Here is a 72,089-nt window from a genome sequence, read left to right on the forward strand (position 1 = left end):
TGTGTCTAGCACGAGGTACCAGGTGTTTGCTCTCGATCAACTACGAAATTTATCAGCAAGTGTACTGAGTCATAAGTAATATAAAACAGTAAGAACCGAGTATCGAATCATTGGGAGTTTGTTTCATTTAGTAAAGCATTCATTCAGTAAATAGACATTTGTATAAAATCATGAAATGGAAGTAAACAAAGGATAAATTAGCAATTCTAAAGATAACTACAAAATTAACTATCTAAATGCGAGAGATAAACAGATGATTAAAATGTTGGGTCCTTATGCTGAGTAACTTGATGCAAATAAATGTTTTTCTCTATTCAAGGTTGTTTCTATGTTCTATGCTGAGGTCAATTATCCTAAACCACGATGTCTCGCATGAATGGGCTAATTCTAATTAAACTTCGTTCTCGGATCCCTCGTCGAACTTAGCCTAACCGAATAGCATTAAGATCACAACATATCAAAAACTTAAATCCCTGCACGTTGTGTCCAGACGTACAGTTCTCTAGCTTGCCCTATCAAGTTCTAAGGATTTAAAATACTTTCCAATGCTAAAAATCCCAACTTTACACACACATGAGTGATTAGTCCATAAGCATGCAATAATTAAATGCAAATAGAAGCAATGAACACATAAAAACAACATTAAATAGATAGTAAGGAATATTTACACCAAGGCTCAACAGAAATTCCCAACAAAAGCTTTAGCCTTCTATGGCAAGTTATCACCTTTCAACTACAATAGGGGTTTTTGGAAGCAAAATTCAGATTACACAGTGGTGGGGATGTCTCCTCCACCTCTAGGAACCTATAAATTACTCTAAAACCTAGAATTCTCTTGAAAGCTGAGGTTTTTGGTGCTCCCTTGCCCTGTTTTCCTTTCTGCTTCTCTCACGTATTTTCTCTGTGTGTTTTTGAGACTCAAGATTGAAAAAAAAAAGCTCTCTCCTTTTTACGCCAACTTAAGCTTTTAAGGGCTTTCTGTCTTCGAAGGCTCTCTTAGCGCCATTTTCGCGCTAAGTGCGAGTTAGTGATTTTTGGCTTAACGAGCCTGGCGTGTTGAGCGCGTGCATGCATGGCAGATTCTAATCCAGATTCTCTTAACTCGCTAAGTGAGTTGATGCCTCACTTAGTAGATGTTGCTCGCTAAGCGCATAGGCCTCGCTTAGCGAGACACCAACTACATCAACCTTCTATTTCTTCATCATTTCACCTGAAACTGAAGTTGAAAACACATTAATGCACAGTGAAGGGAATATCTACTGCATAAAAATTTAACTAAGCATAAAAATATGTACAAACCTACGAAAAGAACCATAAATTAGGGAAAAAACATAATTTTCATAAAGCTTTTCAATACAAAAGCTATTCGTAAATGACGACTAACCACTCCCCCAAATTTATAGTTTTTCTTGTCCTCAAGCAAAGAAAGAATAGTTCACTTGTCCTCAAGTGATAAACTCACAATGGTTATTCAAAATTGTGTTTGTTCCAAAGAATTCAATCACATGAACACAAGTGGCAAGCAATGCTTTCAACCAACAACTTCTCATAGAGATATGTAGAATTTCAAATATAGGAACATGGTTATTAAGCAACACAAGTGAAATAAGCTAGCAAGCAAGACAGATATCAAGGAAGGTTCATCAAACCAAATCCTCACGGTCGCTGTTTCACTCAAGCACAAGTGTTTAGGCAATTTCTCAATCAATAACCAACACAAGTCCCAACTTTTGAATTTCATCTCATGGCATACAACTACAAACACACAATTTGAATCCGAAGGACTTTCTAGGCTTGTAATGAGGTTGGGCTGCAAACAATTCATGGTTTTTCTAGGATGCAAAAACTTAAGTTCTAGGAGAGCATTCATCCTTAAATCAACCCTTTTACTTTTTATTCCAATTTCAATTACTTGCCTTTTACATTTAAGGCACTCAACTTCCAACAACAGCCCACACAACATTTATTCTTGAAATTTCTTCTCTTTTTTTATTTTATTTTAGCAGCTTTTATTTATTGCTTCTTGACAAATTTATGTGTGGTTGTTATTTGTCTTACCACTCTTATCATCACCCAATAATCTCCCCCAAATTTGGGACAAATTTTCTTTGAACCACAATGCTCTCCTACAACCTAAGAAAAGGTAGATGGAGATTATAATTTACAGGCTCAAGGTTCAAGTCAATCAATCAAATTTAAGCTCAACATAGGTGCAAGGAATTCATCATTCATAAACTGGTTAAGCTTTTTGGCTATGTGACTATTTCAATCGATCATGGCCTTCATCATTTCCAAAATTCATGCATTCAGAGATTCATGCAAAAATCAATACTCAATGCTAGTCGTTCTCTCACAATTAAAGTTCACACAACTCATTGGGTTGTGGCTAATGACTACCTTCACAATTTATCTGTCAAACCAACTAACTTTTTCACTCATGCTCCTAATTCATGATCTTTCTCTTCTAGTTACTACATACTTATTCAAACCAAGTGATCTACGCATCATAATTCACTCAATCCATGCAATCGATCAATTCAAATCATTCACAAACACAAGATTTTCAAATCAAATCAAACCACTACATAAATCAAATTTCAAATTATTCAACAAGCTAGAAAATTTGCTAACTAAATAAACTGAAATTAAAAGCATAAAATAATCATAAAAATGCATCAAGAATAGGAAAAATGCATAAAAATCTTGCCAAGGCTCCTCTTGTGTTGTTGTAGGCTCGTCTTGAGGTGAAGAGGGAGCATCCTGGGTTGACTGAGGAGTGTCCTGAGCTGTAACAGGCCATGGATCCCAGGTGCTCTGCACTGCTGCCATGTTTGTTGTATAATCTGTGTTTGCAGCACCATCCTCCTCCTCTAAGACCTCCAAAACTAGTGTAGTGACTGGTGAAGTCCGAGGAGTGGCCTCTGGAGCGACTTCCGGCTGTGGTTGAGGCTCTTGAGCTGTAAAAGCCTCACCTCCCCCCAAAGGAGAAGGCTGGACTCCTGGCCAGACCACTCTTCCATAAAATCCTCCATGCTGATGATGGGATGATGCTGAGCCAAATTATGAATGCTCTACATCACCCGTCATAAGTCATGGTGGAGGCTCTGCAGCATCGACACTGTGATATCTGAGTTTTGAGCGGAGGTGCTAGCAGGAATTGGAGCTGGAGCTGCTAATGGTGGTGGTGCTGAAGCAGAGGAAGTTGATGTAGGGACTGAGGCAGAAGGAGCTGGAGCAAAGGAAGAAGGTGTTGAAGAATTAGGTCCCTTAGCCCTAGCTTTGCGGGCCCCTGGAAAAGTGATCGAAGGATCATCCAGGTTCCAGCAATTCTTCTTTATGTAAGCCAAATTAATGGTAGGGCTAAGAGACTTAAAGGTGAGTGAATTTGAAACCACTCATCTGGATATGCAAAATGCAGTAATAAGGGCTGGAAAACCAAGCCGAGAGGAGCTAAACTGGGCCATCTGGGAGATCTGGCCTGAGATGAGTGAGCCCACGTCCATGTTCATCTTCATTACCAAGCTTGCCCTATCCATATTAAGGTCAGATGTGTGAGATGTAGGAGCGAGGTTGGAGTAGGAAAGGACACTCCATGTCTGTGCAAGAATGGTGAGGTCCTTCCTGAGCAGCTTCCATGGGGCACCCTCTGCATTTAAAACAAACCCCCCTCCCTGAGATGCAGAGTCTGGAGGCCAGCTTCTGCGGGTCTATGCGAGTTTGGCAGAAGAGGGAATATGCGGTGTACTGCTCCTCTGGCTCCAGAATAGCGGGTGTCTCCAGGAATGTGTTCAATGAGTCCCCATCAAACTTTATAAGCTTCCCTCTGACTCTAACCTATTTGGGAGATTTGTCTTCAGGGTCATACAGGTTCAAGTAAAACTCCTTGACCAGGGCCACATCAATGTGCCCGTCCATGTGCTGGGTCAAGGCCTTGTGCCAATTCCGCCTAATAAGCTCTCGGCGAAAGTCATCGTACTCTGTAACAAAAAGATTAACATTCCTCTCCGGAAGGATATTTTGAGAGTGAATGTTCTAAGAGTATCTCTCCCATACAACCTCAAAAATGAAGCGGGTCGTGTCATATGGTTCCCAAGGTCGGGAGGCGACAACTTTCCTTTTCCTGGAGGCCATCTGCATCAAAAAGAATCACAGGAATCAAGTTAGACAGGTTTTATTTCAAACTAAAAGCAGGAAAATAAAACAAAAAAATAGATTGAGCGCTTAGTGAGACTGCTCGCTTAGCACACCTTATGAAAATAACAACATACGTTTAGCGCGCAGGGCGCACTTAGCGTGACAACACAAAAACAAAGACTATGGCTAAACGAGACACACTCGCTTAGCTTGAGACAACATAATGGCTAAGCGAGCATGGCTTGCTAAGCCTTATTCTCAAATAGAGAGCTAATTACGCTTAGCGAGACCACTCGGTTAGTGTGACACACTACACAGGCTTAGTGCCAGCAGGCGCTTAGCCCAAAATGACCACTAAAACTTAATTGGCTTAGCGAGCAAGCTCGCTTAGCCCAGGAATATTCAACCTACAAAGGCTAGGTGGCTTAGCGAGACTGACTCGCTTAGCCATCAGCAGAAGACAAAAAGCCTCTTAGACTGTGACCCAAGCAACGCAACTCGCTAAGTGCGGCATGCTGACTTAGCGAGTTCATACGAACAAGCAAACAAATTCTAGAAATTTAAACTCTCGCTAAGCCGAAGTGCGTTGGCTTAGCGAGTTCATAAAAATATTCATATTATTCAAACAAAAATGATGAACACGCTTAGCGGGACAGGGCCGGCTTAGCGAGTTCATCAGAAAACCCAAAAATCAAAAGAAATTGATGAACTCGCTTAGCGCACAGGCGCGCTAAGCGAGCACATCAAAATTTCCAGAAACAATTGGGGCTTTTTAGCCCCTACTACAAGCCCCTTTTAGGCCTCAAAACCTAATCAAACCAAAGAAACAAGGCATACATTGTGTGCGGAAATAAACCCCTACCAACATACTATCTAGAAACTAAACAAACAACAATCAAATCAACACAAAATTAAGACTTTAAAAACACTAAAACAAGTCTTCTACCCTAAGGTTCAGAACAAAAATTAAAGTGCAAAGTTAAGATGACTTACTTGGATTGAAGTGAAAATGGGCAAGAGGAAAGCAAGGAGTAAAGGTAAGCCAAGGAAGGTGCAGTGCAGATGCTAAGTGCCAAAATGCTGAGTGTGAAATGTATAATTTTTGCACAACAACAACTACCTAAGGTAGTTCAACCTTATTTTTGGAAGTTTGGATTGCCTCGCTTAGCGTGGGTGACTCGCTAAGCGAGCACTCAATGACGTTTGAGTTTTCAGAATTCAAATTCATGTGCTTAGTGGGCAAACTCGCTCAACCCAATTCAAAATTTAGAAAACCCGAGAAGGATTTGGGCTTAGCGCGAAGGTACGCGCTTAGCAAGTTCTATAACTCTGATTGGTCTGTAACTCTCGCTTAGCGGGTCATTGGCCGGCTTAGCAAATTAAATGCTTCTTGATGCAGTAGTGGGGTGCGCTTAGCGAGAAGGTCTCGCTTAGCGCAATTCCAAAATCGAGAGGGATTTGGGCTTAGCGGGCTGACCCGCTGGGCCCAATTTTCCTAAATGTTCAAATAGAGAGGAATTGCGCTTAGCGCACAGGGGTGCTTAGTGAGATGAAGCTATGCACTTAGCAAGATGACTCGTTTAGCCCAATTCCAAAAGATGAAATTTCAGAGAAGTTTTTGGATTTAGCGCACATGGCTCGCTTAGCGAGGCCCCATCAGCCAATGAATAGGGGTTGATGCGCTTAGCGCGAGAGGTGACTTGCTTAGCGCATGTACAAAGATTTGCTTAGCGCGTAGAGCACACTTAGCAAGTGGATGAGTGAAAAAATTTCTAAAAAGTTATTTTTCCATCCACAGCTTCAAAAAAACTTAATCAACCCCAAATGAAAATGCAAAACATGTTGATGATTCACACAATCACAAAAAAATAATCCTAACTATATGTAGTGATGAATGAAAATTTAAAAAGAGTTGGGTTACCTCCCAGTAAGTGCTTCTTTAACGTCACTAGCTTGTGTAGATGCAATTGCCTTTGGTGTTTTGATGATGATCATGATGATATGATGCAATTGATGCAAATGGGCTTTTCAAGATTAAATTCAAGACAAAACTTCAAGATTACAAGTCACAACATCAAGATGATCACTAGTATATTAGGAAGGGAATTCCTAATTGAATTAGCAAAAGGTTTGGCCAAGTAATTTAAATTAAAAAAGTGTTTTTCAAAGGATTTACTCTCTGGTAATCGATTACCAGAGGATGTAATCGATTACCAGTGGCCAAATATGTTTTACAACAGTTACTAAAATTTGAATTTAAATTTTAGACTGTGTAATCGATTACACAATTTCGGTAATCGATTACCAGCAGTTAATAAACGTTTTAATTCAAATTTTAAAAGCTGTAATCGATTACACAATTCCTGTAATCGATTACCAGACAAGATTTTTAGAAAAATCTTTCTAAGAGTCACAACTTCTCAAAGGGTTTTTTTCATGACCACCAATGGTCTATATATATGTGACTTATAACACGAATTTGCTCAGAGTTTTTCAGAACAAAAGTGTTTATCCTCTCAAAGAGCAAAATCATTTTATCCTCTTAAGAATTCCTTGGCCAATTCAATTGCAATTCATTAAGGAATTTTTTGAGTGCTCAATCTGTAAAATCTATCTCTTTCTAGAGAGATTCATTCTTCTTCTCCTTTTAATTCTCTAAGGGATTAAGAGACCGAGGGTCTCTTGTTGTAAAGAAATTCTAGACACAAAGGAAGGATTGTCCTTGTGTGTTTAGAACTTGTAAAAGGAATTTACAAGATAGTGGAACTCTCAAGCGGGTTGCTTGGGGACTGGACGTAGGCACAAGGGTGTGGCCGAACCAGTATAAATCTGAGTTTGCACTTTCTCTTCCCTTAAACTCCTTTGCTTATTATTGCTTTATATTCATATTCAAATTGTTTTTATTTGAATTAATATTTAAGAAGTTCATTGTTAAGGGAATTTATAACTTGAATAGAAAGTGAAATAGATTTTTAATTGGGGAAGTAGTTTGGAATATCTTAATTCAACCCCCCCTTCTTAAGATATCTGAGGCCACTTGTCTAACAGCTTGATGCATATTACCTTATGGGTTTGGAGGAATTTTGGCTCTGGCCATTAGAACCATCTCATTCTTAAGTTCATTTACCTTTAAGCAGACATCCTGGTCTAGTAATTGCTTTTCTTCATCAAACAGGTCAAAGCTGATCTTCTGATCATCTATGCCTATTTCCAACTTTTTCTTTCACATGTCTACCAAACAATTGGTGGTTAACATGAAGGGACGACCCAAGATCAAGGGAATTTCAGTGTCATCTTCAATATCCATTACCACAAAATCTGCAAGGAAAGTAAAATGTTTAACTCTAACCAGAACATCTTCAATCACTCTATAAGGTCTGGTAATAGAACGATCTGCTAACTGCAGTGTCATTCTAGTTGGCATAATCTCCAACTCTCCCAGTCTCCTGCACATGGAGAGAGGCATCAAGTTTATACTGGCCCCCAAATCAATGAGAGCTTTACCAACAGACACTGAACCAATAGAACATGGAATAATGACACTCCCAGGATCCTTATGCTTTGGTGGAAGGATTCTTTGAATCACAGCACTGCCCCTCCATAACAATATTGTCACTGTGAATGTACTTGCTCTCCTCGGTTAGCATATCCTTCAGAAATTTGCAATAGAGTGGCATCTGTGGTAAGACTTCTCCAAAAGGAATGGTTATCTCCAATTTCTTGAAGATGTCAAGGAACCGAGCTAAGTGTCACTCCTTGTCTTTCTTTGATGGTACAAAGGATATGACACTTCTTTCCCTAAGTATGGAATAGCCTCCTTCTTTTCTCTTGCAAGCTCACTCTTTGTCTTCTTTACTCCTTCTTTTCTCTCATTTTTTTTCATTTTCTTCTTTTTCTTTTTCTTTTCCTTCTCCGTTTATTTCTTTCTCATTCTCAATTATTTTGTTCTCCCTCAGTGGTCTTCTTCTTTTTCCTTCTTTTCTTCTCCTTCTTCAACTACTAGCTCTTACTTGTCCTCAACTATCTTCTCCTCATCCTCAATCATGGCGGCCTTTTTGCCTCTGGTAATGACAGCTTTGCATTCTTCTTTTGGATTCTTCTTAGTGTTTGCTCCAAAAGTGCTAGAAGAATTTTCTGCAATCTGTTTTTCCAGTTGCCCCCCTTGAATTTCCAGGTTTTTAATTGCAGACTCTGTGCTCTTGTGATTGGACATTGTGACCTGCATAAATTACGCTAAAGTCTCCTCCAACTTGGTGGCTCTATCATAGAGGCTAGGCCCTTGGTTTTGAGGCCTATTGGATAGTCCACCTTGGTCCTCGTTGAACTGATTTCCTGGATGTGACCTCAATTGCCCTTGATTCTAGTTATAATTTGAACCTTGCTGGTAACTTGCAAATCCACCTGCATGAAAATTGGGTCTGGGCTGATTCCCCATGTAATTTACCTCTTGTGTTGTGTCATCTAAGGGAATACAACGTCCAGACTCATGAGCTCCCCCACATATGTTGCAACCTCCAACCTACAAAATAGTTGAATGTGAAGGTTGATTAACATGCAATTGATTAGGCAACTTACTCAATGTTTCTGTCAATGTCTCAAGTTGCTTAGACAACAACTTGTTTTGTGCAAACAATGCATCTTGAGAAGAGTGCTCCAACAGGCTTCTTTTTGTGGGAATATGAGTCTAATCATGCAAGATGGCATGATCACTTGCAGCCATATTTTCAATGAGTTCCATAGCTTCTTCAGTGGTCTTCAATTTGATCTTTCTCCCTGCAGAAGCATCAAGCAGTTGCTTGGGCTGTGACCTTAACCCGTCAATAAAAATGTTTAGCTAAATAGGTTCTAAAAATCTGTGAGTCGGTGTTTTCCGCAGCAAGCTACGAAATCTGTCCAATGCTTCACTTAAGGACTCGTCTAGGAATTGGTAAAATGAGGAGATGACTGCTTTCCCTTCCGTTGTCTTGGACTCAGGGAAATATTTCTTCAAAAAAATTTCTACCACTTCGTCCCAAGTCTTCAAGCTATTTCCTTTAAATGAATGTAGCCATCTTTTTGCTTCTCCAGAAAATGAAAAAGAAAACAAACTCAGCCTCACAGCATCCTCCGGCACACCTGCAATCTTGACTGTATTGCAAATCTCAATGTATGTAGCCAAGTGTGCATACAGGTCTTCATTCGGTAGGCCATGAAATAGATTTCCCTGAATTAGCTGTATCAAAGAGTGAGGATAAGTAATATTACGTGCTTGGACCTCTAGTCGCACTATACTAGTGAAGAATTACGACACAATTGAACTAGAGTAATCTTCAAGGGTAACCCTCCTAGGTTGATCTTCAGCCATTATGTTAGCCTTAGATGCCCCTGTTTCTGATTCCCTTGTCTGCGGAAAGACGAAAGACGACTCAGATGATTGAGGTTCCTCTGAAATTGGCGGTGTTGTCCTATCCTACAGTATTTTCCTTCTTCTTTCTGCGTTGTTCCTCCTACAAGTGGCTTCAATTTCCAAATCCAATGGAACTAAATCACATGCAGAAGAGTTACCTCGCATACAAGACACTAACATGAGTAGCGGTTAACCAATTCAAGAGAAAATAAATTCCGAACTAACTATTCACACAAGAATTTATTAAAGAATAAAGAATCAATGCCTACACACTGAACTAAACTTTCCTAAATGGAAAGAAACTCCCCGACAACGACGCCAAAATACTTGTTCGCTCTCGTTCAACTGCAAAATTTATCAGCAAGTGTACTGAGTCACAAGTAATATAAAACAATAAGAACCGAGTATCGAATCATTGGGAGTTTGCTTCATTCGGTAAAGCATTCATTCAGTAAATAGACATTTGTATAAAATCATGAAATGGAAGTAAACAAAGGATAAATTTGCAATTCTAAAGATAACTACAAAATTAACTATCTAAATGCGAGAGATAAACAGATGATTAAAACGTTGGGTCCTTCTGCTGAGTAACTTGATGCAATTAAATTATTTTCTCTATTTAAGGTTGTTTCTGTGTTCTATGCTGAGGTCAATTATCTTAAACCATGATGTCTTGCATGAATGGGCTAATTCTAATTAAACTTCATTCTCGGATCCCTCGTCGAACTTAGCCTAACCGAATAGCATTAAGATCACAACATATCAAAAACTAAAATTCATGCACTCCGTGTCCAGACGTACAGTTCTCTAGCCTGCCCTATCAAGTTCTAAGGATTTAAAACACTTTCCAATGCTAAAAATCCTAACTTTACACACACATGGGTGATCAGTCCACAAGCATGCAATAATTAAATGCAGATAGAAGCAATGGACACATCAAAACAACATTAAATAGATAGTAAGGAATATATACACCAAGGCTCAACAGAAATTCCCAACAAAAGCTTTAGTGGCAAGTTATCACCTTTCAGCTACAGTAGGGGTTTTTGGAAGCAAAATTCAGATTACACATTGGTGGGGATGTCTCCTCCACCTCTAGGAACCTAGAAATTACTCTAAAACCTAGAATTCTCTTGAAAGCTGAGGATTTTGGTGCTCCCTTGCCCTGTTTTCCTTTCTGCTTCTCTCATGTATTTTCTCTATGTGTTCTGAGACTCAAGATTGAAAAAAAAAACTCTCTCCTTTTTACGCCAACTTAAGCTTTTAAGGGCTTTCTGTCTTCGAAGGCTCGCTTAGTGCCATTTTCGCGCTAAGCGCGAGTTAGTGATTTTTGGCTTAGCGAGCCAAACGCGCTGAGTGCCAGAAGAGACAAATGACTCGCTGGGCAAGCTGATGGCGCGCTGAGCACGTGCATATGTGTGGCAGATTCTCCTAATTCGCTAAGCGAGCTGATGCCTCGCTTAGTGGATGTTGCTCACTAAGCACATAAGCCTCGCTTAGGAGACACCAGCTACAACAACCTTCTATTTCTTCATCTTTTCACCTGAAACTGAAGTTGAAAACACATTAATGCATAGTGAAGGGAATATCTACTGCATAAAAATTAAACTAAGCATAAAAATATGTACAAACCTACAAAAAGAACCGTAAATTATGGAAAAGACATAATTTTCATAAAGATTTTCAATACAAAAGTTAGTCGTAAATGACGACTAACACCAGGTCTATGGAAACCTCTATCTCTCTCTCAGGTGGTAAACTAGATATATCCTCAAGGAACACTTCAAGAAATTCTCTGACAACATAGAGGTAACCCATGGAATCCTTTGTCTATACTTTCAGGTTAGAGATGATCATGTACACTTGAGCATCTTCTTTTAAAGATGTCACAACTTGCTTGGCAGAGATAAACATCATATCCTTACTCACTCTAGAGTCATCAAACACCACAGTTTTATCAAAATAGTTTAACAAGACATGGTTGGAAGATAACCAATCCATACTCAAAATAACATCAATTTGGCTCAAAGGCAAACAAATAAGATCAATCAAGAATATTCTACCAGAATTTTTCAGAGGACAATTCAAACACACATTAGAAGTTAACATAGAACCACTAGTTGGGGTCTATACCATAGATCATTATTTAAAAAAGACGCAGAAAGCTTAAATTTCTCTACACATGAACAAGATATAAATGAATGGGTTACAACGGACAATACAATATGTATTTTATGAACCTTGGGCATACAATATGTATCCCCTTCAAAGTTTTTTCTTACCAAAGTTTTGTAAGTTTTTCAATTAATTACCAAAATGAAATTAAAAAGAAACAAAAATGGATAAGTTATGTTTTTTGAAAGACGATTTCATATATACTAATTCATGTTTCGAAACATGATTTCTCTTTCCATATTTTTTTAAAAACAATTATGGAGGATAAAAGTTACCACAAATTACTTCTTTAACCATTAGGCATGGCAAAGAAACTCATACCCATGGGTACCCGTTTGAACCCGTCCCAACTTTGACGGGAAATACCCAAGTTGATCGGGTACGGGTTCAAAGATTACCCAACTTTTTTAATTGGTGTCGGGGATGAGGATGTCACTATCTGCCATGTACCCGTCCCAATGATGAAATTATTAAAATTTTATTTATTACTTCTTAATTTTATTTTATAATTTTTACATAATTTAAAATTCTTTTCTTGACGATTTTTGTAGATAAATATGTTGTAATGAATTTATTGATATATAAGTAGTTAAAAATAAATGTGTAACAATCAATTTGTTTTTTCTAAAATTAGATTTTTAATATAACTTTTTTACAAAAAATTTATTTTACAAATTTCAACCGGGGACGAAATGCTTGATACCTAACATGTACGAAAGTGAGGTAACAAATTTCAACCCATCAAGTATCGAGAACAAATATGGAGATATGTTGAGGAGTTGAGATCGGGGATTGGAGAGACAATTCCCTTCCTTGTCCCACCTTGTTGTCATGTCTATTAATTGTCACAAATTTCATCGTCAAACAAAAACAAATAAACCTCCCATTTGTGGCAGCTAAAAAAGCAATTTGAGATGAATTTTAAAAAAAACTAGAAAAATGAAACTGTGTTTTGAAACATGATTTCAGTATAAAGAAATCGTCTTTCAAAAGACGACTTACCCATTTTTGTAATTATTTCAAAATCTACCCATTTTGATAATTAATTTAAAAATTGCACAAAATTTGTTTTAAAAAAAAAACATTTTTTCCTTTGCATTATGTATTTGACTAATTGTTCCATTTTATCTTAAGTTCTAAGATAGTTAACTGAATCATGTGATTCATGTTTGCCACTAATTAAACTAGATAAACATAACATATATAAGTATGACACAATTTCTCCTTAAATCTAATTGTTCTTATTGAGTTATTATCCTTTTTTTCCAATTCGATGGTCTTATGCAGTTATGGTATTGCCAAGTGTAAAAGACACTAGTTGTCTTGGGTTTTTTCTCAGTGGGAGCAGCTGCTACTAGTGCCATTTATTGCAAGGAAATATTCAAAGAGAAAAAAAAAAGATAGACATATTCATGAGATTTGCCGAGTGTTAGTACAAGAAGATATGAGATAATGATGTTGTTGTTGTGATAACTATGTTGGGGGGCCCTATTTGGAATCCAGGGTATTGAATTCACAAAAAATTAGTTACTCTTATCAATTAGAAATCAGTGTAACTAATATCTGATTATATTTGCAAGATTATATTGTTAAGTAAAAAAAAAACCGTGAATATATTTTTTTATCCTTGATTAATTAAACTAAACAAATAATTAAGTTAACAAACAATTGTAATAATAACTAATCAACTTATGACTAATATATTATTTCTCCTAAAATAGATATCGTGTAACTAATATAAACAGTGTACTTAAAGTATTTACTAAATTAATAATATTTTAATATATGGTTCTTCAAAAAAATAGTTTTTAATATAACGATTAAGATAAGTTTAAATATGATGTTAAATTAACGTGCAAAATTAATTCAAGGTAAAGTTTTTTTTACTATAAATTTATTAAACTATTCAAATAAAACTACAAATATTGCATTTGTTAACAATTTAATATTTAATTGTTGTTGTTTATTGATAGAACAATGCAAATACTCACACACACAAATACAGTATGAGGATCAATCCAAATGGAAACTTCTATAAATTTCTCCCGGTCTATAGTTTTTAATATCATAATAGTTTACCAATATTGCTACATTTCATTATTTGTTATTTATTTTAACTATGATAAATTTTGAAAAATATTATGATCCATTTTATTCTACAATTAAGAAAATATTAATATTATAAGTACGATTTAGAGCATATTCATTGAAATAATTTTTTCACTTTTTCTTTCACCAGGTTGTTTTGCAAATGTCTTGTATGATTGAAGGATTCGACATTTAACTGTTGTAATCATTATTTGAGTAATTTGTTTACGGTATTTGTTATTCATTTATGAAACAGAGAAAAAAGGTAAAATTAACCGAAGAGAATGTTATTTTTTTTTAATAGTGTCATGTGTCCTTATTTTACCAGCATTTTCATGTGTTATTTATTCTCAAAATACAATAGTTCTCTATAGATTGTTATTTGTTGTCAAAATATATACAAAATATAATCAAAATAAAGATTCTCAAACACTCTATTTACCCGTGCATCGCATGGATAAAAAAAACTAGTAGCTTAATTAAAGGAACCTAAAACACTAAGCTTATTAGAGGTTATATCTAGCTTTTAGGTAAAAGTTGCACTTATTTGTTAGTATGTCGTTAATAATAAGTTGACCAAATTCCTTGTCTTAAATTTGAGTCTAACAAATTTTTGGTTGATCGTATTTGACTTTGATCTAAATCATGCTTAATTTGAGCTAGTCTAACAATTTTTTTTGTCTTAATTAAAGGGCACTTTAGGTTCCTAATTAATCACACTCGAATTAAACAAATTGGTTTTTCCATTTTTAGAGCTATAACACTATATGTCCACACAAACATATAATAATTCCTAGTTATGAATTTCCAGGGTGTCACATAAAGGAGTTTATTAGGGAGAAGATGAATAATTTTAGTGATTTGGATGAAGCTAAATTGAGAAGAAAAATGATTAAATTTATGCGGGTCTCACCTAAATATATATATTTATCTTCACCTATCTATCTATATACTAAAGAAAATTAAACTTTTATGCGCTTGAATCCAAATTTTAATTTGACAAAGTTAATTTGATTCAATAAATGTCTAGCATGATTAAGGATCATTTGGTAGAAATTCTAATTTAATCACAACCATCTATTTGATTCAATTAATGTCTGACATACTTAACATTTTATGGTCTATTAGATGGAGATTTTAATTCCACATGGGTCATTGATTTGATTCAATCAATGTCTAGCATACTTAAATATTTGTGGGTCATTGAATCAAAATTTTAATTTGATAAGGGTTGATTTGATTCAAATCAATGTCTAGCACACTTAATTAAATGGAAATTTTTATTTTTATAGAAAATACTTAGACATTTTAATTAGAACCATTAGATTTGTTTTGTTAATTTGCAACCGTCATTGATAAAATGCTCAAAAATTTTAGAATCATTAGATTTTTGTCATTCATTTAACAACAGTTGATTTGATTCAATGTAATTTTTTTTATAAAAAAATATGCTCAAAACATTTTAGAACCATTAGATTTATTTTATTAATTTGTCAATAATCATTGATTAAAATGCTTGAAATTAATATTTAGTTTAGTATTTGTGATTTGAATAAATTTAAATTTAAATTAAAAAAATTATTACATTATATGAAAATTTACGTGAATATTGCACGGGTTTTAATATGCTTAAAATTGATTACAATATAAGCAAACGGTTTGAAAATATATTACTTCATTAGGTATCATAAGGGTTTCTTTTGGTACAACCAGTTTTGTTTGGTACAGATATTATAAGTAAACATATAATTAAATTTTGAATAAATTTAAAATATATTAATATGCCTTTAATTTGTGGTTACTTTCAAAGTAATAATCTATATATGTAAACCCTATGAAAAGATATCTTTTCTGTTTGTAAGAAGTAAGATGGCAATATATTAAAGAACCGTTTAAATATATAATCTCGATTGAGAAAATTATAAAGTTTTCATAATAACCACAATTGAAAGGCAGAGTTTCATATTAAAAACCACAATTAAAAAACATTTTGTTAATTTAGAAGGTGAAGAATAACATTTAATGTTTAAATTAATCAATAACATATAATATTGATTTAAATTTTGTAATTCTTTTTCCAAAACATTTTAAATTTTATTGAAAATATGAACTAACCTCATTATTATTATCATAATTAAAAATGAAAAATAAAAAATATGAAGCAGATGAATCTTTATCCTCTCTTTTATATATGGTATATTCTTTCATGAGGTTTAGAGTCAATTGGCCGTAGGTGTATGTCTTCATTCTTTATCTTTTCATTTGTTGACTATTTTTTTTTTTTTTTGTTGGCTTAAATTTTCTCTCCCTCATTTTGCTATCATGGTTTGAGATAACAAAACCTTATTATAGATGATAAAACAGGTTCACTTAAGTGTGTTTCATAATTATTTTCACCTTACATACAACATTAATTAAATTTAAAATATAAATAATATACAAATAAGACAACAATAATAATAATAATAATAATAATAATAATAATAATAATAATAATAATAATAATAATAATAATAATAATAATAATAATAATAATAATAATAATAATAATCACCTTTATTATTATTTATGATACATAATGAATTCTTCAAGCTTTATCTAAATTTATAACAAACAGCAATAATGTCTTAAAATTGACTGTTATGAAAAATATATTATTATTATTATTATTATTATTGATCAAAATCCAAATACACATGTAGTGCTGATCTTGCAATTAGAAAAAATGAAATTATTCAAAAGTAATTCTTTATAATAGATTTTATTAAAATATATTATTTGTTCATTTATTTATTATATATATACTATATTTGGTTACGTGATTATTCATTTATGTTAAGGGTATTTGATTTATGTTATATTGTGTTTATAAAATGTATTGTCCTCATTTAAAAATTATAATAAAATGTTTAATTAATTAATTTTGATATGATCTTTAATTTATAATTAAATTGCACGGTGTCAAACACCAATTATGTTACAAAACTTCTCATAAGTATTGACATTCCACGAGTTCATGAATTGTGGTTTAGGTATTGTATATTCCTTTTTACAACTAACTTATTAATAATATTGTTTCCATACGTTAAATAAAATTTAGTATTTACGTTGTTTACTTTTAATTTGACAGTTATTTAAAATCAAATTAAGGTGGAATCTGTCTCAATGCCTTTGAACCAAATTTGATTTTATTAATAAATCAATTTAAATAATAATATATTAATTATAATACTTAAATTAAAGTTATCAAAATTTTAAAAATATATTTTTAGAAAAAAATATATCAAATTAAAAAAAAACTTATATTTAATACCTTGCAAGGAAGTATTAAACTAATTCATTATAAATCACGTTATTATTGCAAACAAAAAAGGAAAAATAAAATAATTCAATTAATGCTGTAAATTCATCATTCAATAATCATTTCACTCAAATTTCTCTTTATATCTTAACTAATTTTACCTCTGTTTCCTTTCATTTTCAAATCAATCTAAAATTTCTTTTTTTCTCCAACTTTCCAATTTTCATTCCTACCATTTTTCTTTTAAATTTTTCGATAGATTAAAGAAAAAGGATAAAAAAAATGTAAAAATAAAAAATACCTTCTCACGTTGCCTTCCCCTTTCCACTAAATCCCATCACAAACCCTTCAAAAGAGAACTTCTTCGGTCCTTTCTTCTCCCACCGTCCCAGGATTGAACTCAACTCAGGAAACTCGGAATCGTGGAATGAACGATGGAGGTTGCGATTACGAGAGGTTAGGGCATTTTGATTTTTGATTGTCTACTCTTCTTTTGATTCTGTTTTGTGAATTTTATGCTCTTTTCTTTTTTTCTTTTCGTACATTCTGTGTGTGATTGATCATTTTGATTCTCGGAAAAGTAATGGATTCCAAATGTTTTTGGAAAAAAGTCCGTTCTGTGTCTTGTCGCGTCCAGAATGCCGTTTCGTTGCGTCCGTAACAAGCGATTTTTGCCACTCCGCAATGCCGGTAACGTCGCGGTCCGATATCGAGATGTTGCAGACGATATTGCCGTTACTGACCGATAACTTTTTCAAAACCTTGAACCATTTTGTTGTTGGTTTTTTTTTTTTTTTTGGTGGTTTAGGTTTTCACGGATTATTATAATTTATAAATTTTTCTCTCTCTCTTTTGCTGATTCATTGCCTAAAATCTATGAATCCTAGATATTTGATAGGACACGGATACAATACGTCTAAGATATTTTTGTAAAAAACAAAAAAACAAAACAAAAACTTATATATGGATGCAAAATAAAATGCAATTAGTGCTGGTGTTAAAGTGCGATTATGCAAATGATCTTGAGTGTTGTTAAAACACTGCAGATATGCAGACTCTGTTTTTAGTCTGCAGATTGGGCCAGTGGTCTTGTGGAAAATCTTGTTTTATAAAAGGTTGGATACCCCTTGCACCCAATTTAATACAGTTTTCTTCTTTGCTGATAAAAGTAAAAATATTGGTAAAGAAAGAGTTGTTGAGTGGCAAAATAAATTTATTCAATAAAAGCATGGTTTGAGTAAAGCTGTATTGAAGCTGTTTTAAAGCATGGTTGGGGCATTTTTATTTTAAAATATTATCGAATACAAAAAAAATTCAGAAAAATGGGTCAAACAAATTATTTTTATGTAGCTGTATCTAAGCTTTGTCCAGCCATTCTAAGCCATATTTTAGCCGTATCTAAGCCATATCCTACAGTTTTTTTTTAAAATATAAAAAACATTTGGATACTTTTTGGATACGTATCAGAGCATGTCGGAGGAGTATCGGTTTTCTGACACTCGACACCGATGCTTTCCCATTTTGAAGTATCCGGGCTTCATAGCCTAAATTGTGAATTTATCTCTTTATGAAAGGATGTAGGTTGGATACAATTCCTTAGGTGTTTTTAGTGCTATTCTCCATTCAGAATTGCAATTTCACGTCCGGAACCTCAGCCAACTTTTAATGTAAACATTTATTATGAGGAATATCGAGGTGAAACTCCATTTTTAATTGGAGAAAAAGTACCAAAAGTGCCTAAGGAACTGCATCTAAGTTTTTTTTTTCCTGAAAGGATTTTAGTGTATAGATTTGATTAAATTAAAACTATTTGTGTATTAGTACTTATAGTTATATGCTCTATACATGCATTATCTTTATCTTTAAATAATATCTCATTTTGTATGCAATTTCTGCAGTTTCACATTTTGTTTTTAATATGCTTATGTTTAGCTAGCTCAAGCCTTTTTTGGTGGAACTTGTGTTTTTGGTAATCTTCATCTTCCTTATTTAGTTTAATAATTCAGAATAAACACTTTGTCTTTGTTTCTGTGTGGACTGCTATATCTTGGTATCATGTCAAAATGGTCACATAATATTCACTGCAAATGCTGTGTATCCCTTTTACACATTTGGTTCATGTTGATATGGATTACGATATGCTTCTTTGATATTTTTAATGCAAATTTATAAAGCAAATACTGTCAGTGGCTACTATTGACTCCATTATTTTTTGTCACATAATTTGGTAGAACAATAGCCATTACTTATCAATCAATAATTTAAGATTGAAAATAAAACCACACTGACTGTGTTCATCACATATGAGCGGCCAAAACAAATTTGATTTCTTTTCTTTTCTTTAATTACAGACCCATGGTGCTTCATGGAAACATTCTTCTTTTCTGCCCCAGCTTAATGTGATAATGGAAATATGACACTATCCTTTAGAGAAAAACTGCATCTAATTAAGCTACTACTCACAGGACAGATAATGGTGTGAATTTGGCTTGATTTTCACCAATGGGTTGAATTACAGAACTTTCACGCGGTATTTGTTTCATATGGGTCAAACTAGCATTTGACTTGCCTTTAGGTGAAAAGTTGTAAGCATTTTTCTGATAATTGGTACAACTGGAACACTTCATTGTAGAATCATTGGAAATCCTTACTTGTAGCAGAGTATATCTGTACTTTGAATTTAAGTATGGTCTGTTCTTTTTGTGATTCATGTTTTACGGTGTCATTTGTAGCTAAGAGAGGAATGATGGAGGAAATTCCTGGGAATGAAGAAGCTGCTGAGCCTCCAGCATCATCTCAATCACCTGCTGATGTGCCACATAATATGGAAACAGAACAAATGACTGCTACAAAGTATTCTATTATCAGTAGGAATGGGGTTGGGACCACAGGAAAACACTTACCTTTACTTGTGAATCTCTTTGTAGTTGTTGTTAATGTTCCAGACACAGTATTTTTCCAGTATAGTGTATGTTGATCATTTCTGTCTCTGCAATTTCACTTATATCTTATCTTGGACTTTAGCTTATTGAAGGATTTCCAGGTTTCTATTAACTTTGAAGATAAACGAGCTGTTGAAAGCAAGGGCATTGGGAGAAAAGTGATTGATAAGCTTTATCAAACATACTCTTCTGAACTTGGTTGCAAAAGATTTGTATATGATGGAGGGAAAACTTTGTACACAGTGGGTCCTTTGTCGCTAAATAAGTATGAGTTCAAAGTGTTGCTGGAGTTGCTGGAGAAATCATTTACAAAACGGTATGTCTTGTGTATGAATGTATTTTTTTTTTGGACAGCAAAAATATATTTTATAGATAAAAGTACCAGAGGTACTAAAGATACAAGATAGTTATAGTTTTAGATAGACTAATAGCTATAAAAAATCAGGCTATATATCAGTCTGATCAGTCCAGAATTCTCAACATCCAATACAACACCTTGCCCCACAGGTTTTTGTTTCCTAATTACAAAAACCATCTATTAGGTTGCTAGACCACTGATTATAGTGCATAGAAAAATCTTTCTCCATAGCTCTGAGCCACGTCCAGTGCAAAAACACAGCATCCTCCAGCAGCTTGATTCCATTGAATGGTGCATTCTGGAAAATGACCTCATTCCTATGCTTCCATATAGACCAAGTTAAGGCTATCCACCAAGTCTTCCATCTGTTATACCTCTGCGATCCTGGCTTCCCATGTACATGCTGCAAAAAGTGTTGTCTTGTGTTCAATGGAAACACCCCCAAGGCTCTCACCCAAGTTTGAGATTCCCACTATAGAGGTAGTATTTTATTGCATTCAAAAAATATGTGGGATGCATCCTCCTCCCTAATTCTGCAGAATGGACAGAGGGTATCTTCCAGCACCACTTGTCTTCTATGCAGGTTCGACTTAGTCGGTAGGCGATCTCTAATTAGCCTCCAAGCAAAGATTGATGCCTTTGCAGGAATCTTTAGCTTCCATAAATCTTGGAATACTGTTTTTCCCCACAGCAAATGCGGTGTAGATGTTCTTGTTGATTGCTTCCCTCATGAGACCCGCTAAGGCTTCTGCTACAATGTTAAACAACAAAGGTGCTAACGGGTCGCCTTGTCTAAGTCCTCTTTGCGGAGAGAATTGGGGAGTAGGGCTGCCATTAACCAAAATAGATATGGAGGCAGATTTAACACAGCCCTGGATCCACTTGATCCATTTATTGCAGAAGCCCATCCTGCGCATCATGTAAATTAGAAAATCCCACGAAACAGAATCATAAGCCCTTTCAAAGTCTGCTTTAAATACTAAACACGATTTCTTTCTTCTTTTTGCTTCCTCCACTACTTCATTGGCAGTAATTGCACTGTGTAGCATCTGCCTTCCAGCCACAAAAGCAGATTGTCTTTCATCTATGATGTCCGGCATGATTCTCTTCAACCTGTTTGCTAAGAGTTTGGCCACGATCTTATAGACGCAACCTATTAATGAAATAGGTCTGAATTCACTCAGATTTTGAGGGTCCAGCACTTTAGGAAGTAAAGCAATGAAGGATGCATTTCCTCCTTTTGGAAAGATCCCATTTGCATGGAATTCATAGAGAAATCTGATGATATCTGGTTTGAGATTCCAAAATTGCTTGATGAATTTGAAGTTCAGTCCATCCGGGCCCGGTCTCTTATCACTACCACACTCCCAAACTGCCCTCTTAATTTCATCCTCTGAAAAACATCCTACAAGCATCTGATTTTGCTGCTGGTCAATACTGTTGAAGCTAACACCTTTCAGTTTAGGTCTAATCAGTTCGGGCTCTTGATATCGCCGCTGGAAAAATCTGAATATTTCTTCTTTCACTGTGGCAGGTTCATCAACCCATGCACCTTCAATATGCACTCCATTTACTGCATTGGATCTCCTATTTGAGTTAAGCAGCAGGTGAAAATACCGTGAATTACAGTCACCTTCCTTTACCCACTTCGATCTTGCTTTCTGCCTCATAATTGACTCATGGGATTGAGCAGCTAACCACAGGTCCTGCTGTAACTTTTTCTTTTTCATACATTCTTCAGGGGATAGCTGCCTATCAGCTGACTCGATTTCCAGCTTGTTTATTTCCTCCTCTAAGTCCTGGACCTTCTTAAAAGTTCCTCCAAAATGCTCCTTGTGCCACAGCTTCAACTTCTGTTTAAGATGTTTAATTTTTTCTTTGAGAACAAATCCTCCCCATCCCCTAGTCGATACCTGTGACCAGCAACTAGTAACCGCATCCCTGAATGATTTCTCTTGGAGCCAGCAATCAAAAATTCGAAACGGTTTAGGCCCCCAATCCACATTCTTAGAAATGAGTAGAATGGGGCAATGATCTGAAAAATTCCTGTTTAGAATGAATTGTGAGCTTGAAGGCCATTTGTTAAGCCACTCAGCTGTGACTAATGCTCTGTCCAATCTGCTTTTTGCGGCCCCATTTGGTCTAAACCAAGTGAATTTTCTCCCCACACATGTTGGCTCTTCTAATTCAAGATCCGCGATCCATTCATTAAATTCAATCATGTGTCTATCATCCACCCCTCGTTGGGATAAACCCATTCTTTCTGATGCATTTCTAATGCTATTGAAATCACCCATGAGGCACCAAAGTCCATATGGATTCATGCTCTTAAGCTGTTTGAGAGAATCCCACAGTTCTCTCCTGTGCTGAGCATCACAGGGGGCATAAATATTAATTAAATGCACCTTTTGCGCCTCATTCTTCCATACACCTTCCAGTAAAATGAAGCCCCTACCTGAAACCTTTCTTTCCACTTTGAATCGATTCCCATTCCATAAGCATAATAGCCCTCCTGCAGTATTTATTGAAGGCTGCATTTCCCAGCACACATCCGCCTCTTCCCATATAGCTTGACACATGGATTTATCAATTTTCACCTTCTTTGTTTCCTGAAGACATAGTATGTCAGCATTGTGCTTCCTCACCAGCCTCCTAATTGCACTCCACTTGACCCCCCTCCCTAATCCTCTTACATTGTATGATAGAATGTTCATGAGGTAACACTCCTATTGCCCAGCTTCTCGGTCTCCTTGCTATCTCTGCTTTCCATGTCACAGATTCTTGCAATAATACTGTCATGTCCCATGTTAGTTGTCACCCCCAGCTCCTGAGCCATTTCCCATTGCTGTTTAGCTTGCTGAAAGTGCTCTGTAATGTCTTCCTTGTTCTTTGCTTGCTGGTTCACTTCATAGTTTGTATGTGTGTCGGAATGAGGTACTTCATGACCAGTGATGGGTCTGAGGTTTATCACAGGAGTTATTTCATGTTGCTGCTGGATCCAAGCCTCCGTGCCTGCCTCCATTAGATTCGCGCATGTGTTGGGCAAGCCTTTTTTCTTTTTGCACCATGTTCCTTTCGAATAAACCTTAAGTGTTCCAGGGGATTTAATTTTTTTATGAGATGGGCTTTGGCTGGACAGGGGTATTAGTAAAGGGGGGGTGTGACTATGAAGGTCCATGTTCAGTGGCCCATAGTCTATTTCACAAGGTTGTGTGGCCAGGTTGGGGCTTTTAAAATATGAATCTTTTTCAGAAAAGGCAGAGGCCTGCAGGACACGTGTTGCCTCACACAATGCCAGCTGTTTACCATCATCTCCAACGGTCATATTGGGTTGTTGACTGTGCTGGAGATTATCCTTAGCCATCTGGAAATCAGCTCCTGACACCGCATGCTTCTCCCTACCTTCTGCGCTGCTCCTTTTCTTTACTATAGAACTTTCCTCATTCATGCAAGTTAGTTCTACCCTACACAATGAAAGTGTGTCAACTACATTCCCATTTGGGGCTTCCATTAATGGCAGAGTTGCTTGGTTAACCGTGCCACTGGTCGTCGCACGTGGGTTATTACCCACTGGTTTAGACCCAATGGTTGAAGCAATAGGTGCAGGGACGTCGGATGGTTTCTCGGAATCGGAGCTCGGCGTCACCGTGGTGGTACCTTCATGTTCTTCCGGCGAGCTGTTTGGCCCCTCTGTCCGGGGGCTTATCGTGGCGTGATTATCATCCCTGGCGTCGTCAGAGGAGATAATCTCCTCGTCGGAGAATCCAATGCTGCCGCGAGCTTGGTAGTGGCATCTCCTGGTGTCGCTCGTCATCTCCACTATCTCAACAGGGAATACCTCATCGCCGATATGAAGATTCACCTTGTGGTGAAGAGTGGGTTTCCATGAGGTCCGAACTAATACCCGCGCCCTATCCAAACGACGCAACTCCTCAACGTCGTCATCTACCTCCACCAGGTCTCCAATTGCAGCGACGACTTTGCGGATGTGTTCCATGTCCCATGCCGCTAACGGAATACCCCAGCATAGGAGCCAAACCAATCTATGACCCATTCTGATCCCTGGATTCCATTTCTCCAAAGCATAAAACAGCGTCGTCCCGTGTGTGTTTTCTTCATTAGCTAGATCCTCTGCCCTATTGTCGGAGAGGCCGAGGAGCAGTACAGCGTCATCACCGAGGTACTTAGGCACTACATCGCCGCCAATCTCCCATGTTATTTCTTCCTCAGCTTTGTCGAAACTTATCATCTTCTTCACGCGACCCACCCATGCATCCGAAAACCATGATTTGGTCGTTGTCGTGATGTCCAGATAGATTGATGACTGAGACCCATATCGATTGGCACCGACGTCAAGCAAGGATTGCTTTGGCCCTGATTTTGCCATATTTGAGCGCAAAGCTTGGGCGTATGTCATCGATGCTCTCCTGTGCTGCCCCTGTCTTTGAGTGGATGCTACCATTTCTTGCCTACGCACAGTCGTCCGGGTACCGTGCTCCCCACTTCTATGAGCATGATTTCTCCTCCCCCTTTCATACCTTGGGATGTTCACGTACAGTTTCAGGCCTCCTACTATGAGGTTATCTAACTGTCTTTCCAAAGCACGGAGGTCTGAAACCCCTCTAAACCTCACAAATCCATACCTCTTTCCAGCTCTGTTCCGTTGCTTGGAGATGAAGATCTCTCGGACGTCTCCCCACCTTTTGAACTGTACCCACAGGTCGTTCTCCGTTACATCATCAAGAAACCTCGTGAAGTAGAAGGTTGATATGTCTACTCTCTCTCGCCAGTTGCCACGTGAGTGTTTGGGTTGTCCGTTTTGGTTGCTGTCGGCATGGCTATGCTGGGGATCCTTTCTAAGCCTCGCTTCCCGCCTCTCATTCCTAGACCTAACTCTCACCCACTGGTTATCTCTCTCACTCTCTCTCTCGATGTCTCTCTCGGTGTCTCTCTCACTCATTGTCTTACCTCTCACGACCCAGTGAAAGTAGGTAGCGTCCTTTGTGTATGACTGTATTATTTGCATCATGTTTTATTTTTCCCTTAAATCTCACTGTTCCAACTCTAGCAGTAGTGCCTACAACCGAGAGTGCTGGTGCTAACGGAAGCCTTCATGAGGAAACTAAAAGAACCCCGTTATATTTTTCCCTTACACTATTTATTTTTTCTAGATGTGTCAACAACTGTTATCATAAAACCTGCACCTGTAATAGAATCCCGTTATATTGCCTGGGAAAAGGTGACAAACTTGTACATATGGTTCATGAATCTGCATTAATAATTGCCCGCGTTTTTTTTTTTCCAATTTTTGGTAATCTGTAGGCTAAAAAAATGCTTAAAAATTTAAGGGTGCAAGCTACTCATAGTAACCAGGAATTTAAAATTTCTGGGTTGAGTGAGAAACCATGTATTCAGCAACTGTAAGTGCTTGTTTTTTTATAAGTCAAGTGTCTATTATATTTATATTTACTAGAAATAAAAAAAGGGAAACAAAATCTTAGGGGTCTCTTGACACAAAAAACTATTGAGTCTGATTTCTTCCTCAGTTTTAATATGAAGGTTAAAAATGATGACGACAATAGTGAAGGGCAGACAGTGGATATTACTGTTTATGAATATTTTGCCAAACACTGGCATAGAGCTGACCTCATCTGCTTATCTTCCATGTCTTGATGTTGGGAAACCAAAATGGCCCATCTATCTTCCCTTGGAGGTTTGTTGATATTTTGATCTTGGCTAAACCTTGTGGTTCATATTTTGTATCAATTTTATTATTTTGCTTCAACAGTTTAGCCATTTGAACCAATTATGTCTGATTATTATTTTCTTCCCTTTTCTTTACTTTTGGTGGAATAGCTATTTTCACTTGTTTCCCTCCAATGGTATACAAAGGTTTTATCTCCGATGCCAAGAGCGTCTTTAGTTGAAAAATCACGCCAAAAGCCTCAAGATAGAATCAGAATTCTGAAAAGTGTAAGTTTATAATTATTGATATGTTGTTCAATTTTATCATTTATATGTTAAACTCATTAAAATATATAGGCTGTAGGAAATTGCTACAACGATGATCCTGTTCTTTCTTCCTGTGGCATTTTTATTGAGAAACAAGTGAGTCTGATTGAAGGTTGTGTTCTTGAGACACCAAAGGTATGCATTGATCGATTATATATTTCACATTTTTGTGTGCACAGGATATATAGTTGAGGAGAGATAAAAGAGAAAATGGTGTAGAGGAGGTGGTTAGTCAAGTGTCTGTTAGTGAGGGAGGAACCACATTGACTAGATTTTCAACCAAGTCCCAATTCTATTTCACCAAATGACTAGATTTTATTTCTTTTTTATTTTATTTTATTAATCCATTTCAAATGTACTTAAATATCTACGAAGAACATTGAACGGCCATATACCTTGATAGAGGAGGAACCACAGTTGAGAAAATCTAACCCTGTTGCAAGGGTTGAAAGAATGTTTGACCTGCTTGCATCAAAACTTAATAGAGAACCAAAGTTGATTCTTTGTGTCTTGCCAGAGAGGAAACATTGTGATATATATGGTATATCTTTAGGCAAATGTTTCTACGGTTTCTTTAGCATTAAATATTATTTGTTCACCTTATGCTCATTCATCAACTTTAGGGCCTTGGAAAAAGAAGTGTTTGAGTGAAATTGGGGTTGTCACACAGTGCATTGCCCCTGTCAAGATCACTGATCAATACCTTACTAATGTACTTCTTAAAATCAATTCTAAGGTAACTGAGTACTTTATAACTGATATTTGTACAAATATAACTATTTTTGACTCGATAGCATCATGTATAGTTTAAATAATTTTTTATGCCTGCAATAGCTTGGAGGAATAAATTCTCTGTTGACAATAGAGCATTCTGGGCATCTTCCCCTGATTAAGGATACCCCAACAATGATTTTGGGGATTGATGTCTCTCACAATTCGCCTGGTCGATTAGATAGTCCATCAATAGCACTGATCAATACCTTACTAATGTACTTCTTAAAATCAATTCTAAGGTAACTTAGTACTTCATAACTGTGATATTTGTACAAATATAACTATTTTTGACTCGATAGCATCATGTATAGTTTAAATAATTTTTTATGCCTGCAATAGCTTGGAGGAATAAATTCTCTGTTGACAATAGAGCATTCTGGGCATCTTCCCCTGATTAAGGATACCCCAACAATGATTTTGGGGATGGATGTCTTTCACAATTCGCCTGGTCGATTAGATAGTCCATCGATAGCACTGATCAATACCTTACTAATGTACTTCTTAAAATCAATTCTAAGGTAACTGAGTACTTTATAACTGTGATATTTGTACAAATATAACTATTTTTGACTCGATAGCATCATGTATAGTTTAAATAATTTTTTATGCCTGCAATAGCTTGGAGGAATAAATTCTCTGTTGACAATAGAGCATTCTGGGCATCTTCCCCTGATTAAGGATATCCCAACAATGATTTTGGGGATGGATGTCTCTCACAATTTGCCTGGTCGATTAGATAGTCCATCAATAACAGCTGTAAGGCTAATTTGGTTTTGTATTTCTTGTACCTTTATCTTTTTGGATTTTTGGTTATCTCTGCAACATATTATTCTGTTGTATAATGTTGGACTGTAGGTTGTTGGATCTCGACATTGGCCACTGATTTCAAGGTATAGAGCGTCTGTGAGAATGCAGGCATCCAAGGAGGAGATGATTGATGCTCTATACAAGCCATTGGAAAATGGGAGTGATGATGGTATTATCAGGTTAGAGTAAAATTTATATTGAACTTCTGTTTTGTATTTATTTAGGAAAAAATGGGAGTGATGATGGTATTATCAAGGTTACAGTGCAACTCTGTCATTGCCCAGTTTGATAATCTGATTGATTGTTATAATCCTTATAGTTATGTGCATGTTTGAATTACACATTTTGCTCTTTAAAAAAAGGGAAAAAGTTAAATGATACACCTTTGATGATACTTTCCTAATTCTAGAATCTGATAAACTATTCTAATTACAGGCCTATCAACATCTTGGTGAGGTTAATGTTCCCAAGTTCACTGTGATTGTGGCACAAAAAAATCATCATACCAAGCTGTTTCTGCCTAATGGCCCAGAAAATGTTCCTCCTGGTATACTTATCTTATTCACTTGCATACGGTATCACCCAGGATCGTTGTAATATAAGTTTTCCTCTTCAGGGACGGTTGTGGACTTAATCACACATCCAAGAAATTATGATTTTTACATGTGTGCTCATGCAGGGATGCTTGTAAGTTTATCTATCTAGTTTCCCCACCCTGTTTTCTTCATTTATATCCATTTTACAAGACATTTTAGTTGCATGTGGTAATGGTGAAGTATTTGTCGACCAATTAAATTGCTGATGTTTCAACTTTCTCACGTGCTTTTTTTCTATTTCCTCACCAAATAATAGGGAACATCCAGGCCTGTACATTATCATGTGCTACTTGATGAGATTGGTTTCTCGGCAGATGGCTTGCAAAATTTTATCCATTCACTGTCCTATGTGTATGCATTCTACCTTTTTGTTTTTACAAAGTTTCACCTACCCCTGAATTGACCTGATTAGTAGCCTATGCCTGTGTATTCTTATTTCAGGAACCAAAGGAGCACAATTGCAACCTCAGTTGGTAATTTAATCTACTCTGATAAATAACTGTCAGAATTGTCTTTTTGTGAGAAAAATAGTTAATTTATGTTTTATAATAATTTCCTCATTTTTTTTCTTCAGTGGCACCCATATGTTATGCTCACCATGCTGCAGCTCAGATGGGACAACTTTTGAATTTAGATGATTTAACAGAAACAGGTTCAAGTCCTGCTTCAGAGGGAAACATTCCCATCCCCGAGCTTCCAATGTTGCATAGGAATGTCAGGAGTTCCATGTTCTTCTGTTGAGGTGTGTAGATGACAGGTGCTAGTAAATACATTTAGATTGATCAAAAAGTGTAAATGTACATTTAGTATACCTTTAAACATATGAAGCCCAAATTTTGTTTGATGGGGAGGTGGAATCGTGGGCTTGTGTACAGTCTACATACTAGTGATATGATTTGTCATTTTGAGACATCAATCATGGTAATTGAGTCGCATTGGCTTGCATATATTGCTAACTAAGAAATAGTTCTGCCCTTCCCCCTCGTTTTTTTAGAAAAATGTTTGGTTAGACATTTGGGGAGTTTATAAGCTCCTTTGAATAGCTATAAGTTTGGGGAGTTTATAAGCTCCTTTGAATAGCTATAAGTTTGGTGCATCAAGGTTTTGGATAGAGTCATCAAAATGGGTCTAAACCTACGGGCCAACCTGGCTCACCATGAGTTTGGAACAGGACAGAAAAAGCAAAAAAATTTCACAATTGGTTCAAAAATTGAACTTGACTCACCTCCGTCTTGGTCCATCCAGATCGAATTAATCCACCAACCCACCTAAATAATTACACAAGTCTAAACTAAAATAAAGCTAATTTAGTAGACATGATAATGTCTTGTTGTAGGTGTGGATAGTGGAAGATTTAATTTAACTAACATTTTTTAATTCATTCAAATTTATTTTTCTAACAAACATAATTTTTAAAATTTTAGGTGGGTTAATGGATCAACATGTTTAATCCGCAACTTGTGGTGGGTTGGATTAGACAATTTTATTTTTCCAGACTAAACCTTAAGTTGGCGAGTTGGGTTGACTCATTCATAGAATGAGTCAAGGTGGGTTGGGTTCAACGGATAGGATCAATCCAGTTCTAGTTTTAAGGAAGCATATAAAGTTATTTTGATCAAAGTTTGTTTGGTATAAAGTCTATTTCCCTTAAGTTACTTCAAGTAGCTTATATTGATATTTGAGTAACTTATGAAAAATAACTTAGCTTATAAGCTATTAACTTTTTTTTTTCTTCTCAATTTTTTTTGCAATTTTGTTTTATCCTTTTATTTATTTTAAAAAACCTCTTATCTAATTTTATCAATTATTGATTAAAAAAATTAAAAATGATTTGATTTGTATCTATGTTTTGTAATCATGTGAGAGATATAGATATTCAAGTTTTAAGATAAATAGAAAAATAAATGTTTAAGAAATTATAAAAAAATTCTTTAATTTTGTTTTAAAATATTATAATTAACAGTTTTTAAATATTTATAAATAATTTTAAACAATATAATTCTAATAAATTTTATTTTATTTAATTATTTTTTTCCAAAAGAAATGTAAAAAACTTATCAGAAAATAAATTCAAATGTTAAAAATATTAAGTGTGCTGCTAATTTTATCAAACATTATTAAATTAGTTAACCAATAAGCTTTCGACTAGTTTTAAACTTTTACCTTATAAGATATAAGTTTTTAGTTAATTTTACAAAACATAACCTAAGGTTATTTTCTTAAACAACTTCAAATAACTTATAAAAATAAGTTTGTTTGTAAATTATTTTTTTTCTTTTTCATTTTTATCTTCATTAATTTGCTTGATATATTTTTACCTTTCTGAATATATATATATATATATATATATATATATATATATATATATATTAACTAACTTAATAATTAATCTTACCAAATAATTTTATCGCAATAAATTAACTTATAAATTTTTTGATGACTTATAAGTTAGTTTGATCAAACACATTTGGATAGTTACTAAAATCAGACATGAATTGGAGTCTAACAAATGAAACTTACTCTTTTCATTTTCTTAATTAAATATTTATTTTTCTCTCGGATATACAATCACATAGTAATCTAGTATACACACTCTGAGTTGGACACTTTCTAATAATATTATCTATTCTGTATAAAAAAAACTAAGTCCCTCTTGGACTCCCGCCAACTCCCTTGTCTTTTCGCTCTCTCACTTTCTTTTTATTTTATTTTATAAAACCTTACACAATTTTTTCTTTTTCTTTCGCCCAACTCTTTTTCTCTTTCCTCTCCCACTTTTTTTTTTATAATTATACAGATTTATATACTTAAACTTGATACATATAAATTTATTTCATAAATTATAATAGCTTATACAATCATAAAAATAAAAAACCGTTGTGATTTTACCAGCATGACATTTCATTATTTTAAAATATTTAATATATAATATGCTCCGGATTATATAAAAATATGTTATTATATATTAAATGAATGATAAATTGTATAATTACTTATTGCTTATTAGTTTCCATGATTTAATTTTATTATTGTATAATTTCTTTCCTTCACTATTTTTTTGTTGATTTAGTGTATGCATCTAACTTTATAAACAAAAATAGTTAAATTTTTTTACTAAAAAATCGTTTAAATCTAATTATATAATATATTTATTACAAAATAATATTTGACTCTGTATTTAATAACTTCATAGACGAAAATTTTGTTGATTAATATTTATATATTAATGGTAATTTTTTAAAATAAATATATTTTATTACAATATAATTTTAAATTATTTCATCAATAGTATTAAAAATTAAATATTTTTTAATATTTTAATGATAGAGACCACATGCTTGTTTCAAAGATTTTTTACAAAAAGGTGTAATACCCTAAAGTAGGTTTTTTTAACAAGAACATCACTAAAAAGTTTTTCTATGTTTGTGTTAATTACTATAATCTTATGTGTTTATATATTAAAAGTATTATAAGTGACTTAGACAATACTTATTTGTAATCATTTTTTATTAGTGGAACCCTTCATAAATTTGAAGGAGAGTTTGACGTAGCTTACCAGATTTTGAACAAATTAGTATAAACATAGTGTTTTCACTCTATCATTTGCTATACTTGTTTTCTCTTTAAGTTTCTATTCACAAGCTTTGTTAAAACTACTTTGATGTTGGACAATCTTCTTCAAAAGGCTTTCTTTGATGGAGACTATGGTTAATTTTTATTTTTGTCTTCATGTAGAAGACACCAACTTGGTAACCATAACCCGTGCCTCCACAACACAATGTCAACCCAATTTGCTTTTCAGGAGTAGGAGGTGCCAACCCAATTTGCTTCTTCTACAACTCCTACATGTAGGATAATAGTGAATTCAAATGAAGAACTACTATTACCTTATGGTCATGAGAAGTGTTTATGACACTTGCATAACTGTTGTGAAATCTTTTTAATGGACCAATCCAATATAAATATTACTCCTAATATTTATACATCCGTGCTTACTTAATATCTCATATTCATGACTTTTGTGATATGTATGCAGTCTACTCATATAATAGCCTTAATGCATTATTGTCATCCAAGTTAACAATAATACTTGATTTTAGATATTTTTTGAAGAACATTTCATTGTTCAATGTCTCACAATCAAGTCCTGCTTGATTTGCCATCAAATGAACTGCCTATTCCAAGAAATTATCATGTTATACAATTAATGACATGATAATTGACATGTCTCATGTATATATAAAATATAAATCAAAGTCACAATACAAATATAATTTGAAATGAATTTGTCAGTTGGGTTATCTCCAACACCAACTCCAGTTGAAACTCAAATTTTAAGGTTGGCAACCTTATCAAATGTATTAAAAAGAGTCTATATTAATGTTAGTTAATCAAATGACAAACAATTAGCTTTTTTTAGTGATATCTTCATTATTTTTCAAATTTAAATTAAAAAACAAAAATAAATGTAAAACAAAAAGTAAATAGTTGGTAAAAACAATGTTTCTCACTAGTTTAGATTTGTTTATGCATGCTTCTCACTTAGTAAAGCCTCTTTCTCATTAAAAACTCAATCTATTGAAAGTTGGCTTATTGCATCTTACACCAAATTTGGGTTTCAGAATGAACTTTCCAAAATGCAATGAAAGGTACATGATGCAATAGTAGGAGTGTAGGAAGTAAATGCCTAAAAATTGAACCCTTCAAAAAGTGCCAGATTTTATATATAAGTTTTTCTTTTTGCACCCTATTTTTTCTAACTACACTCTCCTGCCTTTTTGTCAAATTTTATTTCAGTGCCCTGTATACACATGTTTAGTTCTACATTCTAGAAATTAGATTTTGAAATTTACAAACTTTTGAAAATTAATTAAAAAAAATGCCACAACAGTCTTGAAAATATAAAATTTGACTTTCAAAATTTAGGTTGTGTTTACTTGTATTTTTATTTCCTATTATAATTTTTTGTTTCACTTCTAAATTATTAATCTGTCACCTTGTTTTCAATTTATTTCTTGTTTTCAAATATTTATATAGGAAGCATGTTGGAAACAAGGTGAAAATTTTTAAATTAAAAAGTGAAAACATAAAATAAAAACACAAGTAAACACCCCCTTAGATTTCAAAAGTCATTTTTATACATTTTAAAAAATACGTTTTTGGAATGTAGTCAAGAAGATAAACTACAATAATAAATGGATCAGCATTCATTTGAGAATGCTAAGAGCTAGAACACAAACTTGTTGGACCTAAAGATGAATGAAGCGTTGGACCCTTAATAATATTTTGATGATAACAAAGAAGATTAAATTTTGAAAAGAAACTAATGTTTGTTACTTGTGCAAAATTCGAATGTTTTTGGACTCTTAAGCATCCACACAACATATAATATAACTTTGTGATTACTTAGATATATTTTTGTTTATGTATGAAAGCATCCAATGTTTGTTAACAAAGTCGTTCAATGTTTTTCTAGATAAGCGTCATGAAGTGTCCATTCACTCTTTTTTAAACGCGTCCATCCTTTTTGACCTTTTGAAGAAAATGAATTATTTGAGAAAACTAAATACGCCAATGGGTTTGTATGAAACTATTTATCAGGTACGAATTATTTTAGCCATGTACGGTGCCTCCTATTTGTTCGTTTGCCTACTTGTTGGAGGCACCACATTTAGGGGTGGGTATATGAACCGCTTGTTTTCCAATCTACCAAGTTCATATTTTAGGTAGGCCGAATAAGCCCAATCCATAAACTAAATGGGCTTTATTTTTAGGTCCATATCCAGTCTCTCAAAGTCTGCGAATAACGAATTGGTCTACAAGCACGCATTGTAATATGAAAAAAAATTAAAAAACACAAATTCTATTAAATTAGAATAATCTTTTTAGTTTCTTTAAGCTAAATTCTATATCAAACTAAAATATACAAGTTACCAAGTACTAAAAATCTAAATATACCAAGATTTATAACATCAAAATTCAAAACTTCTAAATTAAATATCAAGGTCTTAACATAGCATTACGGGCACATCTTAACAAAAGCATAAAGTCTTAATGTTATAACAGTAGTCCAAAATCCAAATACACATGAAATGCAAATATAAAAGTTTCAATGTCTTAACAATTTAAAAGACCAAATACACACAATCAAATATGAAAGTGCTAGTGTCTTAAAAACAAATATAAAACATAGTTAAGTTCAAATACACCAAACAAATATAATCAAGATAAAGGCAAGATAAAGGCAAGTTTTATGGCAAAACTATACTGTATGATGCTGAATGTTGGGCCTTAAAAGGCCAACATGAGAGAAAAGTGGAAGTTGTAGGAATGAGGTTGTTAAGATGGATGTGTGGTCATGAGAGACAAGATACAATACATAATGATGCTATATGAGAGAAGAATGGTGTAGCACCCATTGCAAAAAAATGACAAAAAATTAGTTAAGGTGGTTTGGGCATGTACAAAAAAGGTCAAAAGAGACATTATTTAGAAAAGTGGATGACATGATTTTTAGCTTAGTGAAAATGGAAAGAGGAAAACCAAAAAGGACAATGGAAGAACTCATCAAGGGAGACTTGAGACTTAACAATATTTCTAGAACCTTAATTTTCAACCGTACCGAATGACGTTATATGATCCATGTAGTCAATCTCACCTAGTGAGGTAAGGTTTTGTTGTTGTTGTATAGTGACTTTCCCCTTAATAGCATTTGTAATGACATTTTTAAATTAATGAAAAGAATCATTTCCATTATTGACAAGATCATTTGTTAGAGAAAATAAATTACATTACAACTTATTGCATGTTTTTCTATTTTAAAGGAAATATTTTGGATTATGTTATAATAAGTAATAATGATTAGTGGTAAAGAATCAACCGTATAATAAATTTCACTTAACAACATTTTTAATTAATTCCAAATATTCTACTTGTTCTATCTTTTATATTGAATCATAAAGCATAATATTTCGATAACTTTCCAAACATAAAAATAATATGCATGCTTTCTATCATTTTGATTTAATCCATTTAAAAAAACTCAAATTTGATTTAATATTCAGATATTACTCTTGTATAATGATTCTTTTTGTTGTTTTAGTTGGCAATAATCGTCCTTGAGTTGAAGGAAACATTCATTCAGAAAGGTATAGGTGAGACTCAATAACTAATATAGCATTTGTTTAAATATTTAATTTTTTTAAACAATTAAATCACTTAGAGTAAGCTTTTCTTTTGTTAGAGTTGACTTGACTAACGCTAAATATTCTTATATGGATGGAACAAATCAAGGTGACACCTCCCACAAGCAGAGATACAAACAATAAGAGGTGTCACCTTGACTAACACCTCATAAATTCTACGTAACCAAAATCACCCAAAACCAACAAATATTTTCAGAAAAACTCGATGGGTTGCATTTTTTAATTTTCTAAAAAAAAACCCATTTTTTGAAAAAAAATCATTCTATCATAAATTCTCTTACAAAAAGATCATACATATGGTATCTTTTATCTATTGGACAATGCAATGAGTTTTCCTATGAGCAAAACCTTAATACACTCTTTTCAAAATAGATTTAAGTTATTCAGATGACTATATTTACTGTCTTTTTGAATGTTGTGTTGCATTTAATGTGAAATAGGAATAACTCTAATAGTAACTTTGGTTTTGATACAAGCTAAACAAGAAAAGTAAGTTAACTTGTCAAAACTAGTATTGAAGTAGTTAAATAAAAGAAGATAGACTGAGCCTAACTTGCATCAAGAAAGAGAGAAAAAACATTTTGGTATAAATTGATACTGCCACCATTGGTGTTTGACTCTCTCCCCTCAACTTTTGGGGATTTGATATCCGATACATTTAATGCACATCAAAACAGGAAGAGGCCTATTTCTCAACGGACCTCTTATCAAAGTTCCATTAGAAGAATACTCAAGAGCCACAAAGAACAAAGTTACAAATGCTGAAAATTCTAGCATGCTCTTTGTTACTGGATGATCTCTAAAATGCCATGAGCTGTCATATCCTTTGTATTCACAAAGTTATTTGTATCCAATGGTTAACTTGTAAACATTCACTTTGTGAGCAATCTTTCGAAGACATAGCTTCATAAAAGCCTATAAAGGCTTAGTGAAATAAATAATATTTGGGTAGTTATCTTGGGTTAAGATAATGTTGTTGTAAAACCTAAAGAGGTTTAGAGAATACTTGGTTGGTGTTATAAGTAGTTTGCTTAATTAGTGAAAATCCTTCAACTAGAAGAGATTAAACGTAGCTCTTGTTATAGAGTGAACCCGGATCTATCCTTGAATATTTTATCTCCCTATCATTTTTATTTCTCACACTTAACATTTGTAGACAATCTGTTTTTGAAAGTGCTTTGAGCAAAAGAAAACCTTTTTATATGCGAAAATGTTTTAAAATACACAACACATAATTAAAGCCCCCATTCTTGTGCATTCTCTTTTTATTTTAAGACTACAAATTGGGCCATAATGAAGATCAAAGTTAGTATCTAATGGTTGCTGATCCTCCATAGCAATCTAGCTTGAGTCAAAATTAATTTGAAGAAACTCTTATCATTTTAATGTTGAAGACTTTATTTTAATTTATCAAACTTGGATCAGTAAGAGATGCTACATGGCACCATACATCTTTTTAATGATGAAGAGTTTATTTTAATATATTTCAAAGGTCTTATATTTAATTTGTTTTGGAAAGTACTTGTGAAATTTTAATTTTTTTGTATTTACTAATATAGCACAATCACATTATATATAACATTGTCTCATCATGCAATAAGAAAAGTAATTAAATAGTATTGTGCATTAAGACAATCTCATTAGCAATCTAACTAATAAATCTCCAAGTGTGCCCCCACAAGGAAATAAATCTAATAGTATATAAAACTTATTTCCTAGCTAGTCATACCTAAAAATAGAAAAGGAATGACTAGAAATTAGATCTCGATAAGTCCACCAATATGTCCCAAACCAAAAGGCCACCTCTCACCATCTCATGGTAAGATCTACATTTAGGGCGAAACCAGACATGAATATTAGGTGGGGAGGGGTAACATACTCAAAGCTAGAAATATCTTAGAAGTCTCATAAACAATATAAAAATAAGAGGAGAATTTTTTTTACTAAGAATTGAATAGAAAAAGAAAATATTTGTTTGTTAGTGAGTCTCAAATTTTAATTGTCAAACCCGTTCATAATTGAGCTTATTTCATTTGCAGATGTTAATAAATAGGGTCCCTCTATAATATGTGAAATCGAGAATTAGTCACTCAAAAAGTTGTCTCATTTCAATTCTTCTGTTCATCCAATATGTTAATTCTATTAGTAAATTCAGTATGTTTATCTAGTATTTTAACATGCACCAACACCATTTTTTTAAATTGTTGTACAAATGCCTTGGATAGAATTTGTGTTCAATCCCATTTACCACGCAAACAGATTTACTAATGAAGTTAACATACCGGATGAACAATATATGTTAAAATTTCAGAGAGAAAAAAAATATGTTTCCTTAATAAATAGTTTTAGTTCTCAAATTAGTGTAGGGGGGAGACAAATAAAATCTTGTAAATGTAATCATTTATTGGCTTTAAGATATTAACAACAAATAAAAAAATAAAAATAAATACTATTCAAATATATTTTACTAAAAAGAAAAAAGGAATACAATTATCATAAAAAAACATGTTAAAAGAGAATAGAATATTTATCCAAAAGGATAAAGTATTATTATCACCAAAATAGAGGCTATAAAAGGAGAATGAAATCTTTTATACAAAAAGAGAATAAAATATTGCTTAAATATTAGATATAAAATAAAATAATTATGTTAATATTAGTTTATATATATATATATATATATATATATATATATATATATATATATATATATATATATGTTAAGATAAATAAATAAAAAATTATGGGTGGACTCCTACAACATTAGTTTTTCCTTACTTATATTAACCAAGAGCGATGTGATTTACTATAGTCTTATCACTTCTTAACGTGTCACACGACATGATATGACAATTAAACAAAGGAAACACAATAATAAACTTATTTTTTTTTTAAAGAAAGATAAATTTACTTAAAACATAACATAACATGTAAGAAAAATAAATCAAATAGCATAGAAAGAAGTAGGTAAAAAACATTGATAGACAATTTGTATTTCTCAAACAATTCATTTACATTTAAATAGATACCAGCACAACACTTAATACTTATGCCATAAGATGTAGACTTAACTTGAAGGAAATTTTCTCCATTTAATTTACCAACATAGATATATCCCTTAACACAATACCATTACATACCCATTTTGAGATTCTATATGATTAATCATATGGAGGTTTAAGGATTTGTCAAAATAGTTGGTTGTGGGTATTAACATAACACCATAAGGCTTGCAATTGTGTTAATCTATGTTGAATTTTTTGCCTACCTATTTTCAAGTCCATTCAACTTTACTCCGTGCTAGTTCTTTAAACAATCGATTGAGATCCCATAAAACAATAACAACTTATGTGCCTAGTCAATGTTTTTTTGTGCATCATGTATGAATGTGCATGCCATTCCACATTTATTCAAGATTTTTAACACTATACATATACACTTTTCATCAAATCTTTACTATTCAAGTTTCACCTTCCTAAATAATAACAGTGCTTCAAATTCAAAATATAATCATTTTATAAGGATTAAAAATATATTAAATATTTTTTAAAGCATTTTTTATAAATTACAATCACATAAAATATTTGTAAATGCATAGCATATTTTTCTTCTTCCTAAATTGACTAGAAGAATATATATTTCTTTCTAAAAAAAATTAACCTTTAATGAATACTTACCCACATTCTATTTGATTTTAAAAAACGAGCGGGCAGTTGCAAATTGCAATTGTCTTGCAGAGTGAAATGGCTGGTGCAATTGGAGGCGGAGGGAACACAAGCACGGGTGTGGAGTGGCACGTGCGACCTCTATAACATCCTAATTTTCGTAAACTAGATTAAAAAAAATTGTTATTTATAAACAAATAGAATTTAAAAAAAATGATGGATTTTATAAATAAATAAATAAGGAGATATAATTATTAATTAAAATAATTATTTGAGAGAAAATAAAAAGGGTATTTTATTTATTTGTTTGATAGAGAATAAAATAAAGTTTGTTTTTATAAAATAATAAATAAATAAATAGAGTTAAACTAGCTATAAATAGCGTTAGGTCAGTTTTCACACTCATTTCCGTTTTTTTCCTTCTCTTCTCAAAATCCTTTCTTTTTCCCGTAGCCCACCAAACTCAGAAAAACGACGATCTCGGACTCATTTACCGTTGGATCATCGTGAAATTTTAGTACCACATTCGCAACCCAACTCCGAGCATTGTCACCGTTGGGAATTTCGATATCATTTCTGAGCTAAGAGAAATAGCCCTCGCATTGTAGCCTTTCCTTTCCCGTAGAAACCCAAAGCTGTCTCGGTAAAACTATGATCCCGGTCTCGTTAACCGTTGGATTGTCGTAAAATTTGGATATGTTGTTCGAAATTCAATTGCGCACATTTCCACCGTTGAGATTTTCGAGATAATATTCGTGAAGGGAGAAAAATGAATCGCATGAAGACAGTACAAGTGGAGGTTTCAATCTCTTCTACGTCTCTCGGACGTTTGGGAACTCTATCGGAGCAGTAGGAGGAATAACTGAAGGAATCTCAGGGAACCGCTAGAGATGTTACTATCGTTGGCTGAAGACACGTGAGTCCGCTCAGAGGTAAGGGATGAGTTTATCGCAATTGGGGGTTAGATTGAACATGTGTAAGGATCCTTAGAGAACTAAATTTGGGTTTATTTTGGGATGTTTATTGAATTATAATTTTTCTTTATGATTATGAATACAATATTATTGTGTTCTATGTACCAATTGATGTCCTGATGAGAATTGATTGATAAACTTGAGTGCTCTTGATGTCTTTGTGTTAACCCATGATTTTGATTAATTGATTTTCATACAATTGTGAGAAACTATTTCAGAGGTTTTACATTCCATGTTGTGATAAAATCTTTTGTATAAATTGTTATGTTGAGGTTATGAAATGATGATTCAAACTGTGAGTATGTGATAAATTGAACATGTGACGGATGATGAAATACATGTGTATTGAGATGAGATGTGTGTATTGAGTTGTGAACTATGAACTGTGCAATCACACAATTGTAAGACCCTTTAAGGGCGACGAGTATTGTGATGGGATCCACTGTGGGAACCCGACGAGTTAAAATGATTTTGAAAACAATTGAGTAGATGTGTGTATTGCATAGTTCATAGGTAAAGTGTATATGATTCATGAGGTGTGATAACATGTTAAATTGAGATTATACCATTGTGATTGGGATTAAGTGTATGTGATAAATTGAGTATATATATGATTGAGATATATATGTGCATTGAGTTGTGAGCTATGAATTGTACAATCACACGATCATAAGTCCCTTCAAGGGCGACGAGTTGATGTTAAGTCCCTTTTAGGACGACGAGTTGATGCTAAGTCCCTTTTTGGGCGACGAGTTAATGTTAAGTCCCTTTAAGGGTGACGAGTTAATGATAAGACCCTTAAAGGGCGACGAGTTAAAATTATTTTGAGAATAATTGAGGAGTCGTGTGTTTTGTACAGTTCAAAGATAGAGTCTGTGTGCTAAAATGTTTTTTGAGTTGGACCTGAATCAGGAGGGAGAGGCCTTGACGGACTCTTCGGAGTGTAGGCCTTGGGGGTCACACGGTTTGAGTGTTCCTTTAAGCCTATGTTGATCCCATATGGTTGAAGCATTCTCGCAAAACACTGTGACCCTGACTGGTCTCCCTATGATATTACCTAGTGAGAGTGACTTGACTTGCTAGTGTGTGGTTTGTCTTGTCATGTACTCCTAGGCGCCCGACGAGGTTTTTCAATGACATAGTATCACATTGCATATAGGCTTGAGTCTTAGCATAATTGTTGCATACGCTTGCTAATTGTTTATTATGAAATTGATGTGTTATTATGTCTTGATTGGAGTGTGTGGTTCCTGTGTATTGTGATTGATGATTGAAAAGTGTGATTGATGAATGACAAAGTGATGAAATAGTGTGAGATATGCTAAGTAAATTGTATTTGACTATTATATGTTGTGTTGTTTCTCTCTAGTAGTTAGAAATGTGATAACTCACTCCCGGTTTGTTGTTTGTGTTTGGATCCTGTGATGATCTTGAACTTTGTGTTCGGGGGAGCAGATGAATAGGTGGATGACTATGAAGAACCTCATGCTAGAGGACACGGGAACACCACGCTCTGATAGGATGTGACATTAGGATATAGGTTCTATATTAATTGTATGAAACTTAGATGACCTTCTTTGAGCCGAGATGACTTTATTATTTATTTGGACAAGTTTGAATATGATGTAGAAGAAAGTGAATGTGCCTTTTACCCATTTGAAAGGCTTGTATTTTAAAATGTTTTAAAAATACTTTTAATTAATATTTGAATTTTTTTATTCCTTTATTAATATATATGTGAGGGGTAGAGGGTGTCACAACCTCCAAACCCTAAGAACCCCATCGTCTTCTTCAATGTCACCATCGGTAACATTCCCGCCGGTCGAATCAAGATGGAACTCTTCGCCGATATTGCCCCAAAAATCACCGAAAATTTCAGGTATCTATGCTTCTAGTCTTAAAGTTTCAGCTTGCATTTCATTCAGCTACATACATGACAATGAAATAGAAAAAATATGTTTGTAAATGCAATGCATGTTTGGAATCTTGTGTGCTTGTAGAATAGTATTAGTATAGATGATTTGAATACTTCTCAAAGACAATTTATTTGTTCAACTGTATTTTGAACTTTCCTTCTTTTTTTTTTGTGTGTGTGTGGGTGTTTGTTATTGCATTGAGATTCTCTTTATTGGCAAATTCAGTTGATTAATTTTGGCTTTTTTTATTTGGTAGGCAGTTCTGCACCGGGGAGTACAGGTATTGAAACAATCTTTTCCAATCTGGCCATCAATATATCGTGGTTTTGTTTCTCTTTTCATTTAGAGTCGTGATGATAGTTATGATGGTTTTGATCTATTGTTGTACTTGTTTTTTCTTCTTTTTAAGTTACCCATGACATCATTATCATCGATGTAGTGTACTTTAATAATTATAACTACTTATTTGCAATATAAGATTCATAGCCTTAATCTGAGTTGGAAACACCTTGTCATTTCCTGCTTTCAAAGTCTGTTAGTTGAATGAGGATCAGTCAGAGATGGTGTTTAGTCTTGCTTTCTTTGCTATCAGCATTTTTTTTATGATTACTGTCATGATGACAAATTGATATAATGGTATTTCTAAGTCAACGTTGGCATGGTGATAAGGTTGTTATCTTGTGACCTAAAGGTCATGGGATTGAATTTTGGAAAGTCTCCACTTGTGCTGGAATAATGCCGCATACATCTACTTCTTAGGAAGGGGGATGGTTGATAAATTCATGATTCCACTATTCTGTGAATTTGGAAGGCTGAAGTGATCCCAATTTCACAAGAAGTCTAGGGTGAGCAAGAACCAAACCCGAAAATTTGTAACTGAATCTATCCAGCCAGAAACCCTTGCTGCTGTGATCTTGTTTTGACTGAAATCTGTAATTATAATGTGAAAGTGATTCATCTCCTTGCTGCAACTAAAATCTACATTTATTGCTGCCTCCTTGCAACTGTAATTTCTGTTTAGCCCTTCCAACTGGCCTGGCATCTGCCCTCATTCCCTTTCACCAATGTGGTGGAAATGATGGGAGAAAAATATTATTATTTTATTAACTAAATCTAAGAACCAAATATATGCTAAGATTGTATATCAAATCAACGTACAAGACACATTATTTATCTTGAATTGATAAGTGTTGTGATTTTAAAGGTCTTATGCTTATTTGTTATTTGTACATTTTACATTTCTTCCTTCCCCCATTTAATTTGAGACTAGGTAGGATCTTCTAATTTAACAACCTTTTAGTATTTTTTTTTAGCCTCACCCCCTCCTGATTTATTCTCGTATTGACTGCCAAAAGGATATTGAATGTTTGCCTTTTTAGTAGGTGAGTTTAAATTGACTAATACTTTTTATGATTTGAACAGGAAAGCAGGATTGCCTGTTGGTTACAAGGCTTGTTGTCAATTTCATAGAGTGATTAAGGATTTTATGATTCAGGCTGGTGATTTTGTAAAGGTACTATCTGGTTTATCTTTGACTTTATCTGTTTGTGTCAACATTCATGAAAATAAATTAAGCTGAGTACACTTTATGGTCCATACGTAGGGCTTGATCTTATTGGACACGTATAACATGATGGTTAATTTAGTTATAAAGTTTTGGATCTTGTCTTACTCGCAACTTTCCTTGTGTCATTTCTAACTACGTTGCCCATTTTTTTGTGTTATTGCATACATGAAGGCTTTAAAACACTCTTTTATTTCTTACCTTCTCTCACACATTTTCATCCTAGTACCAAGATTTCTAATCTCAGTCCATAGTCTATTGATTCACCCAAGACTACTTTTGCAACCTTCCATAGTCTATTGATTCACCCAAGACTACTTTTGCAACCTTCCTAACCATATTAGACATCTCATCCCAAATGAGGTTAACGCCACCTTATGATTCTCAGATACCTTCTTCCGATAATTTATTCCTTAGCATCACCTTTGAGTTGGCACTAGTTGATTTTTGGATTTGTAACTTGTCAAGTTTTCTATTCACGGTTCTTAAAGCAACCAGTAAGGATGAAGACCGTATGTTGTGAAGTAAGGCTTTCTTTTGGAATCAGATTATGATGCTTGCAAACTATTTTATTTGGAATGCTTACAAAAAGAAAAATAATTTATGACCTTGAAGTTCCTCGGTGATTACGTGTTCCTCCCGCTTCTTAGTCTTAAAACAAGTGTTCGTAATCTTAAAATCATTTGCCATTTAGAAATCAAGAATAAATTGTCCTTCCTCATCTATCTCTTTAAAACCAAAGGCATGAACTCCTTTAAATTTCCTTGTCTCACTACCAATGATGTCCATTTAGATCCTTGCCTATAAGAATTTTTATTTTTTCTAGCAGAATGCCTTGAACCAACTCCTCCAAAAACTTCTTCCATTCCTTCTTGTGGTGCATAAGATGATATTGATAGTCTCCCATGCAACCATGAATTTTAAAGATAAGATCTTGTCCCTTATTACTTTTACATTCACCACATTATTCTTTTAATTATTGTCCACAATAGTACCTGTGACACCCTCTACCCTGACACACACACACACACACACACACACACACACACACACACATATATATATATATATATATATATATATATATATATTGGAAAACAAATTCACGTGGGTAAAAGGTTCACATTCACTTTACTATTACCAAATGTCACATCCTATCAGAGCATTGTGTCCCAACGTCCTTCAACACAAAGTTCCTTAGAACAATTCACCTAGTCATTTGCTCCCCCAACACAAAGTTCAAGATCATCACAGGATCTAAACACAAATAACACACAGGGAGTGAGTTATCACATTCCTAACTAATGGAAAAAAACAAGATAACTAGATATACATATCATATAAACAAAATAAAACTTACTTAAACATAACTTACATAATTCCACCACTTTGTCATTCAAAATTCACTTTTCAATCATCAATCACACCTTTCAATCATCAATCACAATACACAAGAATCACACACTCCGATCAAGACATAATAACACATCAATTTCATAATAAACAATTAGCAAGCACATGAGACAGTTATGCTAAGACTCAAACCTATATGTAATGTGGTATCATGTAAGTGAAAAACCACTCTGGGACGCTTAGAAGTAGATAACAAGACACACCACACAATGGGTATGTCAGCTCACTCTCATTAAGTAAAATCATAGGGAGACCAGTTAGGGTCACAATGTTTTGCGAGAATGCTCCAACCATATGGGATCAACATAGGCTTAAAGGAGCACTTAAGCCGGGTGACCCCCAAGGCCTACACTCCGAAGAGTCCGTCAAGGCCTCTCCCTTCTGATTTAGGTCCAACCCCTAAAATTATTTCAACACACAGACTCTATCTATGAACTATACAAAACACACGACTCCTCAATTATTCTCAAAATAGTTTTAACTCGTCGCCCTTAAAGGGACTTAGCATTAACTCGTCGCCCAAAAAAAGACTTAACATTAACTCGTCGCCCTAAAATGGACTTAGCATTAACTCGTCACCCTTAAAGGGACTTATAGTCGTGTGATTGTACAATTCATAGTTCATAACTCAATGCATACAACATCTCAATCACGTGCATACTTAGTTTATCACATACACCTGATCTCAATCACAATGGTATAATTTCAACAACAATACTATAATCTCAAAGCAACATGTTATTCCACAATTCATAACATATTTCATTCATTGACACTGCTCATGAATTATACAATACCCACGATCTTACACTCGTGTTTTCAAACATGTTTAACACATTGCGCTACAATTTAACATTGGTTCCTAAATACGAAACCTACAATTTCTCTTTAACACTACGCATCAACACTTCTCAATATCAACACTGGTCGGGTTATTGTATAATTCACAGCTCACAACATAATTATTGTCACATAAGTGTTAAACACACACTTATTTGCAACCAAATATCATTCCCACAATTTAACATCTCATAACTCATATACACATCACACAACAATCATATTTGCACGTCACAAAACATATATATATATATATATAGTAAATCAAGCTGCATTATTTTTAATCAAAAGAATTTTTATAACAATTAATTTAATGTGACATCAAAAGAAATTACCACTAGGCATTAACCTTAAAACTTTATTTAATTTATTATTTTAGTATTACAATAAATATATACACACAACATGTTGATTATTATCGTGGAAAAATATAGAATAAGTTAATAATTCATATAAAATAAGTCATTAAAAATAATACTATTTTGAAATATAATTCACATTAATAAAAAGAGTTCAATTTTTTAAGAGCTCACACTCAACACCAGAACACATTAATTTCACAACAATTTTTCATTGGAAAATCAACTGGTTCATCAAACATATATAATTCATATATAATTCAAAGTTATAATTATAAGGATAAAATAAAAATTACAGAAACACCCCAAAATTCATTCCAATTGATACTCTAAGGATCCCTAGACGTGTTCTCACTAATTCCCAATTGTGAATAACTCATCCCTTACCTCTAAGCGGGTTCATGTGTCTTCCGAAAGCGATAGCAGCATCTCAAGTGATTTGCTAAGATTCCTCTAGTTTTTCCTCCGACTCCTTCGATGAAGTTTCCAAACGTCAGAGAGACGAATAAGGGATTGAAGCTTCCATTTGTACTGTCTTTGTGTGATTCATTTTTTCTCTCCCTAAATATTATGTCGCAAATCCCAACGGTAAAGGTATGCGGAATTGAGTCACGAACCACATATAACAATTTCATGAAAATCCTACGGTTAACAAAATCAGGATCATAGTTTTACTTGGACAGTTTTGGGTTTCTGCGGAAAAAGAAAAGATTAGGATGCAAAGTGTATTTATCACAGCTCCGATATCTTTTTGCAATTCTCAACGGTGGGGTTGCTCGCAATTGAGTTTCGAACCATGTGCTTAAATTTTACAACGATCCAACGGTGTACGAGTCCGAGATCATCATTTTTATGAGACATATTTGATGATCTGCGGGAAAAAGAGAGAGTTTTGGGAGGAGAAGAGGGGAAAACGAATTTGAGAGAAAGATGAGGCATCGTAAGTGTGAAAACTAACCTAACACTATTTATAGCTAGGGTACTTTGAACTTATAATTTATTTTATTATTTTATAAAAACAAACTCTATTTTGTTTATAAATAACAAACTTTTTAAAATTAATTTACGAAAAAATGGGATGTTACAGTACCCACTCCGTTCTTTCCCTAACTTTCCCTATATATCAAAGTTTAAATCCTATAGTATCCAGCTCCTTTGCTTTTTCTTAAACCTTGGTGGTGTCCATCACTTCCAAAAGCTTAACTATCAAACCAATATTCCAATTAGCAAACCTAATCAAACACTTCTAGACTAGCTTCTATACCCATGTCCGTCTGGAAAAATGAGGGTCCTTGCTCATTTTGCGCTACATTCAGGTGCCACGCAGCAATACTTGCTCATTTAACACTGTACTTTAGACATATGGTGTGTTACTTCTAGGTAATGTGACCTAGCATAAGCACAAAACAGTCATGAGTTCTTTGTCTGGGGTTTCAACAAGTTTTACGCTAACTGTCGGGGCCTAAAACAACCCTCTCTCCTCCTTTACCCCGTGGCTTGGTAATAGACTGAGATCATAGGTGGAGTTTGCTATCATGCTACTATATGTAACTAAACCCAAATGATACCCAAGGATGTAACTTGATTAATGATTTATTTATAAACGCATTTAATTTGAATTTTGGAAATTATAGCCAGTAGCATCATTATATTAAATGTCAAAAACACTGAAATATCAATATCATAATTATTGATAAAATATCAATTAAAACAACTAGACTAAGGGAGAAATGGTATTCTCTCACACAACAAAAAGTTAAATGAGTTTTTAGTTTGGAGCATGATATGCTTGGGGTTCAAATTCAATTATTATAAATTAACTGTCATGTATACTCCCAAATCAGAACTGGTTTTATATAAAATCCCGGTTTGTATAAATGCTGTCAGCAACAACAATAGAATTAAATCCTGCTTTTATGTGAAATCTTTACTAATATATTCTTTTCTTCCTTGGCAGGGTGATGGTAGTGGATGTGTTTCCATCTATGGACTCAAGTTTGATGATGAAAACTTTACTGCGAAACACACTGGTCCTGGCCTTCTGTCCATGGTATGTGTTTGCTGTTTCTACCTTTGTCATTTTGGGTAATATGAAAACAAAGACTGTTAATGGAATGGCCACTCAAGGATAAATATGTACCAGTATGGTATTATTTACTGTGATAATTGCAATGTTTATATATTCCTGAAATAGCTCCTTAACTGGAGCACTTATTGACAGTACATACATACACAAATCTATAAGACATTTCCTAACAGGTTAACTTACAATTGTTACTTCCTGGAAACTTTGGAATCATATTAATTTTTCTTTGCTAAACTTCAAACAATCATGGCATCAATTGATTCAATTTGTATGACTAAATTATGCTTTCACTTATTTCAACTAAAAATGGGTTAAGTCCTGTTTGTCTAATTTGTAGGCAAATAGCGGACCAAATACCAATGGTTGTCAGGTAACTTTCCAGTGGTCACACTCACTTCCTTTTCCTTTCCCTTTTGTTAGTGGTAACGTTAAATTGGTAATGCCCTTTTCCTATTGATGAATGTTCTCTTCTTGCTTGCAGTTCTTTATAACATGTGCAAAATGTGACTAGCTTGACAACAAGCATGTTGTCTTTGGGGTATGCTTCACTATCTTCGGAGTGTGGTTGTGTTATGAAGCAACCACAGAGCAAGGAGGCAGCTGACAAGATGCAGACCAACACTAGCAAGGAGCAGACCAATGTTCACACCAGGGCTAAAAGGGAATTGCGCATACCTCAGTACTTAGAGGATTTCGTAACCTCTATAGGAAACCATCGTTGAGCTGGCAACCTGTGAGTGGTCAAGGAGATTCTTGTTTGCAGACAAGAGCAATGTTGAATCCATTTCCGTTAGAATCTTGCCCTGTATAGAGAGGAATTAGAATAACAAACTTGTGTAATTTTGCTTTATATATATAGATGCCATTGTAAATGGAAAACACAAGGAATAACAGAAACCTTTCCTCTCAATTCTCCTCTTTCTTCTGGAGTTTTTCCTAGTTCTCAAATACTAGGACATAACAGCTTGGTGCTTTCATTGAGCACCCTGCTTATCCATAGCCGACAACACTCGCTCCAAGTCCAACTTGGATCGTATGGAGGAGGCAATTGCCAAATTGGCCTCTACTCAGCTCCATGTTACCTCGAAGCTCGACGACATTATTCACCGCCTTACGACACTCGAGTCTAGCCACCAAGCTTCTTCCTCATCTTCACCTTCCTCTGCCAACCAACATTCACCCACAGCTTCAGTTACTCACCTTCCCTGCATGAAACTCGATGTGCCTCACTTTGATGGCTCGGACCCCCCTGGGTGGTGCTTCAAGATTACCCAATTCTTCAAGTACCATTCTACACCAGAGACCGAACGTTTGCTCATCACCTCGTTCGCCATGGAAGGCCCGGATCTTGCTTGGTTTCTGTGGCTCTCCAAGAACGGTCAGCTTTCCACTTGGTCCGCCTTCTTGCATGCGATTGAGGCTCGCTTTGCCCCTTCTCAATATGAGGATCCCATCGGCCTTCTTTGTAAGCTGACCCAGTAGGGGACCATTTTAGAGTACCTCTCCCAATTCGAGCATCTTGCAAATCGAATTGGGGGTCTCCCTCCGTCCTTCCTGCTCAGCTGCTTCGTCTCCGACCTCGCTCCTGATGGCCGCCGCGAGGTCCAAGCCCTTCAGCCATTGACCTTGAGTCAGGCGGCAAGACTCGCGAGACTCCAGGAGGAGAAACTCACCGCCCCACGCCGTCCCTCCTTTAGTCGACCCCTGACCTTACCCATTGCGCCCTTTTCACCACCCTCACCCACCTCCCTTTTACCCTCACCCACAAAACTCACTAAATCTCCCCCACTCATGGTGCGTCGTTTGTCCCCCGAGGAAATTACCCTTTGGCGTGAAAAGGGCTTGTGTTTTAACTGCGACGAGAAGTTCTCCAGAGGCCATAAGTATTCCTCACAGTTCTTCCTTCTCGTCGCCGAGGACGATATGCCTGGAACCCTAGCTGCTAACCCCCCTTTGAACCCATTGCTATGCCCCAACCCCAACCCGAATCGCCTGACCTACCCCAAGCCCAAATCAGTTTCTATGCCCTGTCAGGTCATTTGGCGCCCGAAACACTCCGCTTGTTGGGCCACGTCGCACACCACTCTGTCACCATCTTGATTGATGGCGGGAGTATGCACAATTTTGTGCAGGAACGTTTGGTCTGTTCTTTGGGCCTGACTCCCCAGCCCACATAAGCTCTCCGCGTCGTGGTGGGCAACGACAACGAAATTGCTTGCCACCACCTCTGCTCAGCCGTAGACATCACCATCCAGAACCATGTCTTCAACGTTGACCTCCACGTTCTGTCGCTGTGTGGTGCGGACTTGGTTCTTGGAGTCCAATGGCTCAAGTCACTTGGTCCGATTTTGACTAACTACAATCTCCTCACCATGAAGTTCATTCACGAAGGTAAAATCATCGAGCTCAAAGGCAACATGGAGGCACACTCATACAATTTCACCCACCCAGCTTCGTCGAATTATTCAAACTGACGGTGCGAGCGCCTTCTTCCATATTCGTATCCTTGACCCTGACCTTCCTTCGACCCAACCAAACACTATTCCCCACCCTGAGCTTACCCAGCGCCTCACCAAATATTCATCCCTCTTCCAAACACCAACCACATTTCCCCCTTCCCGAAACACCAATCACGCTATTCATCTCCTCCCCAATTCAAACCCAATTAATGTTAGGCCCTACCATTATCCGTATTTTCAGAAACAAGAAATAGAAACTCAAGTAGCTTCTATGCTTCAGAATGGCATCATCAGGCCTAACACGAACCCTTTTTCTTCACTAGTTCTATTGGTCAAAAACCGCGAAGGCACTTGGCATTTCTGTGTAGATTACAGAGCCTTAAACGCCATTACTATCAAGGATCGTTTTCCCATTCCCACCATTGATGAATTGTTGGACAAAATTGGTGGTGCACGTTGGTTCTCCAAGCTCAACTTATTACAAGGATATCATCAGATATTGATGAAGTCAGAAGATGTAGGCAAAACGGCCTTTCGAACTCATCACGGCCACTACGAGTTCCTTGTTATGCCCTTTGGCCTGTGCAATGCGCCATCATCATTCCAAGCTACAATGAATAATGTCTTCAGCCCTTACTTAAGGAAGTTTATCATCGTCTTCTTCGACGATATCCTCATTTATAGCTCATCCCTATCTGAACATATGAATCACTTGGAACAGGCTTTTGAGGTGCTTCTGGCCGGAGGATTCTTCCTCAAACTCTCTCGAAGTGTTCGTTTGCTCAAAATCAAATTGAATACTTGGGGCATATAGTTTCACATGCCGGTGTTCACCCTGTGCCAGCTAAAATTGACGCCATTCGTGATTACCCTGCACCGCGTTCGATCAGAGCTCTGTACAGCTTCCTGGGATTATCGGGATTCTATCAATGTTTTATTCAGGGGTATGCTTCAATCGCTGCTAACAAAACTATTGGCCAAGGATCAATTTCAGTGGACTCCTGCAGCTCAGCAAGCCTTCGACAAACTCAAGACTGCCCTGTGCAGTGTTCCGGTATTGGGCTTGCCTGATTTTTCCCAACCCTTTACGGTTGAGACGGATGCATCAGGGGTTGGAATGGGCGCGGTGCTCTCTCAGCAGAACCACCCCATTGCCTTCTTTAGTAAAGTTTTTTCCCCAAATTATTGAGATCCTCCACATATGTTAGAGAGTTGGCCACAATCACAGCTGCAGTTAAAAAATGGCGTCAATACTTGCTAGGCCATTCTTTTGTCATCTTGACGGACCATCGTAGCCTGAAGGAATTGATGTCTCAGGCGATTCAAACACTTGAGCAGCAGGTCTATTTAGCTCGTCTTCTTGGGTTTGATTATTCAATTCAGTATCAGACGAGGAAGGCCAATGCGACAACTGATGCTTTATCTCAAATACCAGAAGTCACCTTAGGACAATTGTTGGCATTTACCATACCTCACTTCGTGTTTATGGAGGATTTGAAGAATGAGCTTCATTGTCACCCTGCATACCTAGAACTGCGACAGAGTATTACAAACACTCCTGATGCTTACTCTAAATTTAGCCTAACTGTAGACTTTATTTTGTAGAAGCAGCGTATTTGGCTACCCAAGGGATTCTGCTTCATTCCCATGCTTCTTGAGGAATTTCATTCCACACCCACTGACGGGCATATGGGCATTTCTAAGACACTGGCAAGGTTGTCTCAGAATTCACTTGGCCAGGTATCAAAGATGATGTGTGCAATTTCATTCTTCGTTGTCTGCATTGCCAACAGACCAAATACGATCATCGAAAAAGTCCAGGCTTACTCTATCCCTTGCCAGTTCCGATGAGACCGTGGGAAGACTTTTCATTAGACTTCATCGGAGGATTGCCATCCTTTCGAGAGTACTCTGTTATTCTAGTTGTAGTGCACTTAGGAATGCTCCCACACAATCATGCCGCCTCCTCCGTAGCTCATCTCTTCTTGGATATCGTAGTAAAGATCCATGGTGTGCCTCGCAGTCTAGTCTCGGATAGGGATCCTTTGTTCCTAAGCAAATTTTGGCAAGAGCTCTTCAAATTTTCCGGCACCAAACTCTAAATGAGCTCAGCCTATCACCCACAGTCAGATGGCCAGACTGAGGTGTTGAACAGAGTCATCGAACAATATTTACGATCCTTCGTCCATCAACAACCATCATCGTGGGGCAAATTCATTCTTTGGGCAGAATGGTCTTACAATACCTCCATTCATTCTGCCACAGGAATGACGCCATATGAGATTACCTTTGGGAAACTGCCACCGTCCATTCCCCATTACTTTCCTGGAACCTCACATGTTGATGCAGTTGACGAATTCTTCACAAATCGAGAGGCAATCTTCACAATAGCCAGGAAGAAACTTCTCAAGGCCCAACAAACTATGAAATACTTTGCAGATACCAAGAGGCAAGAAGTGTAGTTCAAGGTTGGAGATATGGTTTTGGTCAAACTCCGGCCACGACGTCAAACCACTATTGCTGGTGTGGTTCAGTCAAAACTGAGCAAGCGATATTATGGGCCGTTTCGTGTGTTGGAAAAGATAGGCCCAATGGCTTACCGCTTAGAGCTACCATCAGATTCCCGAATACACCCTGTATTCCACTGTTCACTTCTCAAGCCTTTTCATTCGGATTCTGCTATTCCCACCCCCATTGATGGCCTTCCAAACACTTCAGTAGATAATGAGCCCATTATCACTCCCTTGGTTATTTTGGCAACAAAATGGGCCTCGACTGATAACAGGCCTGAACTAATGGTGCTGGTACAGTGGCGTGGCCTGCTTCCAGAAGACACCTCGTGGGAGTCTTGGACTCAGCTAAAAGAAGAATACCACCTTGAGGACAAGGTGCTACTCGAAGTGGCGGGGGATGTTATGAAGCAACCTCAGAGTAAGGAGGCAGCAGACAAGATGCAGACCAACACTAGCAAGGAGCAGACCAATGTTCACACCAGGGCTAAAAGGGAATTGCGCATACCTCAATACTTAGAGGATTTCGTAACCTCTATAGGAAACCATCGCTGAGCCGGCAGCCTGTGAGTGGTCAAGGAGATTCTTGTTTGCAGACAAGAGCAATGCTAAATCCATTTCCATTAGAATCTTGTCTTGTATAAAGAGGAATTAGAATAACAAACTTGTGTAATTTTGCTTTATATATATAGATGCCATTGTAAATGGAAAACACAAGGAATAATAGAAACCTTTCCTCTCAATTCTCCTCTTCCTTCTAGAGTTTTTCTTAGTTCTCGAATACTAGGACATAACAGGTTGCATATATTAATTATTCTTCAAACAACCTGAATGTGAATTTAGTTGTTCCTCAATATGTTTGTTACACAGTACAACACAACACAAGGAGAACAGTACTCGACAAATACTTAAGTTGCACAACAACTTTTTGTCCTGTATAATAAAATAATACAAAACTTACCACAATACCCTTTTTATTATTAATTACCTTAATGTAATTTTATATATTTTAAAATAATAAATATTATTATATATTTTAATATATATAACAAATATTATATAATATATATTGTTTTTGTCGATGGAATTATATAATATATATTTAAATATTATAATTTATTATATATTATAATATATATTAACATAAAATACTTTTATTTTATATCATATTGAAAGCCATATGGACAGAACCAATAAAAATCATGAAATAGCACGATTAAAAAATAAGAGTAGAGGTTACAATAAAAAAAATGAGAGTAGAGGTTAAAATAAAAAATAGCGGTTACAAACAAATTGAGAATGAGTCATCAAGAATGGGAGACGAGAGAGTGGGAGGCAAGAAAAGAAAAGTGGGAATTTAAAATGGTTATTTTTATCTTTTAATAGTTTGTACTTGGGACAAAAAGTTGTCTAATGGTTTGTTGAGTAACAAAAATTTGTGTTATTTTGTGCTGCCCATCACTTTTTATTTGTGCTGTCCAATCTGTTTTTTAAATCAAACATGAAATAACAATGTTTTTTGTGCTGTCGATTACCTCACTTTTTAGCTAATCAAATGGACCTAGTTTTATGTCTTCATGCCTTCAAATTAAGATGCCGGGTATTAGGTAACAGAGTGCAAGGTTTATCTAATCTGTTAACTTAGAATGTAAAACCTGAGAGATGAACAAACCAAAGCCACTATCAAATTTAAGCTACACTGCCACAGAAGTCAAAATGCATTAACAGCATAGATTGCTTATTATGCCATATGTGTGTGTGTAATGGGAAAAGTGTCGCGTTCCCTTTTGGGGTGGGGGGGCTGCATGCCATTACTCAGTTTATTGTTTGGAAAGAATTTTGACCTGCCTCAAAAAAATTCGCATGCATTTTAATCTATGTGCCTTATTTGAAATGTTCCTTGCATCTTTCTTGTCCTAAACTGTTGATATGTTTTGCATTTACCACCTGTCTTCCCTTTGTGCTGAGAGTGCTTGGAGATGGTCTTTTGGTTGTCAGGAAGATTGAGAACGTGGCAACCGGACCCAATAACCGGCCAAAATTAGCATGCGTCATTGCTGAATGTGGTGAAATGTAAATTTTAACGCAACATGGCTAACAAAAATAGTTCTCTAAGCAAAGTTGATTAAATCCTCAGCAGCAACTGCACTTCCTATACAGATGTGGGCTTTGTACACAAATATTTCTGTGGCTTGAAACTAAATATTCTTGTCATGGGATTTTTTTTGAGACAGGATAACGAGACAGTTGCATAGCACAACTAATTGAATAATCATGCTTGGGAATGACAGAATGATAATGCTATGATGCATCTTTTTTGCCCAAAATCATCAAATGCACGCTTGTTAATATATTCATGTATTCTCAGTGTAGTTATTGTTTGTGTTAAATGTTAAAGTACTTCTAAAGGCACTTCTAAAAACAGGTGAAATATGGAACGCTTGTATAAAATAGGTTTACGCAATACCAGCCTTGCTACCACTTTCCAATATCCATAGTGGTGATTTGTTCTGTGAACATAAGAAGCTATACATGTTGAATGTATGAAACTGGTATGTCATATCAAATAAAGTATCCTTGAACTTTATATATTCCCTTTCCGAAGCTGAGACGGATGCATGAATTAATGGCTAACTGGTGGGAAGAGTTGAGAGATTTCAGCACTGTAAAACCATTAAACTAAAAACGGGCCAATATCAATAGGGACAGTTTCATTATGCTGCATGAAAAGTTGGGAGTTAATAATGGCTAACTGGTGGGAAGAGTTGAGAGATTTCTACAATGTAAAACCATTAAACTAAAAATAGGCCAATATCAATAGGGACAATTTCATTATGCTGCATGAAAAGTTGGGAGTTAATATTGATGCTACTTACTCTCGTCCGTTTTAAATATTCTTTTTCAAAAATGTTCATTTAACAGAAACATGATTCCGTTCATAAAATACATATCAGAATCATATGTCCGTTGTGTAAGAAGGAATACAAAAAAACACACATCAACTGGTAATTGGCAGCCTACCATTGCTCATGACAATGGCAATGATCATTCATCCAGTCTTGCAACTTCTTTCTTAATCCCAAGACGAAATTATTATTCGTGTTTCATTTTTGCCTTCACAGTCACAATTTCAGTATTCGTGGGGTGAAACCTAGTTGGAAATTTAAGAGAAGTCGCATTAATTAGGAATAGACTAATTAAGCGAAGATCATATAAACTAATTTTTTATAATAAAAAAAAAATCAGCATAAACTCATGTTGGTTGCCTAAGGTTCAAGGTTGTGATATGAAATTCATCATTCTAAAATTAAAATTTGGATAAGCAATTTAATCGCTTCTTTTATTGAATAAGTGTGAATAGTGTTTATGTATAAGTTGTTTTTATAATAAAAAAGAGGATAAGATTTTGTATAATTTTAAGCTGTTTTTTTATAAGTTATTTTAGGGAACTATAGAAATAAGTTAAAATCAGTTTTATAGACATATTTTCACCCGTGTTTATGTTATAAGATAAATTCAAAAAAGTTTTAAAAAATTTCTTTCAAACACAACCAACACTTTTTTTTACTAAAGGTCTTACCACCAACAAGAGCTAGCAGCATTGGTATTAAATATATTAAAAATTTTATTAAAAAAGATAAAACTCACTTTAATAACCTCTACATCTCAAGAGTTAGTTTCATAGGTTGTGATTATTAAAATATCTTACTTTCAAAAAAAAAAAACAAAGTTTTTATTTGTCCTTCACGAGAAAACATATTTTTAAGGTGTTATTATTTTTTATATTAAAATATCTAATATAATATTCTAGAGTTAATTTAAAATTTCATTTAATTATTTTTTTGTAATTTTATATCAATTTATTATTTAAAATTTAATTATTATTTATTCGATTATGTGTCCATATTGATTAAACTAATAAGTCAAGAACCCCTTTTTTTATTGGTTGAAAAATGACTAACTTTGTTTAAAACTTATAGTCTCACAAGTTTTTTTATGCTGTGTTTAATTAAAATTAAAATTTTCTCTTCATATGTGTTACTTTTTAACGTCAACTTTTATAAATGATGAACCAAGAACTAATCTTAACCCTGGCATATGAACGAAAAACGACGCCGTCGAACGAGCGCGTGTCACACACACTCCATTTCTTTCATCGTAATAAACCAGTTCCCCTGCCGCAATGGAAGAAGAACAATAAGAATCAAAAGCAGAACAGAACCAAGCGAGTTGTTGTGACTGACTCAGTGAGCGAGCGAGCAACCGAGTTACTCATGGCGAACGCGGCGCTTCGGAACGTGAAGGTGCTCCCGAACTCGGCAAATATGGAGGAAGCTCGTCACCGAGTCTTCCAATTCTTCAGAACGGCTTGCAGATCGTTACCCTCCGTCATGGAAATCTACAACCTCTACGACGTCGTTTCCGTCTCCGAACTCCGCTCCTCCGTCTCCTCCCAGATCCGTAAGAACATCCACGTCACCGATCCCAAAGTAATCATTTTTCGTTTTTTTTTTCTAATTTGGTTTGGAATGTTTTCTTATTCATAGGTTTAATTGTTTCCAGCTTAGGACAGTGTTTGGGGATTGTTATTTTACTTATTCATTCGCCGCCACTATAGTGTTAGAAGATAGTGGATTTGATTCTATTCAGTGTAATTACGAAAATTAATTGCAAAATTTGTTGAGGAATTGATGAAAGAAACTAAAATATGTGAAAACTTGTGACTTTGAGTGGAAATGAAAATAAAAATAGAAAACGTTGTTGGCGTGGTACTTGATAAGAGAAACGTGATTCTGTTTGCAGCATTATGTTTCCCACTTTAGTGTTAGAAGATAGTGGATTTGATTTTATTCAGTCCTCTTTTGAAATGCATTTCCGAAAATTAGGGCTGTTTTTGTTCTCTCGCTGTACCTAGAAAAATTAATTGCAAAGTTTGTAGAGGAATTGATGGGAAAAAAAACAAAATATGTGAGAATTTGTGATTGTTATTGGACATGAAAATGAAAATAGAAAACATGTTGTTGGCGTGGTACTTGATAAGAGAAACCTGATTCTGTTCTGACTGTTCTCCAATATTGTGTTTCTTCTGATATGATTAAATTTTCTTGTTGTATGTGGAAGCATTGCAATCGTTGATTCATAGCCTCCTAATTGTGCTTTCAAACATCATAGGTTAAAGATTGAATTGATAGTTTGTTGTGCAATAGGGTGTCCATTTGATGATTTGAAATTGAATTTGGCGTCGACTTGCTTGATTGAAGTCAAGAGGAATTCTAAAAGAAAGGATTTTGACTTATTTGAATGGAAATCTCATGGTGAATAATATCCCTATTAATAATTTGCTTTTTAATTGAGCCTAATGGTATTGTTTTGTTGTGTGATCCATGTAGTTGACTTCACCTAGTGGGATAAGGTTAATTGTTGTTGTATGTTAATGGATATCTGGTAAAGATTTTTGTTGCCTATTGTCAATGGAGTACCTTGAACCTATGTTTGTCTTTTCTTCTGGAAGCTGAAACATGCTGTATGAAAATTCTTGTGCAGGTTATTTAGTATTTGTCACTCGTTCAATTTGCCTTGCAAGAGTGAGTTCTACTATGGGTTTGTTTTAAGATGATGCCAGAAGGCATTTAAAGCCTCTAGATTGTGTTTAGTGGAATGGTTTTTACTTCGTAAGTTGTGGGCGCATTGCTTGATTAAAACACTAGGGCAACGGGGACAGTTTTCTAATGGGTAGTTAAGCTTATCAAATTTTCCCTTCTAATAATTTTTGTATTCCAAGACTTTTGGTTTGGTATGTATGATTTCCTAGTCTTGGAAATTAGTGGTATAATTTTCAAGGGGATACCTGTGACTCGATTGGTGAAATAGTATCTCTCTTTAAAAAAGCATGTTTTTTTTACCATCGCAAAAAGAAAAGATTTTGTTGCGAATGAACAAGATATCGAGAAATTGTCCATACGTAAAATCATAATTATTGATACAGGCCTTTTCCACATAAAAAGGGAATCTTTTGTTACAATAGAAGCAGAAGTGATATTGATTATTCAAGAATCAAAGTCAATTTGCTTTATACATTTACATAATATACAGCATAATAGAGCCTGCGATTCTTTGATTTGATGTCTAGTCAAATTTCAAGGTGGAAGTTATAGTTTTGAATTTATCCATGTTAGGATGGAAAAATGTGAAAAAAAGTTGGATATGTTTTGCTGATATGTGGGTCCAAAAGCTGGCTACCCTGAATATGTTGATTCAACCATATTGGGTGTTATTAGTTGGCAACCTGTAAATAAGTTGCCGTAGTGCATTGCCAGATGCTTTTGAGTGGTGTGTTTTAGTTGGAAAATAATCATTTCTTGATGATGTTATTATCTTTTATTTGTGTCATGCATAATTTTGCCATGCTTCTACTGTTCTATAAATTGAATTTATTTTCTTTTTGTACAACACCCTATATCTTTTTAAATATTTTATGCCTACTTAGTAACAACTTAGTTACTGTCTGGATTTGTCTGAAGACATGTCTGATTCCTTCTTTGATCCATAGACATGATGAAACTTTCTAGCATGAATTCATGATTTTCTGTACTTGGGCTCAGTGCCTCTTCCCTTCAATGTAAAAACCATAATATAGTTCTACCTGAACATGTAGTTTATCTTTAAATTTGGTTCAGTACGTCACAGATGTAATGCATCAAGACAAATAATATGTTCAAAGACTTTGACAATGATGATTCAGTAAAAATAAAAGAATTATATATAAGAAAGATTTTTTGAATATCACTAATATTTGTCGACATTCAGGTGATCGATATGCTGCTTTTCAAGGGGATGGAAGAGCTGAAGAACGTCGTGGACCATTCAAAGCAGAGGCATCATATCATTGGTCAGTATGTAGTTGGTCAACAAGTACAGGATTCAGCCACAAAAGACCAGGGCACCTCTACTTTTCTGAAGAATTTCTATAACACCAATTACTTTTGAAGTTTGGTCATGAGCTGTGTCTGTTTCCTCATAAAGAATTATCTTAAACGTTTTGTATGTCAACACAAGATGAGATAATACCTTTGGTTTCTGATCAAACTGCTGTATTCATTTTTTCTGGCATAATTTAAGAAAGTGATGTTTGCTGATTGTTGTGCACATGTGCTCACTGCTGAAAATAGAATGGCGTACGTATCACTGTTTAACGTCATTGCAAATGAATATATTGGGGTAGCATGTTAGTGAAGTAGTAATATTGTATTTTGTGTAATGCCATGATATTAGGTCACTGCAATGTGCAAGTATTAGGGCCGGTATGAGTAAATTTATCTAAAAGTACTTTTAGGAGAAGAAAAAAATAAAATAAGCTAGAGATATGTTAATATGGGATTGAAAAAGAACATTACATAAATGTATAGTACTAGTATATTACTTTGTGCACACGTTAATATCTAAATTTGTGATTATAATTAATTATCATAAAAAAAATATGGTATCATATAATTAAAATGAATAAACAATCAATATATAAATTAGGATTAATAAATCTTGTGGTCCCTAGAGTTGTAATTTTTCCTTTTAGTTTCTATTGAAATATCCTTCCTTGAATAGCACAACTGCACAAGACACAAACCACACTATTTACGCTTTTTCTCTCTCGCACTACACCAACAAATCGACACCTGCAAGTTGCAACATCATCCCAGCCAGGGACAGAACTAGGTAGAGAAAAATAAGGGCAATCGCCCGGTTGAAACAAGATAGCCATAATATTTACAATTGAAAGAAAAAAAAAAAAAAAGCATTTGTCCTTTCTACATAGGCCAATTACCTTTAGTATTTGAATTAGTATTTCAGTGTTGGTGGTCAAACTGCAAGTGTTTTAAGTGTCATTAGGCATATGATTTTATTTTTCATTAAACTGAATTTCATATGCTAAATATTTGTCCCTAACAATTTTTTTCTGATTTCGTCCCTTCCAACCCCTCATGCCATTGAGCCATGCACGAATCCAACCATGAAGGCACAAACCACTAAACCTCTATTATGCATGGAACCAGCAACTCACAACCACACTTTATTTGTAGCAACTGCAACCATGATCCCGCTGCAATCGTCAACTTAGTTCACTAACCCCTGGCGAGGATGTTAGGAAAGAAAATTTGACTTAATAGAGGCCAAGGACAAAAAAATGACTTAGGAAAGAAGAATTACATTTTTGCATCATTAAAAGTGCAAGAAGTTTAATACATATATAAGATTTTCGTATCACTAAAAAAATACATAATTGTATTGAACACAAATAGTATACAAGAAAAGAAATCTATTAGATAAAGAAATCGACCATGGAACAATTCTGAGTACTGCTTTGGCTCTTTCACCAAGCTAGTGCCCATTGCCCACCAATATTCTCCATATACGTTTCAAAAGAAAACCTGCTTAATAAGATCAGCACAATGTTATTTACAATACACTAGGCCTGATTTTCTAGAATCAAGAGTATTTCTAACTGGTAATTACTATATTTGAAGGACTAATTTCATTTAAGAAAAACAGTAACAAATAATTAAGGAAAAAAAAGTAACAAATAAGGAACCTACAACAATAACAGAAAAGAAAAAAACCGACTGTTAACAAAAACTAAATTAATATTTATATAAAAAAAAAGTAACCTACAATTAAGGAGTGAGTGATGTTTCATACCGATGAAGTATGAAGATGTTCCCATTCATTTTCATTCTCATTATCAGAGCCTCCAACTCCAATTGCTTTGGGCCGTGACTCGGTATCAGTATCAGATATTTGAGCAATGGATTCCAATTCAAAAACTTCCTTGCTACTACTACCAAACAAATTGAGCTCCCATGCTGAGGCACATACCGGGAAGACCCCACACTGTTTGATGCTCTCTTGATGGTGTTTATCACAAACCAAGCCATGGTAATCAAATTCAAATTTAAATGGTTTCTTGCAAAAAAGATCACACGTTTTGACACCCAAAAACAAACACAAAACATAAAGTTAAATTTGTGCAAAGTATGAAGTTGCGGTCCCAGCCAACCTGTTTGCCATCTTGATAGATAGAACACAAAACATCACCAAGGTATGATCCCTTAAAAAGAATGATGCAATAAACGAAACAGCACAAGTCAGATGATTGTGAGAGATAAGGAATAGTAATTAATCTCACTGCTCTACGAAACCAACACTCATCAGTGACATGGTCTCCTGGGAAGAGCAAATACCTTCCATCACAGTCCCTATTATCATGTATGTAGGTTATGTGGCTCTCTAACGTGTGTACTAACACTAGCCGTTAGATGGTGGGAGCTTCGACAGAGACACGAGTTTCCTGCAATCATCTAAGTAAAGCTTTGTTAACAAAGAAAGGTTTTTTATGTTTGCAGGAAAGCTCTCAATATTAGTTCCAATTAGCTCAAACTTTTTCAAAGACGATTAGTAGCCAAGTTCCTTTGATGCATTGTGCTGTGTGCACCCAGAATGGTCTAGTGTTGTAATGGATCACATTCCTGGATCATCTAATAACTTGTCAAGATTGTTACAACCTCATAAAGAAAGAAAAGTAAGCTTCCAAATACGCCAAATTGATGATGGCAGTGCACATGTGGCGGTGTAAGATTAGTCCAAGCGTGTCATTTCCTCGGATGTCACTGAGAATTCCTTGAGAGATGTACAACCACTGAGGTACAGTATTTGGAGAGATTTTGAATGAACATTAAGGCTTTCGATCTCTCTGCAGCCATGTACATCCGAATGTGTTAGCTTGGGGACAAAGAACATTGATGGCGGCAACACACATATAGCTGTGCCAGATAAACCAAATGTGTCATTTCCTTAGATATCACTGGGAAGTCCTTGAGAGATGAACAATCTCTGAGGTCACAGAGAGATTTTTGAATGAACATCAAGTCTTTCAATTTCCCTCCTGCCACTTAAATACAAATATGTGAGCTTGGGAGAGTTAATATGGATGGGTGGAGCCGGCACAACCTTTTACAATAACAAAGAGAAACAGTTTCAAGTTTTTCTGCCTTTGATAAGTTCGGGATCTCAACTAGGTCTTGGGAGCCCCAAAGGCCAATACTCTTCAAATTTACAAGGTTCTGTAACAAAATAAACGTATCACATTGTTCACAAATGGTTAAATTCATAATTATGAGCCTTAACTTAAAGAGAAACCAATACATACATTAAAGCACATCATCCTAGGTATGGTCCTTGTGAGTGAACTTCACTTGGGACAACACAAGTCCAGTTATCTCTAAGGATTCTCTCTCACCTTTAAAAATTGAAAGAGAAATGTAGTATTATAGCCATATTCATACCTGAACCCGTCCCAAAGTTTTTTAAGTTTGCCATCCCACATGTGAATTTCTACAAGCTGTTCAGCACAAAAGTTAGACAACAAAGACTCAAGACAGAATCCGTCCCACTCAAGGTACCTTAATTTATAAGACAATGACTCGAGACCATTAGGAAGGTACACATTAAATTTTGTTTGGCCAACACGAATCATGAATTTTAAGAAATCTCGTGTTAGTCATTTTTGGGAAGGAATTAGAGCTCAAATATAGATTTAATTTACACAAAACTAAAGTTATGCCTTCAACAACATCAGTTCCCTGAAAAACAAAATTTAGAATAATAAATAGCAGCATTATCATACTAGCTACATTCTAAAATGATACATGTATTATAAAAAAGAAACAAATGATTCCACAACATACTCTGTTAAATTTCAAGACTTCATGCACTTCCTCCAGTTTCCATAATCGACTTCGTCTTCCAGGGTCATTGATGGATTCCTGATGAACAATTTCCTGACCCATTTGCTGTATCAATGTAAAACATTAAGGGGTTTCCTAGATTATCAATTATAGAAAATCATCAGGATCTTGAAACCTATAATTCTCACAAACAATCAATAAACAATAGATAATGATGCGTACTTTTTTTCATAGGAAGACTTGTACCTTTTTTCATAGGAACTTTTCTCATGTACACTTTGATTTCCTTGAAAGATGAGAGAAATAAAATTTCACTTCCTTAGGTTTTTCTTTTCTGTCTCTCTCCGTTCATGATGACTATGAGTGAGAGAGAACACTTTTCTGATCAGGAAGGAGACCTTATTTCACGTTAGTGAGTATTAAGCCCCTTTTATAACCACTACTTCCATCAAGTAGCAGTTAGCTCTAGAAATTTCTCCTATTAAACCCAAATACAATTTAGCCCTTAATTATTTACTTATTAGTCTCTATATAAGTCACATGTCTTTCACATGAGACATTAATTCTAACAATCAGATCATGTATTTCTATCTTATTGAAATCTGAAATTGTTATGAAAGCTTTATCCAAAAGGACTTTTATCCCAGATATAGCGAAGAATTCACAAGCTTCCAGAATACTTGTTACCCAATCTCTTCCTTCACTATTGAAGAAGCATGCAATGTGTAAAAAGATGTCCTTTTGAGAATTATCTAAGCCATCATAACTTAATTTTAATATGTCATGAATTTTTGTATTTGGAATATTTTGGAGTTTTGTCAATTCACTTTTCCATGCCTCTTTACTTCTTGAACGAAGATTTGAACCCAGAACTTTTAAATCCAAAGGAATACCTTCGCAATAAGAAATTGCACTTCCTGATAGATCTTCATATCCAAGTTTAGGTTGTTTTTCTCCAAAAATTGTCAAACAGAAAAACTGAAGGGAGTAATGAAAACTCGATTCCTTGACCTTGTATACTTCATCAACTTGGCTAAAACTTTGCTTATTTCAACTTGTAGCAATGACTCTACTTCCAGGTCCCGAAATCATAATCTTTAGTTAAACATTCTAATTGCTCGGAGGTAGCCACATCATCCAACACAATGAAACCCTTTTTACGTCAAAGCCTATTCATGACAAAACGGGGTGCCAAAAAGGGTGCATCAAAACAATTATTTCTATTCTCTAACAACTCTGAAAAAAGTTTATCACGTAAAGCTTCAAGTCCATGCTTGTCTGATTTTTCCCTTACATTTGCTATAAAGCAACCACCTTCAAATTCATGAGACAGTTTGGCAAAGAAAGCAGTAGCAAGGGCAGTCTTGCCTATGCCACCTATGCCCAATATTCCAAGGGTTCTAACTTCATTTGACCCAATTTTTAGTGATGATTCAATCTGTTCATAATTGTCCTCAATTCCAACCAGTCCTTCCAGTTTGTTTGGGTATCTTGGAGTCAGTTTTTGCAAAACATCCCCAACAATGTTCTTAAGGAATTCAGATTCAATCGTACCATATGAAAAGGGGAAAAAATGAAATAAATGATGTATTGTAAGTCTAACAAATTCAAAAGAAAAAGAAAATAGAAGTACACAAATGATTGATTATACATAATCTAGAAACAATATGGTATTGTAGTAGAGAAAAACAAGGGGAAAAAAGGACTAGGAAAGGAAAATCCAATGTCTTAGAGCAGATAATCTATGTCTCTTTTTCTACTCAACGAAATGCATTGCAAACTACATGAAAGTTGTTATACTACAAAAAAAAAAAAAAAGAATGCTCAAATGCATGTAACAGTAGCAAGTAAACATATAGATATGTTACAAGAAAAGTCAGGAGTAATGGAGATATCAACATTGAAAATTTATATTTTTGTTATTTATGACAAAATAAATTTGAAATCATTTTCATAAGTAAACTTCACAGAAGATGAGTAAACTGGAATAAATTATTGTTGCTTATTTGTACATGCTACTTCGATGTGTATAATATACTCAGAGTATTGTTGTTCACATAAACCAAGTGAGACCGAGGACAGAGAAGAAAAGGAACTTTTTTGTTAATTAGTTATTTCGTATGCATTTCTTATTTGGTCATTTATTCAATTATAAGTGAAAAGAAATATTTTTAACTTACACAATTTTTTAACTTAACGCTCTTAACTTGATAGTTTTCACTTGTTATAACTTTCGATATTTTATTTATGCTTAAATAGATTTTCTAGTACATAACTCAACATTTACCTTGTTTTTGATCCATATAAGTGTTTACATACTGAATGTACATAGTCTAAGTGAAACAAATTCTCCGAGGATACGATACTCGGTCTTATCATTTTATACTACTTGTGCGAATCGGTACACTTGTCAACTTTCGAATACTAACATAAAAATATAACTAGATGTTGATCTTCGTGAATCAACGTAACTAGCAAAATTTGAATCGAAGTAGCCAATCACTTTCAGACAATCAGTTTGTCTGTACATGAGCATGTAATCCTTTGTCCCTTGAAGATATCTCATCACTTTCTTTGCAACTTTTCAGTAGTCAATACCTGGATTACTCTGATATCTTCCCAAAACTCCAATGCAATGTTAGGTCTGGTGCAAATCTGAGCATAAATAAGCTTCCAACAACTGAAGCATATGGAGTATTCTTCATGTGTTCCCAGTCAAAATCATTTTTCGGGCACTGACTCAAAATGATTTTGTCACCCTTCATAATGGAAGCTATACTTGGTGAACAATCTTTTATGTTAAATCTCTCTAAAACTTTGTTAATATAAGTCTCTTGAGACAAACCCAAAATGTCTCGAGATCTTTCCCTATGGATCTTAATGCCAATGACATAAGATGTCTCTCCCATATCCTTCATATCAAAGTTCTTCGAGAGAAATTGTTTCACCTCGTATAGCAAACCCTTATCATTAGTTGCAAGCAAAATGTCATCCACGTATAACACAAGAAAGCAAATCTTACTCCCATTGACCTTTTGGTGATCCATGATGTTCTCTTCAAATCCAAATGAGGTGATGACATCATGAAACTTCAGATACCATTGGCGGGAGGCTTGTTTCAAGCAATAGAAGATTTATTAAACTTGCAAACTAAGTGCTCATCTTTAGTAGAGGAGAATCCTTCAGGCTGTTTCATGTAAACCTCTTCCTCTAGATGACCATTAAGGAATGTCGTTTTCACATCCATTTGATGTAACTAAAAGTCAAAATGAGCTACTAATGTCATAATTACTCGAAAAGAATCTTTCTTAGATACAGGAGAAAAAGTCTCTGTGTGATCAATTCATTCTCTTTGAGTGAACCCTTTGGCAATAAGTCTTTCCTTATGTCTCTCAATGTTGCCTATGAGTCTTTCTTGGTTTTAAAAATCCATCTACATCCAATGACTTTTACACCACTAGGCAATTGTATAAGATCCCAGACTTGGTTAAACGCCATAGAATCCATCTCATCTTTCATGGCATTGTGCCACAAGTTTGATTCTTTAGAACTCGTGGCCTGTGAAAATGTTTCAGGATCATTTGTAGCTCCAATGTTGTAGTCCGATTCTTGCAGGTACACTACATAATCACTAGGAATTGCTGACCTTTTTTACTCTAGTAGATCTTCTTAATGTTACCTTATCACTTTCTTGAGGAACTTGTTGCTCAACCGATTGTTCAATAGGTTTTTCAACATTATCTTGATATTCCTCATCAATAACTTGATCTGTATGATTGTTTCCAATAATTTGTGGATTTTCAATCATGGTTGTCTAACACCTGTTTGTACTTGAGGGGTGTGAATGACAACCAATCTATCACTTAAGCTAGATGGTTAAGCTTTATAGTGATCCTTTTCAAATAGCAATGTCCTAAAATTGATCACTCACACTAATCAAGTCATTCTCAAGAAATTTTGTATTTCTTGATTCCACAATCCTAGTGCTATGTGATGGACAATAGAATCTATACCCTTTGGACTTTTCAGCATATCCAATGAAATACTCACTAATAGTCCTAGGGTCTAGTTTCTTCTCTTGTGGGTTATAAACACTCACTTCAGATGGGCATCCCCAAACACGTATATGTCACAAACTCAGTTTCTAACCTTTTAATAACTTGAAAGGTGTCTTTAAGACAACCTTGATTGGAACTCGATTTAATGTATACATAGTCATCTTTAATGCTTCAATCCACAAGAATTAAGGAGGTTTTCTATTACTTCTCATACTTTTTACCATGTCCATTAAAGTTTGGTTTCTTCTTTTTGCCACACCATTTTGATCCGGAGAACCAGGCATAGTGTACTGGGCAAAAATCTCATGTTTCTGAAGAAACTTCGCAAACAGACCAGGTGCTTGTCCATTCTCCGTGTATCTACCATAGTACTCTCCACCTCGATCAGATCTCACGATCTTAATTTGCTTTCCACATTGTTTCTCGACTTCAGCCTTTAAATTTTTAAAGGCATCCAAAGCTTCATCCTTAGTACCAAGTAAGTAGAGATACATATATCGTGAATAATCGTCTATAAAGGTGATAAAGTATTTTGGACTACTTGCATCCATATCTAGACAACAAATATTTGTATGTATGATTTCTAATAGGTTTGAGCTCCTCTTTGCACCCTTTTTTACACTTGTTAGTTTGCTTACCCTTAATGCAATCCACACAAGTCTTGAAATCAGCAAAATTCAAAGTATTAAGTACTCCTTCATTTACCAATCTCTTAATTCTCTCGATAGAGATGTGTCCTAATCTATGGTGCCACAACATAGAGGATTCCTCATTCACAACACATTGTTTAACCCCAGCGGTAACATGCATAGAATTATAAGCAGCATCATTTTGCAATTCCATATAGTAAAGACCATAGAGTAATGCACCAAAACCAATAATTCTAGATTTATTAATTAAAGTAAAATCGGAATCCAAAAAATTAAAAGAAAAACCCAATGGCGCAAGTCTCGATATAGAAATCAAATTCTTAGAAAAACTTGGAACATAAAAAGTCTTTTCTAAACATAAAATGAAACCGCTGCTTAAAACCAAATTGCACGTCCCAATGGACTCCACATGTGAGCTCATCTTGCCTCCTAAATAGATGTGTTGCTCACTTCCTACTGGCCTACTTAGGTTTTCCATACCCTGCAAGGTATTAGAAACATGGATTGTAGAACCAGAATCAATCCACCATGTGTTATGATTAATACTAACCATATTAGATTCATAACAAACAAAAGCAAATGGAGTATCTTTCTTGTCCATCCAGCTCTTAAACTTTGAGCAGTCTTTCTTCATGTGCCCTTTCTTCTTGTAAAAGAAACACTTGGAATCTTTCTTTATGACTGGTTGAGCAGGAATCTTGCCCTTGTTTTTGTGTTGATCCCCATTCTTCTTTCCATGAACGGTTAAGTTCACCCTTTCGTCCTCTTCCATAATTAACCTTTCCTCTTCTTGAACACACATGATCATCAACTCATTAATTGACCATTTGTCTTTATGTGTGTTATAAGAGATTTTGAAAAGAGCATATTGCAAGGGTAGAGCACACAAAATATAGTGTACTAGGAAAGAATCAAACATGGTAACCTCCAAGGCTTTTAGTTAAGCCATTATATCCCTCATGCACATGGTGTGATCATGTACACCCCTTATCCCTTGGAGCTTTAAGGATGAGAACTGCATTATAAGGGTGGCAAGGTCCTTATCAGATGTAATAAACTGATCATCAATGGCCTTTAAAAGATCCTTGACTTTTTTATGCTGGTCGACGAAATTACAGATACTAGCAGATATATTAGTCTTTATGAACATTACAAACAGACGATTAGATCTCTTACACTTTTCATAAAGATCGACAACGTCTGGAGTGCTAGTTTCAGTAATGTCTGGAGGCTCGTCTTTCCTAATAGCATAGTCAATATCCATCCAGCCTAAATGAAGGAGAATTCTTTGCCTCCAAACCTTATATTTGCCCCCCTTTCAATTCGGGATAATCACACTTAATATCAGAAATGTTTGCAAATTGATTAACTACAAAGTTCAAGAATACATTCTCATTATTCATAATTTGAGACTCAATAAATCGTCATGTTTTACCAATGTAAAATATGTATTAGTTCATGAACCTAGTGACATACAACTTGCATGTGGGTCGAAGTCGTACTTAATTAGATTCATACTTATGATAAAACTATCAAATTATGTTCCTTTTTTTCAATTCCTGTGGGTAAATTAAGAAATATAACCTGATATTTTATCCTAATTAATCATGCAAACATAACAAAATTATTGTGGGTATATTTTATCACATTAAATATGATTAATCACAACCAATGTTTTTAAATGTAATTTTTTTTACTTAATATATAAACCTAATCAATTAAAGATGTTGTGGCTATTCTTTAATTAATTAAATCATATTAATCACTTAACATTAATTCTTAATAAGAGCTAAATATTTACATAATATTCTAAATAATGTAAATAAATTGAATAACATTGTATAAAAATATTCAAGATAACTTCACATGTATAAAATCATACACACAAAACTTCAAAAGTAAAGAAATAATATATGCATATGATTATACAATATTTAAAACATATAAGCTCTTAACCATTAAATTTAATGTGCATAAATTATTTAGCTTAATATCGCATGCTTAAATACTAAAATAAACATACAATTAATCTTAATAAATAATTCAAACACACTAATATGTAAGTTTACGCTTTCAAAAAGTTTATGCTTTTAATATTTAGAATATTAAACTAGCTTTCAAGAAGGAGAGGATCTAGAATCTTCTTTCCTTTTTATTTTAATATATAAAAGTTTACGCTTTCAACGGTGTCGTATTGTACCTTATTCTAAAGGAGCATTACATTGTTCATCTTTCTTCTCTACTTTTCTTTCCATATTGAACAGAACAGAACAACGTTGCTCCATATAGTTCCAAAACAGAAGCAAGGCAAAGGCATTTTAACGCTCTGATACCAAATGTTAAATATATACATACTGATCTAAACATGCAAATGAATTCAAAGCCATATTCAGATCAAACAGCGGAAGCTAAAAAAAAGCACAAGCGTACCTCCAGTCATTGCAGATCAAACACGAAGCGGCACAAGCACGAACCCGAAGGCAGCTTTGTTTTTCTAGACCCTTACTCACTCAGAATATATGGTGTATTTTTTTTAATAGAGAAGTAGGCTTGATGATATAAAACTAAGAGGACCTCATCCTATTTATAGAGTCTGCCCATCATAGATCTCAACCAATTTGTATCAGAACATGTGTTTGAGGATAGAGACGTGATTTTGTTACTGAATGTGACAGAGATAAGGGTTGAACATTGGAGGAAAATGGACTAGATTCAGAAAACACATTCCTGAAAAAACTGCAACGGAAAAACAGTCCAAAAAGAACGTGGATCAATCCAAAAATTCCATCAGAATACAGTCATGCAGATTGCAGTCATCAGAAATCAAACCAACATAATAGATATAATCCAGAAATCTAATAGCTGAAATTAGGTCTACCTTAGATAAAAAGAGAATTTTAGACTACCAATCTGATGGCAATCAGAAGCTCTTACCCTTAAAACTATTGTCAGCTTAAGAAAGGCAAGCTTGGTCAATAATACAAATAATTAATAGAGATGAATGCCTTTAAGCACTTCAATGGAAAGTTCATGTTGACTCACACATAATATTTCAGTTAAAAAAATAGATATTTTCTTTTT

The 72,089-nt window shown here is 34.8% G+C and overlaps 2 protein-coding genes, 1 long non-coding RNA gene and 1 pseudogene across 3 annotated transcripts; all 4 read left to right on the top strand.

The window, feature by feature from the left end:
- The first annotated feature begins 17,551 nt into the window (after positions 1-17,551).
- LOC114388383 lies at positions 17,552-25,719 on the top strand. Its single transcript, XM_028348835.1, has 4 exons — positions 17,552-19,051; positions 19,816-20,052; positions 20,128-20,349; positions 25,386-25,719. The coding sequence occupies exons 1-4, from the start codon at positions 18,968-18,970 to the stop codon at positions 25,704-25,706; spliced, it is 864 nt and encodes a 287-aa protein (XP_028204636.1). The 5' UTR covers positions 17,552-18,967; the 3' UTR covers positions 25,707-25,719.
- Positions 25,691-29,529, top strand: LOC114386184 (annotated as a pseudogene).
- A 14,261-nt stretch (positions 29,530-43,790) lies between these two features.
- On the top strand, positions 43,791-49,134 carry LOC114386575. Its single transcript, XR_003661113.1, has 4 exons — positions 43,791-43,846; positions 48,467-48,559; positions 48,933-48,965; positions 49,077-49,134. It is a non-coding gene; the product is annotated as an uncharacterized LOC114386575 (long non-coding RNA).
- Positions 49,135-57,618: 8,484 nt separating this feature from the next.
- LOC114386538 (NADH dehydrogenase [ubiquinone] 1 alpha subcomplex subunit 6-like) lies at positions 57,619-60,710 on the top strand. Its single transcript, XM_028346552.1, has 2 exons — positions 57,619-58,054; positions 60,372-60,710. Exons 1-2 carry the CDS (start codon positions 57,629-57,631, stop codon positions 60,549-60,551), a joined length of 606 nt encoding a protein of 201 aa, XP_028202353.1. The 5' UTR covers positions 57,619-57,628; the 3' UTR covers positions 60,552-60,710.
- Positions 60,711-72,089: the final 11,379 nt, after the last annotated feature.

This window comes from Glycine soja, chromosome 15 (assembly GCF_004193775.1).
Source record: "Glycine soja cultivar W05 chromosome 15, ASM419377v2, whole genome shotgun sequence".
Lineage (NCBI taxonomy): Eukaryota > Viridiplantae > Streptophyta > Magnoliopsida > Fabales > Fabaceae > Glycine > Glycine soja.

Bases quoted from the DNA above. Each gene is read 5' to 3' on its own strand.
- LOC114388383 (XM_028348835.1), top strand. From the start codon at position 18,968: ATGCAATTTCTGCAGTTTCACATTTTGTTTTTAATATGCTTATGTTTA. The intron at 19,052-19,815 runs TGGTAATCTTCA...GTGTCATTTGTA, and splicing joins TTTGGTGGAACTTGTGTTTT to GCTAAGAGAGGAATGATGGA. The intron at 20,053-20,127 runs GTATGTTGATCA...AAGGATTTCCAG, and splicing joins CAGTATTTTTCCAGTATAGT to GTTTCTATTAACTTTGAAGA.
- LOC114386538 (XM_028346552.1), top strand. From the start codon at position 57,629: ATGATGAACCAAGAACTAATCTTAACCCTGGCATATGAACGAAAAACG. The intron at 58,055-60,371 runs GTAATCATTTTT...GTCGACATTCAG, and splicing joins TCCACGTCACCGATCCCAAA to GTGATCGATATGCTGCTTTT.